The following is a 72,089-nucleotide window of genomic DNA, read 5'->3' as shown; positions in this document are numbered from 1 at the left end:
TAAGAATAGTTGTGTTCTGTACCGGAAGGATTATGCCAACTTAAGTGAATGCCCAAAATGCAAATCATCAAGATGGAAAGATGGCGATGCTATGAAGAGGATTCCTCATAAGGTTCTGAGACATTTTCCAATTATACCAAGATTGCAGAGGTTGTTTCATGATGTTGAAACAAGAGAGGGTGTACTGTGGCATTCTAGGAACCAAGAGTACAGTGATCAAAATGTAATGAGCCATCCATATCATGGTAGTGACTGGATAAGCTTCAATCAGAAACACAAAAAGTTTGCTATTGAGCCGAGAAACATTATACTTGGCTTAGCTATAGATGGATACAACCCATTTGGCCACCAGAGCGCCACATATAGCATGTGGTCAGTGCTTGTTATCCCTTACAACATGCCACCAAATGTCTGCACCAAAGAATCAAACTACATGATGGCCTTGCTCATCCCAGGTCCAAAAAGTCCTGGAAAGGATTTTGATTTATTCATGGAGCCTCTTGTGGAGGAACTTAAAAAGCTATGGAGGGGTGTTCTCACTCGAGACCTATATAGCGGCCCACCAGCTGATTTCTTTCTGCGTGCTGTTATAATTTGGTGCATCCATGATTATCCGGCTTTCGGCACTATGTCAGGGCGAACGACACATGGTTACAATGCATGTGTTCGCTATGACGAGAATTCGTTGTCATATGCAATACTTAGCAAGATCTGTTACATTGGACACCGCCGTTTCCTTGCCAAGGACAAGACGTGTCCTACAAAATACCAAAGACATGTGTCCAATGCAAAGCATGAAAACCGTGATGCGCCAAAGAGGCTCACCGGCAATGAGTTGTAAGAGGAATTAGAGAAGGTCATGCATATTACACTAGGAAACCATCCTGATAATGGTAGAGGGAAAAGGAAGCATGGCAGGGCAGTAGAGAGATTATTGTTTACCTGCAGGTCCACTTTGTGGGACTTGGAGTATTGGAAAGATTTGGATCTGTGGCATAATCTTGATGTGATGCACATCGAGAAAAATATATGTGAAAGCATTATCGCCACACTTCTTAATATTGAAGGCAAGACGAAAGATACCTTAAAATCTAGGATTGATTTGACACACCTAGGTATCAGATCTGATTTGCAGGTGAAGGCTGATGGTGCATCACGGGATATGGCACCAGTTGTGTATGTCTTGGACAAGGTAAAAAGAAAAGAATTCTGCAAGGTCCTGTCACGTGTGAGATTCCCACATGGATCTTCCAACCCTGAAGGGAGAGTCAGTGCAGATGGAAACAAGGTACAAGGGTTGAAAACTCATGACTGCCACGTCCTACTTCAAAGGGTTTTACTTGTTATCCTTAGAGGACTGGGCCGCCCTGACTTATACAGAGCAGTTGCAGAGTTGGGACAATTCTTCAGGGAACTCTGCAGTAGAAATATTAGGATAGATGCTTTGGAGCATCTTAGAGACAAGATACCAGCTATCCTATGCGACCTTGAGAAGATTATCCTCCAGCCTTCTTTGATGTGATGGTGCATTTAGCTGTTCATCTACCTGATGAGGCACTACTTAGAGGTCTAGTACAGTATGGCTGGATGTACCCTATTGAAAGGTGGCTAGGCACTTTCAAGGGCTATGTTAGGAACAGAGCTAGACCTGAGGGTTCCATTACAGAGTCCTACATTGCTACAGAAGCGTGACATTCTGCTCAAAATACATTGAAACAGCTGACCAACTTAGCAAAAAGGTGGGTGAAGACAATCCCAAGCTCAATGTTTTCGATTGTTCTGTTCGAGTTACAGGGAAGAGTCAACAAGATGACAAACCTAAAGATTTGGACAAAATGATTTGGTATATGTTGAATAACTATCCTGAGATTCTATTATATATCGAGTAAGTGCTAAGTACTGCAGCTTATACATCATAATCTACTAAACTTGCAGCACATTCTTATATATTTAGATGTTTCACGCGATCACTATGTTGTGCGACATCTACAAAAATGAGTTACTGGCGCAAAATCCGAGAAACACTGACAAACTGGTTATGGCAGGATTTGCAAAATGGTTCAAGAGCCGTGTAAGCTTTTGAATTGCACTGTCAATTTTTTTAATATATTGAGTACATAAGATGATCAGCTTGTCTATTTTCTAACCATAGGTTAAGAATATGCAGGAGGATGGGTAGGCAATTAATGATGCCCTTTACGTAATAGAAATGGGTCCTGATACTTGATACTTCTCCAACGTATCTATAATTTTTTATTGTCTCATGCTGTTCTATTATCATTCTTGGACGTTTTACAATCATTTTATAGTCATTTTATATCATTTTTTGGTACTAACCTATTGACATAGTGCCAAGTGCCAGTTGCTGTTTTCTGCATGTTTTTTACATTGCAGGAAATCAATACCAAACGGAGTCCAAACGCAGCGAAACTTTTTGTGGATATTTTTTGGACCAGAAGACATCCAGTGGGCCAAAGAAGTACCAAGGAGGGGGCCCGAGGTGAGCACAAGACACCTGGGCGTGCCCGGAGGCCCAGGAGCGCCTTTGTGGGTTGTGCCCACCTCGGTGGCCTCCCGCACCGCCTCTTTGCTCTACAAATACCCTAATATTCCAGAAACCCTAGGGGAGTCGACGAAAATCAATTCCAGCCGCCGCAGAGTCTAGAACCACCATACCAATCTAGACACCATCACGGAGGGGTGCATCATGCCCATTGGTGCCTCTCCGATGATGCGTGAGTAGTTTTTTGTAGACCTACAGGTTAGTAGTTAGTAGCTAGATGGCTTCCTCTCTCTCGTTTGATTCTCAATACAATGGTCTCTTGGAGATCCATATGATGTAACTCTTTCTGCGGTGTGTTTGTTGGGATCCGATGAACTTTGAGTTTATGATCAGATCTATCTTTTTATCCATGAAAGTTATTTGAGTCTTCTTTGATCTCTTATATGCATGATTGCTTATAGCCTCGTATTTCTTCTCCGACATTTGGGTTTCGTTTGGCCAACTTGATCTATTTATCTTGCAATGGGAAGAGGTGCTTTGTAGTGGGTTCGATCTTACGGTGCTTGATCCTAGTGACAGAAGGGGAACCGGCACGTATGTATCATTGCTACTAAGGATAAAACGATGGGGTCTATTTCTACATAAATAGATCTTCTCTACATCATGTCATCATTCTTATTGCATTACTCCGTTTCTCCATGAACTTAATACGCTGGATGCATGCTGGATAGAGGTCGATGTGTGGAGTAATGGTAGTAGATGTAGGCAGGAGTCGGTCTACTAATCTTGGACGTGATGCCTATATAATGATCATTGCCTGGATATCTTCAGGATTATTTGAAGTTCTATCAATTGCCCAACAGTAATTTGTTTACCCACCGCTTGCTATTTTTCTCGAGAGAAGCCACTAGTGAAACCTATGGCCCCGAGGTCTCTTCTTTAATATATTTGCCTTTTTGATCTATTTTATTCGCCTTTTATTTTCAGATCTATTAAACCAAAAATGCAGAAAATACCTTGCTGCAATTTATTTTATTTGGCATTCGATCTATCAATATTTACAACTCTCTCACGTTCGTTTGCCAATTTCTGGCGCCGTTACATGAAAGGGATTGACAACCCCTTTAACACGTCGGGTTGCGAGTATTTGTTATTTGTGTGCAGGTGCTGTTTACGTAGTGTTGCTTGGTTCTCCTACTGGTTCGATAAGCTTGGTCTCATCACTGAGGGAAATACCTACCGTTGTTGTGCTGCATCATCCCTTCCTCTTTGGGGAAATACCGACGTAGTTCTAGGAGACATCAATACTCGGGTAAGACATTATGAATCTTGCGTTGTTGGAGATGTGCACTACAACACCCTTGCACGCGACGAAGGCAGGAAGACACAAAATAGTGCCATCATGAGCACGGATACGTACAGCAAAGAGACAACTAAAATGTATGCTAACATAACATACATTGTTTAGTTGCAGTATATCTCCAGTTTCGAGGTTCATCGGTGAGTGGTTCTGTTGTGCTATCGTTGGTATAACCTGTTTTTCAGGATCGCAAAACCCAAAGATGATGAATATTTCAAATCCATCAATGTCAAGGCGGTGTACCACACCGACTAGCCTTTTATTTTGGCAAATCAAGCAACACAGATATTTTTCTTGGAAGACACATATGCATGTAGCGATGACTGGAAAGTATTGCAAAGGTTTGAGGAGAGCAATTCGTTTAATGAAGTTGCGCAACAAGATGGTGCTTACACTGCTCCTGATGTAGAAGATTCCACAGATGTTCGTAGTATCTTTGAGAACCATCACATCAATTATGCTGGTGAAAAGATTCCCTGTCGGGCTGTGGACGTACGAGAGTTGATGAATAAGATGCCAATGTTTGAGGACATTGAGGATGAATAAGAAGATGATACTGGGGGCAATTACGATTCAGACTGATACACATGGCGAAGATGTTGACGCTGCTCCTGCGGATGATGATTGGACTGCTTTTGTCGTATTGGCCTGTGACAAGACGACTTTTTATCTACTATGTGAAATTGTGTTTTCTATGACAATTGAAACCTGATGAAGTTGTTGTTTAGTATTTTGCTGTGAGGACATCACTTATTATGTATGTTGATTTGTGTTTGGTGATTGTATGACGGCTAAAACATGATGACATTGTTGTTTAGTTGTACTCATATTTGGCTGTGAAACTTGTATTTGATGACATGGTTTGCTGTTGGACTGTAATTTGCTCTACGTCTTCCAATAGGACAGAGCTGACCTGACAGAGCCTTTGCTAATTTATTTATTTATTTATTAGCAAAAGGGCCTATGCTATTTATTTATTTATGAGAAAAAGGGGATACCCCCAATTTCCGTTAATACAAATCATTAGATGTCCACAACACTACGCCCAGCCTACTAAACATGTTTCATTCATTACTAGTTTCAGCAGAGTGTTCATGCCATAGCCACTGAATACATCACGAGTGCTACATACACTACAAATAAAGAGACAATCATCCTACAGAGCACAACGGTCTTGCCCATTATCTTCACAAGCTCTTTCATCTCCTCATTGCTGCCAAGGTCATTAAACAGATGTTGCTTGGCCATGATCAGATGAACTGCATCTTTAACCTTCTGCTTTGCATCTTCCTCTTCTGTTGTTCCTTCAGTTACTTGTCCAACACCCCAACCTGCTGGTATTGGGATTCCTCGGCTAGCCAAATAATTAGCGTAGTTCCATTCCCCCACATCAGAAACTTCCCAGAAATACAAATCACACGAATCTTCCCTTTTCTGCACGAATCAAATCGGAAGATCATCAACCAAACTATTAAAAATCGGCAACTGAAAGCAGGTGAACAACACTTAAACATATTATTTCCCCATGATTCGGGCATTTGTAGAAGACTCGGCCAAGGTTAAGGATTGTAGTTGAGACGCGACGGATGACTCTGTGTGATTTGCAGCAGTGGCACCACACCAACGGCAGCGGGTTGCGATGAGCAACCAGTCGCGGTGAGTGTGCCGGTGGGGTGTGATGAGACCCACAGGCGATGGTACAGGTGGCGACTTGGCGCATATCTGGTTGTTGCATGCTGAAGAGCAGGTGGATGACCCGCTAGCGGACATGGTTGCTGCGGCCGGAGCTTCTGATGCTAGGCAGTGTAACTAGAGAAGAGGAGAAGCGAACGTTGGATATGTCAGTTTCATTACTTGGAGAGTAGCATAACACTATATATAGTCATAGTCTAGGTTTGGATTCGAACTAGCTACAGGAGCATGTCTATCTTTTTTCTAAAACTCACAACGTCTCTTTACTGGTACACTAGCTTGTTATGTACACCTTCTCAAGTCTTTGATTTTCAGGAATGCTATGTGGCGAACGCTCCCTGGGAGGAGGACGGCAAACGAACACATTTTCCTGGCAGTTTTAGTTGCGATGCAAGATCTAACGGTGGCAGTTTCAGGAATGTTATCTGGCGAACAAGCCTAGTTTTTCTTTTCTTCCTATAAAAAAGTATGTTATGTGGTGTAAGCTTAGTCAACAAACGATTGTGCCAACCTTTGCCGTTGGATTGACATTTAATGTCTGTCGTGTTTCTTCTGTCTCTTCTCCCTCTAGCCGACAAAGCCAAACCAGCGCCGACGGGACCGCCTGCTCCCGCCACCCATGGTTGGCTGCGCTGCCGCACACGCATCGCGGCCACATCGCACCCTAAAACTTTGCGCATCTTCCCCGGCTCCTGTTCGTTCCTGTTTGAGGCCTCACTATCGTCCTTCGCCTTCGTTTGCTCCCCGCGGCACCGCCCTTCGGTGTTGTCAACATGGTCAATAACTGAGATGAATAAGGAGATGACTTTACATGATGAGGATGACAGCAGGGACCCACTACGATCATGGCAGTAGGCAAGCAAGTGCCTCCTTTATTACAAGAAAAAAATGGTTCGTCCTGATGGTTTCCTGACATCTGGGTCGCACGCCACTGTCAACGTAGTCGATAAGCGAGATAACTGCACAAAGCAGCGGCTGACACCCGGGACCCAGCAGCTCGCGCAATATTTTTTTGTTTTTGGGACGGAGCAGGGTGTCAACTGGGTTCTGCGGCAGCTGTGGCTCGTCTAGCCCAGGCTTTTATTTCATATGTTTACCACATGACCAGCCCAGGTCTTTTTCTTTCTGAAAATGGCTAGCCCAGCCATTTTGTTTTTTGCAGAATAACCAACGGAGGCCTACTTGCTTTTATACGCCCTGCTGGGCCGGTAATCTTTCAAGACGAGGAGGGATGCATTCGGTTTTCCCAGAAAATGGGCTATAAGTAATAAAAATGGGCTCTAAAATGAAAAAATATAGCAAAGAGGCAATTAGTTCCAAATTACTTTTTTCTTTCGGATTTTGATATTTTAAATTTCATTATTTTTATATTAAGGTATGATTATTTTTTAAATTAATTTGAATCTAGCTAGAATTTTCGGGTTGTATGCTGTTTAGGACAGATTTGGAGGCTGACTTGTGGGTCTACTAGGTCGACGTGTATGCAAGGCTTTGTCAACTTAGTCCACAAACGATTCTAGAAGCGGTAACCGTTGGATGTTCATCCAACGGCCGTGCTGCTTCTTCAATATCTGATCTTCTTGCTCCAGCCGCCCAAACCAGTGCCGGTGGGACCGCCTGCTCCCGCCACCTGTGGCCGGCTGTGCTGCCGCGCAGGCCGCGTCGCCCCACCCTACTCCATCGCTGGCCAGGCCATTCCTCTACTCACCCACACCTCCTATTATTTTCCAGCGACGGCAGCCGAACCAGTAAACCCTCGTACTCCCCACCGCGTGGGCAACCACGGTTGAGTCTTCCCCGGCTCTGGGTCGTTCCCTTCCTAGGCCTCGTCGTCGTCCACCGCGTTGGTGCTCTCGACGCAGCGTGGTCAACATAGTCAACAAACAACAGCCATCGAAAGAGGGATGTACATGGAGTGGCTGACAGTAGGGACCCACATGATCCATGGCCGCATGTAAGCAAGTGCCTCCTTATTACGCGAAAAAAAGATTCCACCCACTGACAAGTTGGACCCACCAGCTACATCTCCACACACAAGCAAGTGCCTCCTTATTACGCGGAAAAAAAGTTTCCTCCCCCTGAAAGCTGAGACCCACCAGCTACATCTTCGCATGCAAGAAAGTGCCTCCTTATTACATGCAAGAAAAATGATTCCTCTCGCTGCTAGCTGGGACCCACCAGATTTGGAAAGCTGACTTGTGGGCCTACTAAGTTGGCGTGTATGCATCGCTTTGTCAACTTAGTCAACAAACGATTCTAGCAGCATTGACCGTTGAATCTTAATCCAACCGCTGTGCTGCATCTTCAACCTCTGATCTGCTTGCTCCATTCGCCCAAACCAGCTCCGGCCGTACCGCCTGCTCCCGCCTCCCATGGCCGGCTATGCTGTCGTGCAGGCATCACTACCCTGCACTACTCCCACCACTGGCCAGGCCTTCCCTTTACTCACCCACACCCCATATTATTTTCCAGCGACGGCAACATCACACCGCAGCCCAACCAGTGAACCCTCGTACTCTCCTCCGTGTGGGCATCCACCTGCCTCATCTTCCCTGGCTCCGCGTTGTTCCCTTCCTAGGCCTCGCTGTCGTCCACTGCCTGGGTGCTATCCACGCGGTGTGGTCAACGTGGTCAACGAACGACAGCCATCGGATGAGGACTGTACGCGGTGAGGCTGACAGATGGACCCACCAGCTACATCTTCGCACGCAAGGAAGTGCCTCCTTATTATGCGAAAAAAATGATTCCTCCCCCTGACAGCTGGGACCCACTAGCTATATCTTCGCACGCAAGAAAGTGCGTCTTTATCCTCCCTGGCAGTTGGGACCCACCTGGTCAAAGCGTACGTAGTGTTGTCTGTCTTGTCGCGAATGTGTACGTACATACTGGTCGATCGGTCTCTCTGCAACGATGAACCGTGGCCGAGCAAGCAGCGGCACGTGTAGTAGTAGAGCCCCCGATGTAGCAGTTCAGGCAGTCCCTTGTAATTAAACGGTGTACGTGTACGTACAGCCACCTGCCAAAAAATACGGCCACGTAGTACGTACATACGGGCAGGGTCTCGAACGCGTACTCGCGCATACGAACGGCAGCAATGGCGTCGTGTTCATCCGGGACCAACCGGCTGGGTCGGAGCGGAGGAAACAACGTTGTGTTCATCGGGAGGCAACCGACTGGGTCGGAATGCGTCCTGTTCAACGGGAGCCAACCGGCTTGGACGGAACAACCGAAACAGGGTCTGCGTACCGTAAGATGGAGGAAACGGCCTTCTGTTTGACCACCTACGGTCGAAACGGGGTCCTGTTCATCGGGAAGGGTCTGGCATACCGCAAAACGGAGGAAACGGACTTCTGTTCGAGCTCCTATGGTCGAAATGGGGTGCTCTTAATCGGGAGGGGTGTGGCGTACCGCAAAACGGAGGAAACGAACTTGTGTTGGAGCACCTATGGTCGAAACAGGGTCCTGCTCATCGGAAGGGGTGTGGCATACCACAAAACGGGACTCAACGGGCTACTATTCATCTACCATCTACTGCCTCGCTCCAGCCTCCGCAGGCTACTATTCATCCACCGTCGACTTCCTCTAGCCTCCACCTGCTACTGTTCATCAACCGCGTCTTCCTCCTACCTCCACCAGCTACTGTTCATCCACAGGCTACTGTTCATCCAACTTCCACTGACTACTGTTCAACCAGCCCTCCACGGGGTCTTGTTCATCCACCCCAACCGGCTTGGGTGTGGCGGCCTCCTCAGGGTCCTGTTCATCCAGCGGCAATGGCCTACTACCACGGGGTCCTGTTCATCCAACCCCCACCAGAACTATTCATCCAACCCCAACCAATCGGCTAGACTCACCACGTCTCGACTCATTCAACGAATTCCCAACAACGGTCACTGTTCATCAAGAGGCAGGTTTGATCGGCTTCGGTTAGCAGCAGTAGCGAAGGAATAGCTCGGGTGCAGTCAGCGGCGAAGGAATTGCTCGGGTTCAGTCAGCAGCGAAAGAATCGCTCGGGTTCAGTTAACAGCCAAGGGATCGATCGCTTGGGTTCAGTAACGTAGCTAGTGCAATCGCTCGGGTTCAGTAAGGGAATGCCTCTCTCGGGTTCAGTTAGAGCCAACGGTCGCACACACACGCGCCTACGTACGAGAAAAACGCGCAAACCACAGTGCATCGCTCGACCCCGACCACCCAAAGTAACCGGGAACTCCCTGAAATTTTCCTCGCCCTCGCTTCTACCATGATTCTTTCCATCATGGACGGCCCAAAGAATGTCATGCAGGTCCGTCTCCGGCCCGCCCAGCACGAAGAGCCAATTTTCTGTCATAATTTTTTGTCATAGAAGTAGGAGCCCACCACATCTATGATAATACATGGTTTTGTCACAATTATCGTCATAGAAGTGTCATAACCATGACATACATTTTTTCGTTTGGGCCAAAATGTCACGGATTTGGCTTTTTTTGTAGTGAAGAACACCGAGTAGAACATTGTATTGAAGATCAAATAGAGAGAAGAAGTCATCTAGCTACTAACTATGGACTCATATATAGGTCCGTGGTAAACTACTCACGCATCACCGAAGGGCAGCAAGGATGATGAACAGCCCCCTCCGTGATCGAATCCCCCTCCAGCAAAGTGCCGGAAAAGGCCTCCAGATGGGATCTCGTGGTTCTAGAACTTGCGGAGGCGGAAAAAGTATTTTGTCGACTCCTCTGTTGGTTTCACGATTTTAGAGAATTTATGGAGGCGAAGTTAGGTCAAATGGAGCCATGTGGGCCCCACAACATACCAGGGCGCGCCTTGGTGTCTTGTGGGCCCACGGTCCATCGTCTGGTCTTCTCCCGAAGCTTCTACTGTCTCTTTGTCCAGAAAAAAATCTCCAAATAGTTTCATGGCATTTGGACTTCGTTTGGTACTGATAATTTGCGAAACCAAAAAATAAGCAAAAGGCAGCAACTGGCACTGGGCACAAAGTTAACATGTTAGTCCCAAAAAATGATATGTAATTGCTTGAAAGTGTATATAAAATATCGAAGATTGATAATATAATAGCATGGAACAATAAAAAATTATATATACGATGGAGACGTATCAATGAGTAATTTTGACTTTTTCTTCCAAGTGGTAAAAATAATTATTTTCATTTTCTAAATGTTTTGTCTAATAATTTTTGAGTTGTAGGTTATTTCTAAACGGTCTAAATGGTCTATGTTACACGTTCCATAGTCAACAAGATGCAGTTTACCAATAATGCTAGATTTCATCGGCAACAATGAGAACATGTCATCCGGTTCGTTGAGAGTCTTCCACTCCTTTGCGTGCGTTTCAATGCTGGATTCCAACTTGGGGTATGTGTGCGTCTTGTTCATACATTGAACAGATCCAACATTGCGAAGAAAGCGTTGGTACAAACTTATCTATATTAATTTATATACATTTCTATTGTATATCATTCATAAGTCTCCAGTCATTTCTTTTTACATTTCATGTCATCTGGTTCAAACAGAAATTGCCTCGTCAAGTTGTTCCTGAGTTAATCCTAGAGCGCGGTGCCATCACACTTGTCGTTGGTTAAACTATGAAAAGATTCTCTAACTACACCATTTGCCGTAAAAGTTAGCGGATTACCATTAATGGATGGACACATATCATGAAGATCTATCCAGATATGGACATAGGAGACAATGTTATGTTCATGCTCTACGAAGGCACTTTAGGTCTATTCCTATTCTTCGACATAATGCCATGATGAATCTCGTTTCACAAAATATTTATGGTTTTAGCTAATGCTTTGTTAGATATTCTTACTTAACAATTTTAGAATAAGTACTTCTGAAATATATATATGTGAATTTGTGAATGTTGTTCAGTACTAATTGTTAACTGTTCTATGGAGTTTATGTGATTATCTACCATGATGTGAATTATACACTTCATGCCATATGAATGCATGCCATGTTCTTCCAAGAAGCCTGCAATGCACCACTGATGCAAATTATCAGAGTTAGTTCACTTGTATTGTTTGATGCAACCATCTACATAATTTATAGCTTATATTGTTTGTGATCACCCTTTCATAGGTTTTAGCATTGTCTTCTCACTTTAAGATACATCCACAAATGCACTAATTACTGCCTTGGTTGCGTACTCCTTCGTTTTATCTTACCTTTGTTATACATTATTGTGTTCTTACTTTTAAGATGCAAGTATTATTGAACCAAAACAACTTCAATATTGGAAGAACATATTCATTATGAACAATGGTTCTCCAATCAATTTCCCTCTTTCTTTCACCGACAGATTCTTTATATTAGTTATGCATTTTCTAGTATATACTTCAACCAACTTAACATGTCTATCAATTTGTTTGTACACAGAATTGTATTACCATTTGCATAACAGTCAATCGTTATGCTAAGACATGTTCTACTTGTTCAGTCTACTGGAATGCAATATTCTGATCATTCATGGTAGATAATCGTTATGCTAAGGTATGTTCTACTTGTTCAGACTACTAGAATGCAGTGTCAAATGGTAAAGTGAATGCTACTTGAACTCATTAATCTGTTGAACTGAGATAAACCCATGCATATTTTCTTACTGCAACAATATTTTCCTCATTCAGTCAACTTTACTTGAAGCTTAAATTTGTTTGAATGCATTAACACCAATTACTGCACTAATTGTGAATATTCTTTCATTTAGAATAACAAATACATCATCAACACTTATCTTCTTTGTATGATCGTCTACTGATTTAACACATCACTTATATCCATGGATCCACCCTATATATCTTTATTTTTGTAAGTCAATTGTAAGTTTTCTCTGATCAAACTTATTGAAAACACATAAATTTCCTTCTGCGGAAATTAGGCCACTCTGCAACTGTCTACCTACTATGTACTATCACTCCTCATGTTGTATCAACATTCTCAACAACACAAGAATATTCACACAAACAACAATTCAGAAGATGAACACATTCAGATAATTCAATTTCATTAAGAGAAACAGATGCAACAAATGTTCACACTGCGACTTACATTCATAGAGAACATCAAATGGTGATGATACCTACGAACAGTCCAATGACTAATAGTTTTGTTACATCACAAAACCACCTAGACCAACACCACTAGGTTCGCGACGATCAGCGCCAGCCGCACCGTCATGGCTAGCCACAGGGGCAGCGCATAAGCTACAGCCATGGGCAATCGCAGCGCCACCAACAGTGAGACCAACACCGCCAACTCCACGATCACACCCACGACGACCGCCAATACATCGGCCATGACCAGGACCATAGACAAATTGCAACATGGCATTGTAGTTCTCTTGCTATTGGATCCAGATCTATTCCGGGTACTCGGCCAAGATCTAAGATTGCTGCTCGTTGGCTGCCTCCAACCGCCGAATCTCCCACAACACCTGCTACATCTGCCCCCAAAACTCGGGCAACGGATCTCCTGACTGTTCTTCCACCTCCTAAACAACAAAATTGAATATAGTTGGGTGTTTGTCAGGGGTTCGCCATTGATGAAGAAGTGCACAGGGAATTACACACGCTATGGTGGTGGACTGAACAATTGCCCTACGAACTATTGTAATCATATGATATGCCGCAACACAAATGCCATTTAAGACATGCCTGTAGCTTGAATGGGCAAACGTCTCGTGTCCTAGTGCTTTGTCGTCCTCTGTGTTGGGGAACGTAGCAATAATTCAAAATTTTCCTACGTGTCACCAAGATCAATCTAGGAGATGCTAGCAACGAGAGAGAGGGAGTGCATCTTCATACCCTTGAAGATCGCTAAGCGGAAGCGTTACAAGAACGCGGTTGATGGAGTTGTACTCGCGGCGATTCAAATCGCGGAAGATCCGATCTAGCGCCGAACGGACGGCGCCTCCACGTTCAACACACGTACAGCCCGGGGACGTCTCCTCCTTCTTGATCCACCAAGGGGAGAGGAGAAGTTGAGGGAGGACTCCGGCAGCACGACGGCGTGGTGGTGGAGCTTGTGGTATTCCTGCAGGGCTTCGCCAAGCTCTACGGAGGAGAACGAAGAGTTGGAGGAGGGAGGGCTGCGCCAGGGAAGGGGTGCGGCTGCCCTCTCTCTCCCTCACTATATATAGGGGGAAGGGGGTGGAGGAGGCTCCCTAGGGTTCCCTAGGGGAGGGGCGGCGGCCACAGGGGAAAACCTAGATGGGTTTGGGCGCCCCCACCCCTAGGAAACTTGCCCCCCAAGCCGGGAGGGGTGGCTGCCCTAGGGGAGGCGCCCCCACCTCTCCAAGTTACGTGAGAGGGGTTGGGAGGGGCGCACAGCCCCTTAGTGGGCTGGTGAGCCCCCTCCCCTTGGCCCATAAGGCCCCCCAACGCTTGTGGGGGCCTCCGAAACACCTTTCGGTCACGCTGGTCGTCACCCGGTACTCCCAGAACAATTCCGGACTCCAATACCCTTCGTCCAATATATCGATCTTCACCTCTGGACCATTCCGGAGTTCCTCGTCACGTCCGGGAACTCATCCGAGACTCCGAACAACCTTTGGTAACCACATACTATTTCCCATAACAACTCTAGCGTCACCGAACCTTAAGTGTGTAGACCCTACGGGTTCGGGAACCATGCAGACATGACCGAGACACCTCTCCGGCCAATAACCAATAGCGGGATCTGGATACCCATATTGGCTCCCACATGTTCCACGACGATCTCATCGGATGAACCACAATGTCAGGGATTCAATCAATCCCGTATACAATTCCCTTTGTCTATCGGTATGTTACTTGCCCGAGATTCCATCATCGGTATCCCTATACCTTGTTCAATCTCGTTACCGGCAAGTCACTTTACTCATTCCGTAACGCATGATCCCGTGACTAACTCCTTAGTCACACTGAGCTCATTATGATGATGCATTATCGAGTGGGCCCAGAGATACCTCTCCGTCATACGGAGTGACAAATCCCAGTCTCGATTCGTGCCAACTCAACAGATACTTTCGGAGATACCTGTAGTGCACCTTTATAGCCACCCAGTTACGTTGTGACATTTGGTACACCCAAAGCATTCCTACGGTATCCGGGAGTTGCACAATCTCATGGTCTAAGGAAATGATACTTGACATTAGAAAAGCTCTTAGCAAACGAACTACATGATCTTGTGCTATGCTTAGGATTGGGTCTTGTCCATCACATCATTCTCCTAATGATGTGATCCCGTTATCAATGACATCCAATGTCCATGGTCAGGAAACCATAACCATCTATTGATCAACGAGCTAGTCAACTAGAGGCTTACTAGGGACATGTTGTGGTCTATGTATTCACACATGTATTACGGTTTCCAGTTAATACAATTATAGTATGAACAATAGACAATTATCATGAACAAGGAAATACAATAATAACCATTTTATTATTGCCTCTAGGGCATATTTCCAACACTCTGTGCACCTGTAAAATGCTACGATGACAATTAAGCTTTTTTCCCATGGAACTTACTATCTCAAGTCTCTAGACTCCTTTATGCCTTGCTACATCTAAAATAGTGGGAAAATAATTATTTCAAGATGTGCGCTTTACCTAACGTGAGCGGACAACCTCTCTTTTGCTTGATTAAAATGTTGACATTTATACACAACTGAATGGTAAATCCAATAAACAAGAGAATATATCCACTTTTTCCCCATATGTCCAAAAACTACCTATTTTTTCAAAAAACAAAAGCTAAATTCACATGTCTAAGTTGTATTTCTTGCACATGCACTTTTACAAACGTGTCAATCATTTTTGTCCTTTGCTGCTTAGCCTATTCGCACTTAGTTCCATCCAAAGTATTCGAAAAATGCCAACAATCATATATGAAACATTACCCAAACTACCATCTGTTCAACTCAAAACAAAACACATAATGTGAATAGTAAAATGCCATCTGACAACGAATATTTTTGCCATGCTAACAAGGTAACAAATCCCATAAATGGGATGTATCAAAAAAATGCCAACGACTAGTGAACTAACCCGCATCTTTCTAAAAGACCCATCCGGCTTCCTGTCTGCCATGGAAACAGTTTTGATGGCCACATCAGACCACACAACTATGGCAAAAGTGTGTGTTGGGGGGAGGGGTGGGGGGGTAACCTCGGTAAATATGACATTGCTATCAAGCCTATCTATCAAGATACACCATCTGGAGTGAAAAGGAGAAAAAAAAGAAACTTGTAAGCAAGCCACATAAAAAGGTGAACACAAATAAACAAACAAAGAGAAAGATGGGATGCATCGAAAATAATGTGTGCTTGTCATGAGGTGAAGTCGGCAACCCTTATTATATCTCTATATGGCAAATGCATCGTGAAGAAACTCAGCGATGAACTTGCACCAGTTCATATTCTTCACATTGTTTATATTATCCTACAAAGAGACAAACCGGCAGAGAAAAATCATGATAGTGATAAAAAATGACAAGTACCAATAAGCGCTTGAATAGTAAACTTATAGGATAAGGGTTGAAAAAAAATATGAATACCTATATAGAAAAGCATGTGTTGCTCTCTTGGGTCGACGTGGTAGGCACAAAAAGAGAAGACACCAGGTCCATCAAAAGCATCCTCTTGAACTCTACGCCATGAGTCTTCATTGCCCCAACCATGTCGCCCAGTACAGAAGTTTGGGGCATCTTGTGCAGTCATGTGAACATTTGAGGGAACAACCTCTCCTCAACTTCTCTGCCCACGTTGCATGGCACATCCATGCCGCCATGAGGCACACCAAGCGTTTTGAACACACATTCCTCATCCAGTGGGATGCTACCATGCTCGGGGATGACAAAGCATCTAGGCGCGATGTCGTATTTCCTCGCAAGACAGTCACAAAGCACATTGCTCAGATTTTTGCTCCGCATGTTCATCACGACCGCATGCCCATATCACGAGCAACATCTTTTAGAAAATCGGTGAAATCCTTGTTTAGGGTGGTCAATCGTTCATGTGACCCCTTGTTGCGCTTCTAAGCAAACAAAAAAACACTAGATACTAAAAAAATGCCAACCATGTAAAGATTAACATGCCATGAAGAGTGCAATGAATAAAATCTGTCATTTACAAAATGTTGTAAAAATGACATCTAGACAAATAAGTGAAAAAATGCCATCCAGAAAAATTACAATACTGCCAACAAAATGAAAATGATGCTAGGAAGCACATGTAAGAAAAAGCAACAAAACTTCCATTTGATGTGATGTTGTAAAAATGCCATCCAGGATTATAACAAAAAATGCCATCAAGACTATCATCAGAAAACTAATAACGGAATAACTATGATGCTACCCATGAACAAATAAACTGCCGTCAGTGTAAACTATGTTACAAACAATATACTGTAGAATGCCATCATGAACAAATTTAAAATGCCAAACCAATATATAAAATACCATCCAGAACTAGCAAGACGTGCATATGTAGAATGCAACCAGGACCGATAAAAAAGACCATGTATAAAACTGCCATCTACAGTATAATTACTTTTAATGCTATGTTTTAAACTATAAAGCCATCCAGACTGTAACTAGAACTGTCATCCAAACATATAATAAAAGGCAGAAACAAAAAACACGCAGTGCCTCCTTCTTAGGTTTATCGACACCGTGACTCGCTCCTGCGTGGTATATCCATGAAATCACCGTCATCGTTCGAACCATGTTTCGGCATCTAGCAAGACAAAGAAGACCGCTAGACATGTGCCCATCACAAATATGGCATTTACACTAAAAAATGTGAACACATCCTGTCATTATGTGAGCTAGGAGGCCCTAGTTACATAACATGTATGCACACCGAAGAAAAATGCAACACATGACATTTTAGGAAAATCCCGAAAAGTGCACATAGCATTATAACCCCTGCAAAATACATGGCATTTTCAGACCTAGATATCACTGAAAGAAAAAACAGACATGGCAATTCCCCACTCTAAAAAACACCACATGGCATTTCACCCCCCAATATCCCTCTAGCATGCATAGCCTTTTAACCCCTAAAAAAATACACATGTCATTTTTCAGACCCAGCTCACTGAAAAGAAAAATAGACATGGCAATTTCCCCATTCAAAGAAGACCACATGGCACACCCACCAATACTTCCTCCACCACGCATGGCATTTTAACTCCTAAGAAATACACATGGCGTTTTTTTAGACTCAGATCTCACTAAAAGAAAAACGTACATGACAATTTCCCCACTCTAAGAAGACCACAAGGCAATTCACCCCTAAAACTACCTATACCACGTATGGCATATTAACCCCTAAAAATACATATGGCGTTTTTTTAGACCCATATCTCAGTATAGGAAAAAAAAACATGGCATTTCCCACTCTAAAAATGCACAGGGCAGCTCACCCCCAAAATACCCTCTACAACACATGACAATTTTTAAATGATTCTGAATGTTATGAATGGCAGTTTTCTCATACCTCTAATACTAACACTACAAAAAACGCATGCCAATTCAGCCAACAAATCTGCCTATGAGTAAGAAACCAACCAAAAATTGCCACACTAACGACTAAAATCGGCAACTGAGATACAAATCCGTCCGATGTAATGTCCAACCCAACAAAGGACAAACACGGTCGCCGCCACCGCACTACACACTGGCAAAAAATGAATGAGCACCACAAAAAGCCGCTCCACGCAGAAACCCTACCCCCTGACGACAACGACACCATGCCCTCCACCCAAATAAACTAAATAAATCCGGTAATGCTACGCCAACAACTGAATCTACGGACGCCGCATTCGCCATGCTGCAACTTCACAAAAAACCAACCGAAACACACAAAAGTCGACTCCCCTTGCTGACGAACCCGCACGAAATTGGACACGAACCTGATGCGAAGAGGAGCAATGCCACGTGAAGTAGTAGAAGCCTCGCCACAGATGAGCACGGACGTCGGATTCATGGGCAAACGTGCTTTCACCCACCGGAAACCTCCATGACGGAATAGGAACAGAGATGATAGAGGCAAAGGTGTCCCGTCTTTCGATGAGATGGTGGCTATCGTTTTTGATGGAGTAGACTATGACGATCCGACTATGAATGTATGAGGAAGTCGCACCTTAGTAATCGCTAAACCAACTCCGAGAGGTTATTGACCACACCGGAGCACGATCAACCTGACCACGAGGGTCTATTTGCTGCAAGCAAACGAAGAACAAGCAAGAAACTAAGATTGCAATCAGGATATTGCGAATATAAAAGGAAAGCTTTATTGATCAAGGTGGGGTTCTGTGACGTCTTGGTCTGGTCGTTGAACACAACGAAGTATGCGAAGTTGCAGCTATGGCGAACTTTTAATCTAAACAAAACCCAAAGTCTAAACGACGCCCTAAGGGCTGTATATATGGAGGAAGAGGGGAGAATTTCGTGGGCCTTGAAGGAGGGGTCCGAAACCAACCCTAACTCTTGTTTCCCCACACATACGGACTCCAGAAACAACTTATACTTAAGTATTTCGAAATTACATGGGCCTGGCCCAATAATAAGGTGACGCAACACCTAGAATAGCCTCTGGATGAAAATTTATGAAGTGACATCTTGTATATTTCGTCCAAGGCTTCATGCACTCATTATGGTGGCTTCAAAGTCTTGAAATCCTCACTTGTAACTCCGTTCTTGTTCCCCTTGCGCATGCCATCATCTCCATGCTTGGTCTTGCTCCAGTGTTCATCCCTCTTATCCATGCCAGACTCTTCATTTGTAAGCAAAACAAATGTATCCAATTTAGGCAGCATCATATTCTCATGAACATTAGAATTATTACCAAGAAACGAAAGTACGTGATAATTTAATTAGCGTGCGCGAGCTCTAGTAATTGTCCCAGTATATGTAGCAGTAGGACATGTGGGTGTAACAATGGTATTGATGTCCTCATCAAAAGTGGACGCGAGAGAGAAGAGAGATAGGGGTGAATAAGCGTTAACTGCCAATACAAAATGCCGCGCGTGATAGGGACAGTTCCCTCCGGTCCACGACCACAACTGCTCCCACGATCTGACGTGGCAGTTTCACGAGCTTGGAGATTTATACACATAAGTGTAGGGCGATAAGGGGGGTCACTGCTAAATCACTTTTGACTGGTCGTCAGATAACATTTTCGTAATTAATTTAGACAGAAGGGAATCGAAAAGTGTAACACCCACACGTGTGGGCGTTAGCCAACTCACCCACACGCCTTCATCACCGTCCAGTAAATTCTGCACGAATCTTGGCACGAATTAGCTGATTTTGTATGCCACGTAGGACAACTCGCGTGTGTGGTGTGTGAGAGAGGTCGCCCAAACATCTGTTTTACCATACGGAGGGGCCGGTGTGTGGGCGTTTAGCAGTTCGCCCACACACCAATTTTCAGTCACGCACAAGGGCTGGTGTGTGGGCGTTTGCCATCTCGCCCACACGCCCGCCTCCTCTCCCACACCCAAGCTGCCAGTTGCCATGCGTTTTGCAGTGTACATGGCAACTGCCCTAGTGTGATTGCAAGCAGATGACAACTCTCTCTTCTTTTTACCCGAACATGTCAGTTGCCATATGTTTTGCATGGTACATGGCAAACTGCCCTAGCGTGCACGTAAGCAGATGGCAACTGCCCTAGCGTGCTTGTGAGCACATGGTAACTCTCTCTTTTACCCAAACATGTTTTTTGCCATGCCTTTTTTTAGCGCTACATGGCAACTGCCTAGTGTTAGTAGGTGGCAACTCCTAAAGTTTTGAAATCATGGCAACTGCAGTAGACCAGACCACACATGGCAACAACTGTAGTTGTCCAAAAAATGGCAATCTGGAACTGTGACCTGAGATGGCAACTGCAGTTGAGCAAACATGGCAACTGTAGTTGTCCGACATGGCAACCGTGGTTCAGTGACATGGCAATTGCACTTAAACGAACATGGACGAGGGTCCGGCCCATGGCAACTGCGGGGCGCGCGGTAAAGTGTCACGTGAGACGTGCGGGACCACGAGGTACGAGGCCTGACGTCACGCACGCGTGTAAGAGGGACCGGGAGGAAAAAAAAAAAGCGTGTGGGCGCTAATTGTTTTGCCCACACACAGACGTATAGGCTCGTCCTCTTAGGTACCACACAGAACATGTGGGCATATTTCTTAACGCCCACACGTGTGGCAGTTATCGGTGTCCAAAGAAATAATATAAATTTATTAATTGCGGTTCGGCAGAGTTGGACCGCGTCCGGAGGTCTACCGAACGCGGCCTCAACCGCCTCTGTCCGATCTATGCTCATCAGCCCTAAAAAAACTGATGTACAGCTGCCACAGCCAATGATCTCGTTCCACACGTGTTTCATCTCGGCCGTCCAACCCCAACTACTTCATCTGGGCCGTCCGCTTCGGCCTACCAGACCATAAATACCTGTCCTCGGCATATCCTCCGACTCTGAGCAGACCACCAACAAAGCCGCCGCGTTCTCCTCTGCGACACGCAACCTTTTTCCCTCCCCCTATACACTAGATCAGATCCTTGATATAGAGAAGAACCCGCCTCCTCCTCCCAACCACAACTACCTCCATCTCGGCAAGGTGAGCCCGTGAGTCTGGCTACCATGATTTTTCCCGCGAAACCCCCGTGTGCTCTCTGGTTCGCAGGTTCCTCGTCGATCGACGGGCTGGGCTTGCGGCGATCTTGGAGCGAGTTGCGAGGCGGCTGCATCTTCCGGTCTGCCCGTCCGGCGAGTCAGATCTGTTACCTGTGAGTATTTTCCCCCGCTGAGATCGTCTCCACCGCGTGATTGAGCCGTAGATCCGTCTTGCCTGACTTTCCGTGCCGGTATGACTCGTAGATCTGATGGCCCGCGGCGGATCTGGGGGTTCCCGGTGGTCTCGGGTTGACCCTGCGGCGAGGAAGGCGTCTTCTCCGGCATGCACGTGGGGATCCCGTCTTCTCCGCCTCGCGCGACGGCGGCTCTTGTATTGATAATTATCCGATGATATCTCGATAATTATTAGATCTAAGAGATCGGAGGTAAGAGCATGTAACAAGCGAGGTGATCGTGCCAAGAGGGAAAAAGGAGTGAAAAAAGAGAGAGATGTGACACCTAGAGGCCTTTGCCATGTTGGGTGCGCTCGCATGGCAGGCCACCACCGTAATAAAGATGGTTCTTGTGTCCGGGGGGAGATCGCACGGGGGTTATTCTGTTTCAGCCCCGGGGTCTCCCCCCACCGTGTCCTGGTGTGCTCCTTTGTCTGCACCTCTCGTCCGATCCAATCTTCCTGGCACAACGTTCTACCGTCGCGAATCGATCAAGGAGCTACAAACCAAAGGTACAATCGATAATCTACAGCTGAAGCATACATAAACTTGAGACAAAGTACTGCTCTCGTAAATTGTAATTCTGTTCTGAGCTTGTTTACACGGAGGAATTCGTGATCACTTGAACCCGTTTAAGTTACTCTCAGTCTCGTAGTTGTAGTGAAATCATTTGTCTGATTCGCTGTTGAATCTGCTATCATATCACAGCTCAAATTTGAACTTAAATAACAATCGGCAGTCTAAACAGAAGGCCAAATCGTTTTGTTTTCAGATTCATTATATTTTGATATTTTTCCCCAGAATATGGTATATATATCAAGGGTTGTTATTTTTTCTAAATTTGTGTTCATATGTTTGTCTGCTCTCTTGAGATGTACAATGATCACAATTTGATCGTGGTCTCTCTTTCAATTTGAGATGTACAATGTACAATGTTCATATGTTTGTCTGCTCTCCTGAATAGCTTTATGATGGGATTGTATAGTCCAGAAATTAAATCTACAGCTATCTTCCCTGGATGTGGACATCATATTTATGAAGAAGCACCCTGCAGCAGAAGAATCTAAACGTGGACCTCAATTCTGGTCATCATAGGCTCAGCAGACTTCGAGAAACTGGTTAAGATGTACTCCAGTAAATTATGTGCTATTTGATTCTTCTGCATTTAGTCAGTGGTTAGTTTTAGTTCAAATATTACATTCCATATATCCCACACATAATTTCATATTGAGCAAGTCTATTTTCAATCTTCTGAACTTATTTTTTCAGTTTTAATATATCTGTCAGCAATGAGTTTTAGTTGTGTTTTTGTCCAGTTGGGCACACATAATTTTGAGGATCTTGTGCAGTTAGTTTATTGTACTACATAGTTGTTGATTGGTACGCGCAGATAATTTTCAGCCATTTACCAGTTATATCTGGACTAGATCTTGAACTGATCTGCAATGGTAGTTGCCGCAGCAACTGCTAATGTTTATTAGTCTTTGTAGTATTTTGGGTCAAAATTTGACCATATGTTTGTCTTAATGCATGTCACAAAATTATATTGTTGAATTTGTATTTGAATGTAGCTTCATTTTATGTTTGCTTTGTATAACCTATACTCTCTCAGTCCAAGTGTAGTCGATTTATTTCAAGTTTTTATAATTTGTAAAGCAACGACACTTATTGGATGGAGTATTTTATAAGTTAAGTTCATCGTCAAAATCCGACTGAAAATATGAAATTTATATACGCTGGGTGCTACACAATACTACCTCATTCTGGGTTTATTACTCCTTGTCGTATTTTGGGTCAAAATTTGATCATATGTTGGTCTTAATGCATGTCATCAAATTATATTGTTGAATTTGTATTTGAATGTGGTTTCAATTTATGTTTGCTATGTATAACCTATACTCCCTCAGTCCCAAAATAAGTGTAGTTGATTTATTAAATTCTTTATTTATTATAAAGCAGTGGCACTTATATTGGATGGAGGGAGTATTTTATCAGTTAAATTCATGGTCAAAATCTGACCCAAAATATGAAATTTACCGCTCCACAACACTACCTCATTCTGGGTTTATTAGTCCTTATCTTATTTTGGGTCAAAAATTTGACCATATGTTTGTCTTAATGCCTTTCACCAAATTATATTTGAATTGATGTAGTGTCAATTTATTTTTGCTATATAACTTATACTCTATCGGTCCCAAAATAAGTGAAGTTGATTTATTTTAAGCTTTTTATAAAGCACGACAGTTATATTGGATTGAGGCAGTATCTTATTAGTTAAAATCATGGTCAAAATCTGACCCAAATTATGTTAGTAAACCCAAAATATAAGGTTTCTTCTTTTGCATGAAAATCTTCATATTTGCATCATTAGATCGTCATGAAAAGTATTTTTATTTATTAAAATTAAGATGATGATATTTAATCTATAATCTTGTTCAATAGTAAACCATACATTGTATTTTGGAATGGTGGGAGTAATAAGCAACAAGTATTATCTTCCCTTTTCGTCATGGATCTTTCTGTCAGGAGAGATTCTCTGTGGATCCGGGGCATATGCTCAAATCCCAGATGGAAGGTGGTTCAATTCCACAAAGATTCTTTAGTTGCTTAGCTAAAATTTCAGCACTTAAACATCTGATCATCTGGTTGCATTATTATGGTTTTATGTGAACAAAAAAGTATATATTAAAGTTTTGTTTTTCCATTTGTAGAACACTGTATGTTGACTTCTCTCTCCACTTTGGTTTATGAGGACTGCACTCATAACTACTCTCTTGGTTCCATAATATATTTTTTTCTTATATTACGAGGGAGTAATATTTATTGCATCATCAAGCGAACGTCCGCTCATAAGGCCAAAAAGGATGCGACAGGTTCACGTTCTGCGATGTGTGTGAGTCTGTCGGTGAAAATATGACCGCTTTTTAACTCAAATAACGGAAAACCTAAGATATTGTGAAACATATTTCCTAATTTTTAACTTATTTTAATTCAGCTTCATTTGATTTTTTTGTGTGTGCGATTCTAATTTTTGCTAAGTACACACAATTTCAATTAAGGAAAAAAAAAGAGGGAGATTGAGATCCTGTCGTATGTGCCAAGAGAAATCCATAAGCTGGTTACGTACGGTTTGTGCTCACACGGCACGGTAATGGGCTTTTGTGTTCTTAACAAGTTACAATGGGTTGCACATATTTCTACAGGTTTTGAAACATGTAAATAAGGGTAAACAACGCTAGAATTTATGTCCTGACATGTCTGGAATGTGTAAATAAGGTAAACACTTTCTTTCGAAATAGGCTTTCGCCCCACTTTATGAATAAATCAACATCCAAAGATGTACATGCCCGAATGATATAACACAGTGAGGTAACCCTCTTACAAAGATGATCTTGAGATATCGAGCGCACGTAGAACGCACGTGACTACGCTACCAGTAATGAGCACTGAGAGAACTAAACACCTCTATGCTACGAGAACGGCGCAGAGCGTCGCCGCTGCCGAGTCCGCACTGGACAAAGGTCTTCATCCGGTGCCCTCACATTGAGAGATCACCCGGGTAAACAACACTAATTTGAACTAAAACCATTTTGGAATGGAGGGAGTATAGCGTAAGTTAATTTTTTTTGAACGAAGACGCTCGGCGTGTCTGGCTTTAACTTAATAAAGCCCACAACAGGCAGCGTGCACACGAATAAAGTCTTACAACACGTCTAGAACCCTCTAAATGGTCAAGCGGGGCGAGGGCAGCAAGATCAGGATTACATGCCGCGGACGGCTAGAACAGAGCACGCAGGCTCGTAGTAACGATACCAAAAGGTGCCACCAAACTCTACGGTTGCGGCGCAGGAGCTCTAACCAAAGTGTAGACCTGACGGAGACGGGCCAGAGCGAGCTGCAGAAGATCAGCGTCTTGACGCCTTCCCAGCGATGCCCATTGCTGCAAAAAGATAGCACATTTCAAGATAACATCAGCAGGATGTGAGGGAAAGACGCCCTCGATCGTAAGTTTGTTCCTAATGCGCCAAAGTGCCCAAAGTAATGCCCCCACACAGCACCACATGACACGTCTAGCGGAACCAGAGACCAACGACAGGAGAGCGCATAACTCAGAACATGACCTAGGATCCCAATTCCGGCCAGCGGCCTCCCGGACCGCACTCCACGCAAACCGGGCCAAGTGGCATTGGAAGAACACGGGGTTAGCTGTTTTGGGCTCCCCGCACACCGTGCATGCCCCGTTGGACGGCCCGTTGCGTTTGGCGATGTTCACAGAAGTGGGCAACTTGTCACAACACAGTTGCCAAAAGAAAACCTTGATTTTGAGGGGAAGCCGTGCCCTCCAAAGCCCTGACGCTACTTGCTGGTGGGTGCCCCTAGCGAGAGCTCGGTAAAGTGAGTTTACGGAAAACTTGCCGGAGGCGTTGAGGCGCCACGACACTATGTCCGGGCCTTGGGTTAGCACGACGCCTTCCAGGAGAGACAACAAGTTTCCCAAACTTGCCGTCTCCGAGCCAGTGAGTTCCCGACGAAACAGCAGCACTAGCGGGGACTCAGCCAACACTTGAGCCACGAAGCTGCGGGGTTCAGAGCGTAAGTTAAATCATGTAGAACTGTGTCGTCCTAAAATCTTGGAGGGTTACGTGTGTTGGATCTCACGATTTGGACGTGCCCTACGACTCCGCCGGTAGTGACTTGACCAGATTGATAATGACAAACCTTGGGTTGGTTCTCCCATCCTCTGTGCAAAGATGATTTGGCACTCTTCTCGACCTCTACTTATGTCATGGTTGGCAATGGCATGTGTATGAGCTTCTGGATGACCACGGGCTCGATGACGAGGCTGTATGATTCTCTGCCCCCCGGCATTTTCAAGCTTTCGCAGTGCAAGAATATCTCAGTTGCAGACGCAGTTACGATCAAAGATGGATGATTGGACTGCACTGGGTATATGTGATTACGGAGTTCTGGCAACTCACACAACGTTGGCTGCATCTAAACAAGTCTCCTTGCAACCTGACTGTTAAGAGTCCTATCCTACGACGGCTACAGAGCACCTTGGCGTCCTTGCCTATCTGATTGGGCTGGATGTCCGGACACACGTCGCTCGACTTCCGGGTTTTGCATGTATCTTGGCAATAATCTCATCTCATGGTCCTCACGTTGACAGACAACGGTCTCTCGTTCTAGCGCAGAGGCTGAATATAGAGCAGTTGATGCGGTCGTTGCAGAGTCTTGCTGGGTTCGTCAATTATTACAGGAGCCTCACAGGCCAATCTCGAGTGCTACTATCGTATATTGCGACAACGTCAGTGCGGTCTACTTATCCGCTAACCCGGTTCAGCACTGTCGCACCAAACACATCGAGCTTGACATTCATTTTGTTCGGGACACTACAAAAAAATACACTTCCGTGATGATACGTGTTTGCCACAGTAGGTCACGTTTTCTGTCATGCATGTACATCCATGACAAATTTATGACAGAATCAAGATAGTCATACCTGTGCTGTCGCAGAAGTGTTTCATGACATTACCAAAATTATCATCACGGAAGTGTCCACTTCCATGACGATAAATCGCGCGTCACAGAAGTGCTTTCGTCAAGGGTGACCGACACGTGGCATCCACCGTAAGGGAACGCCGTTAAGCTATCGGGTCCGGTTTTGGATCCGATAACCCGTTAACAGCCTCGACCAATGGGGATTTTCCATGTGTAAAATCATCATTGGCTGGAGGGAACACGTGTCGGCTCGTCGTTGGGACAGATGTCATCCACTCATTGGACCCAAAGCGCCTATGATATGTTGACACGTGGCACGGCCCAATAGAGGCCCATTCATGTGAAAAGGCCGACCCGTTTGACTTGGTCAAAAGGTGGCGGGCCGGCCCACGGCAAGCCTGTTAACGGCCTGTTCGCATATAGCCCATTTACAGCCCGCTAACCCAGGGCCCGTTTACGGCCTATCCGAATTAGGCCCAGTAGCGTCATCTAGGCCGTCTAATATAATTCCAGCCCGTTTTAACTTCCGACCCATGCATGGCCCATGACGTCTTTCGGCCCATATGAGGCCCTTAGTAACCCTCGGCCCATTAACGGCCCATGGTAAAACTGGCCCATAATGAACAATGTATCACTTTATACCCATTAACGGCCCATTATACCGTTGGGCCGTTTCCAGCCCATGTTATCTTTCGGCCTTTTCAAGGCCCATTTATTCTTGGGCTCATTTCCAGCATTCGTTTACTTACGGCCCGTTACAGGCCTTTTCTGCTTGTGGGCCAAATTCAGCCCGTGGATACAGTCGACCCATTTGTGGCCCGTTAATCTGTTGGGCCATTTTCATAGCATCATCAAATACGGACGATTAACGACCCGTTATGGTCAGCCCATAAAACATACGATTTCCACTCTAGCCCGTTTACGGCCCCTTATACGGCCCGTACAAGGCCCATAGATGAGACGGCCCGTAGAAGGCCCATTGACCCGACGGCCCATTGATCCGACGGCCCATGGATCCGCTGGCCCATGGATCCGACAGCCGATAGAAGGCCCACGGATCCGACAGCCCATAGAAGGCCCACGAATCCGACGACCACAGAAGGCCAGGGATCGTCCGTCCCGTAGATGGCCCATGGAACGTACGACCTATGGAGGGTCATGGTCACTACAACGTTTGGGCGAGTTGGCCCCCGTTTGAACGATATAGCATATTCAAAGAATTATCCTACTCTATACTATCACCTCTAAAAAACATACGCTATACAATAAAGAGACTAAGGCATAGAAACGTAGAATAATCCTACACTATACAATAAAGAAATTACAGCCGATTATACCCACTGGGCATTATGGTTCGGCACCGGTGATAATAAAGCATACACAAACAGCAAATTACATACACTGGGCAAATACAGCTCATACATCATGGACGCGCATCAACATAACTTACCATTTGAACTATAATCTCTTCAGAAAATAGGATTGGCCGGATTTAGATAGCACAAATTTCAGTCTGCAAAATCTCCAATTCCTTCGTTGTTACCTCAGTGTCTTATTTCATTTTTTGACTCCTGCATCTAATACCTGCATGTCCAGTCTCAACTTGTTGATTGTACGTTTAGAATCATGTACACGTTGTCTTGCCACCTCTAGTTGATGCTCGAGAACATCAGCACATTCCAATTCCAATCCATAATCATTCGGTAACGGCCATGCCGCACTGCTCGCAGATCTTTGTGTTGATGTCACTTCATCCTGAAATGTGTCTGTAAGTACACATGACTAGGGCAAAAATATAGTTACAACAGTGAAGCGAGCAAGATAGGCTATTTTGTACATGGCAAAACAGGACTAACAATAATGTTACACGTCATGAAGCATAAGCAGGTGATATTTTAAAAATTATAAAAAAGGTAGTCTGTGCAGCCTGCATATGAAAATCTCTCTTAGCTCACCAGAGGAGCATGATGTTGGGGCTCAATCCAAAACACAGACAAGTTACAAATTTAGATAGCACGTTGCGTAGAAGTAAGCAAGCAGTTGGCCATTCTGTAGCTCAATTAAAGTCTTAGGGAGCATAATGAACAGCAGAGGATTTCATACAAACATACTACAGCAAGCAAAACTATGCAATCATTAGCCTAGTATAAACTAGATTGTGAGCCTCATTCAATAATAGTTGGTTAATAGACTTCAAAGGTTCAGGCACACTTCGGCAGAGTAATTAAATGATAAGGCCTTTAATTATGTCAACTAATAGTTATACAAGTACCCAACATCAGGCATCATTCTTTGGGCATCTCATTAACTGAGGACAAATAAAGCAATTGAAAAGAGCAAATTAACTATGCCTGAAACAAACAAGGAATTGAACTGTTGAGTTGGATGCAGTGACTTACCTTAACAGGTTGAAGAGGCTCAGCGCAGCTCCTACTTCTCTTGCAAGGCTCCTTCCTAACATCTTGTACTTGGAAATCTTCAATCTTATCTTCATTGCACCCCCTTACTTTCCAGTCTGTGAACATAAAAGGATGAGATTATAACAAAACAACACCACATAATGAAACATGCCGCATCTCTTGCACTTGCACACAATGAAATGAGCATTTATTATGTCTGCACTATGTAAAAACTAGGCATACCTTCGAACTGGATCTCCAGGTACTCTTGGAGAGCCTACTTTAGTGTACAACCAAACCTTTATGTCACCTATCAGTTAGAAAAGGCCCCACTACAGCAACCCTTAGTGTTTAAATCGTTGACAAGCTCTGTTAGAGTGTTAGGTCAAGAACATCAAGTAATCAAAGCAAACAGTCCTAGTATGGCTGGCTGATGCAAACAAGCAATTGAACAGATGTGTGAGCAAATCTTACATATCAAGAAAAGAAGCAAAGAAGGAGGCTTAGAGACCATCACTTGACTGACCAGATTTAAGGGGCATTTAAACATCATGTGCAACATATGAACTAACATAAACATTGCATATTCCAGATTCTACAATGGAATGCACATGTATTAGGTTATGCCATGTATGATGATGCCTAAATGTACGCTATAGCAGGCAGGAGTGATTCATCATTGCACGCATAATTGAATTGCAGGTTAAGGGCCAGTTCTATTCCGCCTTTTCAGGGCTTATTGTCAAAATAAGCCATAAAAGATGTAAAGAAGTCATTTTTGAGTTATGGGCTGGGCTTAACTAATTTCGCTTTGGAGGGGGATGTTTCAGGTAGAACCTCACTAAAAATTGAAGGGAAGGGGAATAGTGAAATGACTCGGTTGTCTGCCTATTCAAGTAAAAACAATCACGCAAGCGTTCATTGCCTTGCCCGCTTGCATCTCCTCTCCCCTTTCCCTCTACCTCGATCCCCTGCCTGCAGCACTAGGGTTCCTCCAGCAAGCCGTCGCCACTGGTCCCATCTGGCCTGGTCCCCGACGATGCTCTGTCCAGCTAGGCTACATGGCCGGCGGGTAGGGGCAAATCTCCCTGGCTGCTCCTCCCTCTGGTGCCGCCCCTCATTCTCATGGTCTCCAGCAGCTGCTCCACTGTGGTTCGTCCAACGCACTACTCCGGCAGGCGCTGCACAACTATGGCTGATGCCACACTGCGGCAGAAGGCACCTTATTCCCTCTCCCCACCTCCCAGGCCGTGGCCTTGAGGTGCTGTTGAAGGATGAGCTCATCCAACAAGGTGAGGATCTCCTCTGATTTTTTGCCAAATTTTCATTTTGATCCACTATACGATGAATTGCTATGAGCTACTTCTGCTGCTGCTATATGATGCATTGCTATGAGCTGCTCCTGCTGCTGCTATATGATGAATTGCTATGAGCTGCTTCTGCTATATGATGAATTGCTATGAGCTGCTGCTGCTATATGATGAATTGCTATGAGCTGCTGCTGCTGCTATATGATGAATTGCTATGAGCTGCTGCTGCTATATGATGAGTTGCTATAAGCTGCTCTTGCTGCTGCTGTATGATGAATTGCTATGAGCTGCTCCTGCTGATGCTATATGATGAATTGCTATGAGCTGCTCCTGCTGCTACTATATGATGAATTGCTATGAGCTGCTCCTGCTGCTGCTATATGATGAATTGCTATGAGCTGCTCCTGCTGCTGCTATATGATGAATTGCTATGAGCTGCTGCTGGTATATGATGAATAGCACACTGCTGTTGTTGCTGCTGCTGCTGCTGTATGATGAGTTGCTATGAGCTGCTGCTGCTATATGATGCTTTCAGGTAGCGCTGCTATATGATAATAACCAACCACTTGGACCATCGAATTTCAATAAATAATTGTTCTTCATTTAAATGTGGGTCATGCGTTTTTCATTTAAATTAGGCAATGGGATCTCTATGGAGAACATTGACCAAAGTAGATTATGCCAAGTAGATGGTATCTTTGTATTTGCATTTTGAGCAAATAGTGATGGTCTGTTTTCCTATCATATTAATTACTGCACTGAGTTCAATTTGTGATGTTTGCAAGTCAAATTAATTTTCATATGGGCAGCAAAATAAAAAAATATAATGCAATCTAGACTTTTCACTTATCATACCAAAGATAAGCTGAAAACGCAATGAAAAGAACTGGTTGCTTATTACATGGAGCTTATATTCACAAGTGCTTATTTTCTTAGGATAACTCGTAATAACCGTCCCTAAGAAACTTGGCCAATAGAACTGACATACAAATAACATGTCACGATGATTGCAATGGAGGAGTGACGTACCATAGCACACTGTATAGGCTCATCACTGGCTCTCCTTTTTCTGCGATGTTCCATGAAATTGCCACATACATCTTATACTTTTTCATTGTGTAACCCAATCTGCAAGTTGGCACGGCTAATTTTAGACATCTCTACATGATAATACATTGCATATCCCTTGCGCATATTTAAACCACCAATTAATGATTGTGTGCGTAGCATAAACTAGCCATGACTCTGTGTGCTGGACTAGCAGGCACTCTAAGGGAGCCTAATGTAGTGTACTGGAATTCCTACATGCCACCTACGATTTTGTGTAATGTACTGCCTCTGTTCCTAAATATATGTCTATGTAGAGATTCCAGTATGGACCACATACAGATATATATAGATGCATTTTCGAGTGTAGATTCACTCATTTTCCTCCGTATGTAGCCTATAGTGGAATCTCTAGAAAGACTTATATTTAGGAACAGAGGTACGAGGTAGTATCATGTATGACATCTACATACCTAATTTAGCAGCCAGTAGTAGAAATCATTGTCTGCACAAAGGGATTACTGGTCGAAAATCCTAGCAAAGCACGCTGGCAGGCACAAAACAATACAAGAGAGAGAGAGACACGCTTACAAGATCATAGCAATGCCTCGGTCCAGGATCTTGGTTGGCCAAGCTGTTAGATCCAGAAGAAACATCGTCCTTGTAGTTTTTGCAAACTGCATAACAGGTAACAGCGACCTGTTAGTATATTCGAAGTACATCGGGCAGGTGATGCTGGACGGGTTTAAAGGTGACAAGTACCTAGGCCGTGGCGGGTGCTTGGCATCTTGCCAGACGGTGGGAATCATGTTAGAAACGTCAAGGGTGATGACGCGCCGCTGACTGTTGGGGTCCGGTAGGGAGATCTAGAACCGTCGAGTAGGGTGTTTGTGGAGCGGCTCCGGTAGGGTGGACCACGGTGTGGGCGAAGCGGATCTGTGGCCGTGGACGAGGGCGTAGGTGAAGCTGCTCCGGTGGTTGGGTTAAGGATGGTGTCGACGATGTGGATCTGCGGCCGTGGACGGGGCGTCAGAAGTTGCTCCGGTAGGTTGGATGAGGGTGCGAGGAAGCGGATCTGAGGCCGTGGACTTGTGAGTTGGCAAAGCGGCCCCGGTAGGGTTGAAAATGGTATAGGCGAAGCTACTCCGGTGGGGTTGACGATGTTGTCGGCGAAGCGGCTCCGGTAGGGTTGAGGAAGGTGTCGGCGAAGAGGATCAGAGGCCGTCGACGGGGGCATCGGTGGGGCGGCTCGGGGGGGGGTGTGGACGAAGCGTCTCCGGTGGGGAGTACGAATGAGCCGCTGCAGATGCGCTGCGGTTGACAAGAGTACCAGCGAAGCAGATCCGGCGCCGTGGACAAGGCCGGCACTGAATGGGCTGTGGTACAGTGGTGGATGAGTAGTCTACTTGCTTCTAGGGGAGGTGGGAGGGGTAGATGCGGCCGCAGAAGCAGATCCGGTGAGGTGGACGCCGCTGGTAGTGAATGGGCTCTGGTACGCAGGTGGATGAGCAGTCTAGGGTTTCGAGAGGGGAGGGGAGAAAGGCCGATGAAGTACGGACGGCGTGATGTGAGATGCTCTGGTGCTGTGGAGTTAGTCGTTTTTGCGGGAGGGGGAGAGGAAATGGGGGTGCCGTGTAGTGGGGGAACCGGAAGTTACCAAAGCAGCCCCGACCGATTATGTAGATGAGGGCGGTATTGTAACTGTTGGTCTCCGTGCACCAAGGACAAAAGGGGAATTTCGCATGCTAAAGACTAAGGTGGCGGAAATTTTAGAAGGAGGCGGGAGATTTTGCCGCCCGTGGGATCGTTCGTATCCAGTTTCAACTAATTTTGGACCGTGCTAGCGGGAAGGTCATGCGAGACTGTGTACACGGGGCACACGTCAGCAGTTAATAACTGGTGTGTCCACCCCAGAAAAAAGACAATAACTCAGGATGATGCGCCGATAACTTGGACGTTGACACAGGCGCGGCCAATCGTACGGGTATAGTGGCGCGTTCACAAAAAAGGGATCAAACGCTCAGCCTATGTATTTCTCGTGTAAATAGATAATTTAGTGCAATTGGTTATTTACTTTAAACATAATGCATTGACGTGTTAGTGTAGAGGCGCACAAAAAGAAATGGATATTGTAGTCCGCTACTTAAAAGTGTTACCTCATATGATTACATAGCCTCCATTTCATAAATTGCGTACCCGTTGAATTCATATATGAATATTACATATATTACTTTATAATAGAACCTTAAATCATCCAAGAATAATGATTTTGAATGCAAGAGTAACAATGGTGCATGTACATGATAGCTACATTGGTTGTTTGAAGAAACATCACTATAACTTTGGCATGCACAACTGAAAAGGTTTTATTTAAATAGAAAAAATGTGATATGTGAGTGTCCAATCTTTATAGCGTTGAATCGATATTGTACCTTTGGCCACGATACGAAGTAGATATTGATTTATGTTCAAGCGATGCACGCTACGATCGCTAGATAGTGATACGTGAATGAATTGTGCAATCTCTCTCACACGCATACATATCTCATTTCCCTGTGGTCATCGGAATTACACACGCGCACTTCGTGTATTTCTCTCCCTCCGTCAAGGTTAGAATCCGTCTTTCTACCCCGTCCTACAAGTCTCTCACACAGAAACACACACGCTCTCTCTGTCGAACACGCCCACCCCTTTAATTCCGCCCACCCACAGCTACTAATGTCTCAAAGTATAATAATATCTCTCACACATATGCCTAAGGTTAACTCAAGTTCCGGAACCATATGAATACATACAATGGGATTCCAACAGAGCACCTTTTGTTTTGAGATTTCGCTCTCTCTCTCTCCCACACATTGTTTCTCGCTTCATTTTTTCTGGCACTTGCATGCACACAATTTTGTTTATCTTCGGGATGCTTTAAGTATGCCTCGCACAAATGCTATCTACCTATCCATTAATATAGCTAGATATGTGTCACACAAACTCCTTCTCCCTACTAGCAAGATGCCCATGCGTTGCACCGAACATCAAGATGCATTTGTATGAGTAGTTTATCTTGTGGGAGAAAAGGATGAACGAGGGAATGCCTTATTTGCAAATGCGGAGAGGGATGTGGGTATCTTTTTGAAAAATTGCCACAGTTTCCTTCCTATCCGTCGGGTATAAATCGGATGGCCTATATTGCAGGATGGCAGGAACACCATCATCACCAACTCTGTTTTTTATAAGAGTAGGGATATGTAAGTGTCACTGCCCCCCCCCCCCCCGCCCCCCCCGACACACACACCCACACCGACACAATCACACACACACACTTCCCAACACCGAAGGAGTAGGGTGACACCTCGATCTTGATACTAATCTATCGACTGGCTTCTCTCTCAAACACACACACACACACACACACTACCCGACACTGAAGGAGTAGGGCGGCACCTCGATCTTGATAGTAATCTATCTACTCCTCTTTCAAACACACACACACTCGCTAGTTGTGCCTCTGTGCCTACCACCCAAACTCCCGATACGTCTTTCTCTTCCTCCCCCTCCCCCCACCCCAACAATGACAGCAGAAGGGTGACAACTCAATATGATCGTAATCTGTCAATTGGTTTCTCTCTCGAACATTGTGTCTCTATGCCTCGCTCAGTAGCCCCCTCGATATGTAGACTTCTCGCGCGCGCACAGCTGTAGTGACGATGACGCTGAACCCAATGTGCCTCGTTTTTACCGGCCTCATGTGATAGTTTTCACCCTGTTTTCTGTTAATTAACAAGGCAACCTTTTCTTTGTTACTACTAGTGAGTCCGAAATCATTCGGGGCACACATAAAATATATCACTTCAACCCAATTATCGCAGTAACTATTTTAAAAGAAACTAGCTAGATGCCCGTGCGTTGCACGGAACATCAAGATGCATTTGTATGAGTAGTTTATCTTGTGATAGAAAAGGTGAACGAGAGAAGGCCGTATTTGCGAACGTGGAGAGGGGTGTGGGTATATTTTTTGCAAAATTGCCATAGTTTTCTTCCTATCCATTAGATATAAATCCGACGGCCTATATTGCGGGATGGCATGCACACCATCATCACCAACTCTGTTTTCTACTCCCTCCGTTCGTAAATATTTGTTTTTTAGAGATTTCAACAAGTGACTACATATGGAGCAAAATGAGTGAATCTACACTCTAAAATATGTCTACATACACATCCATATGTGGTAGTCCATTTGAAATCTGAAAAAGACAAATATTTAGGAACGGATGGAGTATAAGAGTAGACATGGAGATATATCAGCAGCATGGTCTACAACAAAAATGTGCTGGACTGGTTAGCGCCGGATGCTCGCAACGCGATGACATGAGTTTGAATTATGTCTTTAACTTTAGAGTTTTATATTATATATTACTTATTTAATATATACTTCTTTCGCTACTGTACTGACAGTGGAACCCACAGAGTACTTAGAATACAAGATTAAGGATGGACTTGTTTCTTTTTAACTTTCTGTACGAAGCTGTAGCCACCCTGCAAGTCACCTATACACTGTACATGCAATTAACTTTTTATAGAGGGACACTCATACACTCAATTAACTCAAATGGATTGGATGTCACTCTATTATTTACAGCATAAGAGCATCTCCAACGGCAGCCGGCAAATTTCCTCCCGTTTCCTTCCGCGGAGGACGACATCAAATGCCAGCGGCATACATTTTCACAACTCTAACCAACCAGATGAAATTCATGCAAACACGGACTGATTACATATAAGTATGAAGGATTTCGTATAAAAAAGCCGGATCTTCATATAAACATGATGGATTTCATTACATTTACATGAACTAAGCGGTGCCAATCCGGCTATCTTGGTATAATTAATACTCCATCCGTCCGGAAATACTTGTCCTAGAAATGGATGTATCTAGACTTATTTTAGTTATAGATACATACAATTTATCCATTCTTAGAACAAATTACTGTTGAGCAATTGATAGAATTGCGCATAGTTACGAGAATATCTAGGCATGATCATGTATATAGGCATCACGTCCGAGACAAGTAGACCGACTCCTGCCTGCATCTACTACTATTACTCCACACATCGACCGCTATCTAGCATGCATCTAGAGTATTAAGTTCAAAAGAACAGAGTAACGCTTTAAGTAAGATGACATGATGTAGAGGGATAAACTCATGCAATATGATATAAACCCCATCTTGTTATCCTCGATGGCAACAATACAATACGTGCCTTACTGCCCCTACTGTCACTGGGAAAGGACACCACAAGATTGAACCCAAAGCTAAGCACTTCTCCCATTGCAAGAAAGATCAATCTAGTAGGCCAAACCAAACTGATAATTCAAAGAGACTTGCAAAGATAACCAATCATACATAAAAGAATTCAGAGAAGATTCAAATATTGTTCATAGATAAACTTGATCATAAACCCACAATTCATCGGTCTCAACAAACACACCGCAAAAGAAGATTACATCGAATAGAACTCCACAATAGAGGGGGAGAACATTGTGTTGAGATCCAAAAAGAGAGAAGAAGCCATCTAGCTAATAACTATGGACCCGAAGGTCTGAGGTAAACTAGTCACACATCATCGGAGAGGCTATGGTGTTGATGTAGAAGCCCTCTGTGATCGATGCCCCCTCCGGCGGAGCTCCGGAAAAGGCCCCAAGATGGGATCTCAGGGGTACAGAAGGTTGCGGCGGTGGAATTAGGTTTTTGGCTCCGTATCTAGTAGTTTGGGGGTACGTAGGTATATATAGGAGGAAGAAGTACGTCGGTGGAGCAACGTGGGGCCCACGAGGGTGGAGGGCGCGCCCCCCTACCTCGTGCCTTCCTGGCTTGACGTAGGGTCCAAGTCCTCTGGATCACGTTCGTTCCGAAAATCACGTCCCCGAATGTTTCATTCCATTTGGACTCCGTTTGATATTCTTTTTCCGCGAAACTCTGAAATAGGCAAAAAACAACAATTCTGGGCTGGGCCTCCGGTTAATAGGTTAGTCCAAAAATAATATAAAAGTGTATAGTAAAGCCCAATAATGTCCGAAACAGAATATAATATAGCATGGAGCAATAAAAAATTATAGATACGTTGGAGACGTATCAAGCATCCCCAAGCTTAATTCCTGCTCGTCCTCGAGTAGGTAAATGATAAAAACAGAATTTTTGATGTGGAATGCTACTTGGCATATTTTCAATGTAATTCTCTTAATTGTGGTATGAATATTCAGATCCGAAAGATTCAAGATAAAAGTTTAATATTGACATAAAGGTAATAATACTTCAAGCATACTAACTAAGCAATTATGTCTTCTCAAAATAACATGGCCAAAGAAAGTTATCCCTACAAAATCATATAGTCTGGCTATGCTCTATCTTCACCACACAAAGTATTGAAATCATGCACAACCCCGATGACAAGCCAAGCAATTGTTTCATACTTTTGGTGTTCTCAAACTTTTTCAATCTTCACGCAATACATGAGCGTGAGCCATGGACATAGCACTGTATGTGGAATAGAGTGGTGGTTGTGGAGAAGACAAAAAATGAGAAGATAGTCTCACATCAACTAGGCATATCAACGGGCTATGGAGATGCCCATTAATAGATATCAATGTGAGTGAGTAGGGATTGCCATGCAACGGATGCACTAGAGCTACAAGTATATGAAAGCTCAACAAAAGGAACTAAGTGGGTGTGCATCCAACTCGCTTGCTCACGAAGACCTAGGGCATTTTTGAGGAAGCCCATCATTGGAATATACAAGCCAAGTTCTATAATGAAAAATTCCCACTAGTATATGAAAGTGGTATCATAGGAGACTCTCTATCATGAAGATCATGGTGCTACTTTGAAGCACAAGTGTGGTAAAAGGATAGTAGCATTGTCCCTTCTCTCTTTTTCTCTCTTTTTTTGTTTGGGACTTTTCTCTTTTTTTTATGGCCACTTTTTTATTCTTTTTTTATTTAGTCCGGAGTCTCATCCCGACTTGTGGGGGAATCATAGTCTCCATCATCCTTTCCTCACTTGGGACAATGCTCTAAAAATGATGATCATCACACTTTTATTTACTTACAACTCAACAATTACAACTCAATACTTAGAACAAAATATGACTCTATGTGAATGCCTCCGGCGGTATACCGGGATATGCAGTGAATCAAGAGTGACATGTATGAAAGAGTTATGAATGGTGGTTTTGCCACAAATACAATGTCAACTACATGATCATGCAAAGCAATATGACAATGATGGAGCGTATCATAATAAACGGAACGGTGGTAAGTTGCATGGCAATATATCTCGGAATGGCTATGGAAATGCCATGATAGGTAGGTATGGTGGCTGTTTTGAGGAAGGTATATGGTGGGTGTATGATACCGGCGAAAAGTGCGCGGTACTAGAGAGGCTAGCGATGGTGGAAGGAAGAAAGTGCGTATAATCCATGGACTCAACATTAGTCATAAACAACTCATATACTTATTGCAAAAATCTACAAGTTATCAAAGCAAAGTATTACGCGCATGCTCCTAGGGGGATAGATTGGTAGGAAAAAAACCATCGCTCGTCCCCGACCGCCACTCATAAGGAAGACAATCAATAAATAAATCATGTTCCGACTTCATCACATAACGGTTCACCATACGTGCATGCTACGGGAATCACAAACTTTAACACAAGTATTTCTCAAATTCAAAACTACTCAATAGCATGACTCTAATATCACCATCTTCGGGCGTGTTCTGAGAGTGCCCAGCTTCTCCAAAACTTCCTAGAGTCAACTTCTCGTATTGCTTCTCACTTCAGCTGGCGCTATGGAAAGCGTTCGGCACACAACTTCCGGTTTCAGTGGTTAGGCACGTGTCTGACAGGCCATTTGATTAGCAATAAACCCAACTTAGAGGGATTGGCAGGCCAGGTTGGGCCCAAACCAACAGCCAACGCGCGCAAGAGAGAGTTAGCGATAGAAAATCGAAACAGTACGCTGGAAGTCACTTGGCGGTGGCAACATGGTGTAATTTGCCTCAACTCCAACTTCCTTGATTTCACGGATCTGGAAAGCACCAGCTTCCCCAACTCCTTCATTTTTACACTAAGACGGGCCGCCAGCTTCTCTATTCCAGCTTCCTGGAGGTAGAGTGTTCGGCTCAGCTTCATGCGTGGAGTTGACGAATCTAGGAGCTGGAGCGTTGCCGAACATGCCCTTCATATCTCAAAACGATTGTCTAGTATCAAACTTCTCATAGTATTTAACACACTCATAAGATTTTTTACTAATCTTGAATGCCTAACATAATTAAAGCAAATTACTGTTTTGTAGGACTCTTAAAATAATCTAAGTGAAGCATGAGAGAACAATAGTTTCTATAAAACAAAACTACAGCCGTGCTCTAAAAGATATAAGTGAAGCACTAGAGCAAAAACTATATAACTCAAAAGATATAAGTGAAGCACATAGAGTATTCTAACAATTTCCGAATCATGTGTGTCTCTCTCAAAAGGTGTGTACAGCAAAGATGATTGTGGTAAACTAACAAATAAAGACTCAAATCATACAAGACGCTCCAGGCAAAACACATATCATGTGGTGAATAAAAATATAGCTCCAAGTAAAGTTACCGATGGAAGTAGACAAAAGAGGGGATGCCTTCCGGGGCATCCCCAAGCTTTGGCTTTTAGGTGTCCTTAGATTATCTTGGGGTGCCATGGGCATCCCCAAGCTTAGGCTCTTGCCACTCCTTGTTCCATAATCCATCAAATCTTTTATCCAAAACTTGAAAACTTCACAACACAAAACTTAACAGAAAATCTCGTGAGCTCCGTTAGCGAAAGAAAACAAAACACCACTTCAAGGTACTGTAATGAACTCATTCTTTATTTATATTGGTGTTAAACCTACTGTATTCCAACTTCTCTATGGTTTATAAACTATTTTATTAGCCATAGGTTCATCAAAATAAGCAAACAACACACGAAAAACAGAATCTGTCAAAAACAAAACAATCTGTAGTAATCTGTAACTAACGCAAACTTTTGGAACTCCAAAAATTCAGCCAAAATAGGACAATCTAGATAACTTGTTTATTGATCAGCAGCTATTGGAATCAATATTTTATCACGTTCTGGTGATTTTTAACAATTATTTTCGTGAACAGAAAGTTCCTGGAATTTTCAGCAAGATCAAATAACTATCATCCAAGAAGATCCTATAGGTTTAACTTGGCACAAACACTAATTAAAGCACAAAAACAAATCTACAGAGGCTAGATCAAATATTTATTCCTAAACAGAAGAAAAAAGCAAAAAACTAAAAATAAAATTGGGTTGCCTCCCAACAAGCGCTATCGTTTAACGCCCTTAGCTAGGCATAATAGCAAGGATAGATCTAGGTATTGCCATCTTTGGTGGGCGATTCTTCAATGAGACATCTATCATCGTTAAGAGTTTCTTTCTTCTCATTAATTATCAAACTTCTAGGCACATAACCGAAAAATTCATTTGTAGCAAATGGTTGCTTAACGATAGCTAAAAGATTGGGATGAATACTTATGGATTTGAGATCCGCAGTTTCCTTACTAGAGGATTCACCCTTATTTTTAGGAACATACATAAGCTTGGCAATTTTAGTTGGAGGACTTGGAGTATTCTTTACGGAAGAAAAAGCGGTTCGGAAGTTGGTAATGATACCCTCAAGTTTATCGATTCTAGTGGAATCCTGATTTATTCTTTCATTAACTATGGGTTCCTTCTCCTTACTATTTTTCAAAGTTACTTTAGATCCATATTGGGTAATTTGGTTGTGGATCTTTTTATCCAGATTTTCAATTAACTCTACGGTAGCAACTTTATTTTCAATAATTTCAAGTCTTTGCATTACATGCTCCAAAGTTAACATAGTTCCATTAACCAAAAGAGGTGGCGAGCCAAACAAATATATCATAGCATTATAAGAATCAAAAGTATGGCTACCCAAGAAATTCCTTCCGGTAATGGTATCAAGGATATATCTGTACCAAGGAGTAGTGCCTACATAAAAATTGCGGAGAAGAACGGAAGTAGATTGCTTCTTGGTAGATCTATTTTGAGCATTGCAAATTCTATACCAAGCGTCTTTTAGATTTTCTCCCTCCCTTTGCTTAAAATTAAGAACATCATTCTTGGGAGACAACGGAGAAGATGGGGGCTAGCCATAACGACAAGCAGGCAATCCAACACACGAGCAAACAAGAAGCAAGCGAAAAGAGGCGAACTGAAAAGAGAGGGCGAATAAAACGGCAAGGGTGAAGTGGGGGAGAGGAAAATGAGAGGCAAATGGCAAACAATGTAATGCGGGAGATAAAGGTTTGTGATGGGTACTTGGTATGTTGACTTTTGCATAGACTCCCCGGCAACGGCGCCAGAAATGGCTCGTTGTCGGGCAATCAAATCTTCACTTGACTTCGCGTAAGCCTCCCCGGTAACGGCGCAAGAAATCCTTCTTGCTACCTCTTGAGCACTGCGTTGGTTTTCCCTTGAAGAGGAAAGGGTGATGCAGCAAAGTAGCGTAAGTATTTCCCTCAGTTTTTGAGAACCAAGGTATCAATCCAGTAGGAGGCCACGCACGAGTCCCTCGCACCTACACAAACAAATAAATCCTCGCAACCAACGCAATAAAGGGGTTGTCAATCCCTTCACGGTCACTTACGAGAGTGAGATCGGATAGATATGATAAGATAATATTTTTGGTATTTTTATGATAAAGATGCAAAGTAAAGAAAGCAAAATAAAGACGGCGCCAGAAATAACTAAGTGCTGAAAGATTAATATGATAGAAAATAGACCCGGGGGCCATAGGTTTCACTAGTGGCTTCTCTCATGAGCACAAGTATTACGGTGGGTGAACAAATTACTGTTGAGCAATTGATAGAATTGAGCATAGTTACGAGAATAGCTAGGTATGATCATGTATATAGGCATCACGTCCGAGACAAGTAGACCGACTCCTGCCTGCATCTACTACTATTACTCCACACATCGACCGCTATCTAGCATGCATCTAGAGTATTAAGTTCAAAAGAACAGATTAACGCTTTAAGTAAGATGACATGATGTAGAGGGATAAACTCATGCAATATGATATAAACCCCATCTTGTTATCCTCGATGGCAACAATACAATACATGCCTTGCTGCCCCTACTGTCACTGGGAAAGGACACCACAAGATTGAACCCAAAGCTAAGCACTTCTCCCATTGCAAGAAAGATCAATCTAGTAGGCCAAACCAAACTGATAATTGGAAGAGACTTACAAAGATAACCAATCATACATAAAAGAATTCAGAGAAGATTCAAATATTGTTCATAGATAAACTTGATCATAAACCCACAATTCATCCGTCTCAACAAACACACCGCAAAAGAAGATTACATCGAATAGATCTCCACAAGAGAGGGGGAGAACATTGTGTTGAGATCCAAAAAGAGAGAAGAAGCCATCTAGCTAATAACTATGGACCCGAAGGTCTGAGGTAAACTACTCACACATCATCGGAGAGGCTATGGTGTTGATGTAGAAGCCCTCTGTGATCGATGCCCCCTCCGGCGGAGCTCCGGAAAAGGCCCCAAGATGGGATCTCACGGGTACAAAAGGTTGCGGCGGTGGAATTAGGTTTTTGGCTCCGTATCTGGTAGTTTGGGGGTACGTAGGTATATATAGGAGGAAGAAGTACGTCGGTGGAGCAACGTGGGGCCCACGAGGGTGGAGGGCGCGCCCAGGGGGGTAGGCGCGCCCCCTACCTCGTGCCTTCCTGGCTTGACGTAGGGTCCAAGTCCTCTGGATCACGTTAGTTCCGAAAATCACGTTCCCAAAGGTTTCATTCCATTTGGACTCCGTTTGATATTCTTTTTCTGCGAAACTCTGAAATAGGCAAAAAACAGCAATTCTGGGCTGGGCCTCCGGTTAATAGGTTAGTCCCAAAAATAATATAGAAGTGTATAATAAAGCCCAATAATGTCCAAAACAGAATATAATATAGCATGGAGCAATAAAAAATTATAGATACGTTGGAGACGTATCACATGCAGGCTCGGGGTGCACAAGGCCATCGGGGGTGCCGAGGAAGGCGAGGATTGCTTCTCGGAAGGCTCAACGGCCCTGGCAGAAGGGGTCCTGAAGAGCCAGCGTCAGGAAGGAAAACAACAATCAAGAAACCGCAAGGTGCAGTACTTACTCGTCGACGGCGAGGTACTTCCGACGCTTCAATGGCCCGAAGATACTGCTGCCGCCCGGAGACCCTTTCCTCTTGCGTAGTTCCTTGAAGCCCATGCAAAGCCGGCCGGAGCGCTGAACATGGCGGCCAGTGCGAGGTGCAGCCGGAGAAGCGTCCGAGAGAACAACTCCAGGAGTGCTTGGCTGCGGAGAACAGCCGAGCACCGTCTCGCCGCGACCTCCTGAGGCCTTTGGAGTTTCAGCCTCGGGAGCCGCGTGTTGCGTCGCCTCGGCGACCAACGTCCCAGAATCGCGGATCCCAGAGGACGATGCCCCAGGAGCCCCAGGCAGCGTCCACACATCAGCACTCGAGCCGCCGGCATCTTCCTGCGCTCGCCCCCTGCACCCGCGTTCGGGGCGAGCTCGGCGCCGACAGTGAGGAAGGGAACCACACGGACAGGGTTCTCGCGGGGCCCCACCAGGCCGTCCGGACACAGCCCCCACTCGTCGAAGGGAGGCATGCTCCCTGCAAATTCATCCTTGTTCTTGCAACGATACAACAGACAGTTCTTCCCAGGCAAGTCATCTGGCAAGGGGACGCCCGTCAGGACCTTGAGCACCGTTTGCCGCGTCCCGAGAGGGAGCCCTGACTCCTGAAACCTCATATGGTCCTGACTGCTGAGCAAGGTCCACATCGGGCGAGAGCGGCGCTGAAGCGGAGCGATCCGGCGCATGACGAATTCCTTCACCACCATAGGCGCAGTGGGAAACGGCAGGCGCAGACGGGGCATCGAGCAGGGGGCTGAGCTCACCGGCGTCGACGAACACCCACCGTGTCCGAAACTCGCTCGTGGATGGAGGTAGCTCGAAGTCGATCCCCGCGCCCGCTGTCGCGGCCACGGCCTGGAAGCTCACGCACCCCGAGCTTTGCCGGGGAGCAATCAGATGCAATGAGAAGAAATGGCAGAGGAGGGCCACAGAAGGGGCAATGCCAACCATGGCTTCACACACATAGGCAAAGACGGCCAGGAGAGTCACAGATTGAGGGTCGAGATGCAGCATGTGGATCTGATAATGCTCAAGCACCGCGCTGAAGAAGGCGGAGAAGGGAGGAAGCAGGCCAGCCCAAAGGGTGTCGATAAAAATTGGGACCTGTGTGGCTGCCCGGATGGTGCGAGCGCGAGATGCAGGCCAAGCCACCATCTTCCCCCACTCGTTGAAGCTGGAAGCAAGCATTGGGCGCACCTTTTCCATTAAACACCAAGGATCGACCGACCACAGGCTCGACGGCCGGAGGCGCACTCGGCGAGGACAGGGGCTTCTTCCCCTTGTCTGCTTGTTTCGGCGCCATGGCGATGGAGCGGGCAGGAGGCAGGTCAGATTGGAGAGGAGAAGCAGAGTCTCGAGGAAGCAGAGAGATTGGGGAAGCAAGGCGTAGGCGACGGAGGAATAACTGTGTAGGTTGCGGGGGCCGTATAGCCAGGCGGATTCTAAGGCAGCATGGGGAAGCGGGGACACCCACGTCCAATCAACCGCCACGCGTCAATCGAGGCCGCGGGCTTTTGGGGCCCGCGGCGCTCCGCGCTTGACCTTTGGCTTCGCCTTGAAGCCAAGCCCGAGCGCGCCTTGGGCCCGGGGGCTAATGTCGGCGTCCTGGGAACGGGGGTCCCCGGACTTTCCTGCCTGCGGCCCACGGCGTGGCTATGCTAGCAGGCCGTACGGCCCATCGTCATCGACAAGGCGTTCAAGGCCCTCGCGAGGGGCCAAGCCTCGCGGGGCGGACGACGCAAGACTTCCTCCGGAGCGGCCTAGCCAGGCAGGCTCACGAGGAGCGGAGATATCAAGGCGGGGCAAACCTCGCGAGGCTTGCGTGACGTGAGTCATGACGATCGACACCAGGCGGGCGCCAGGCGGGTGCTAGCGCGCACAGCGTCCTTGTTTCCTCTTTGGTGCTAAGGAGGCAGGCGCAGGCGTGGAGTACCGAGGCATCAGGCAAAGGTTTCCATATCGGTGCAGCGAGACCAAAGACCAGCATGACGGCAAGATGGAGGTCACCATGGAGCCCAAGACGGCGCCACCACCAGAGCCTTTTGCAGACGAAGACCACTTTTGTCAGGATAGCTTGTACTAGCTGTCCCCTTTCAAAATTGCCCGCCGTTGTTGGCTCCCTTCCCGCTCAATATTTGGGGAGAGGACCAGGGCCTATATAAGTAGAGCTAGCCACCACCGTAGGGGGCATCTTCGGTCGAACTAATCGAGTCCTCACCCACACAAGTTCGACAAGCACAAGAACACCTCAACCTCAGGAGGCTGTTCTTCCCCTTGTACTGTTCATCATCAGCCCAAGAGGCAATCCACCACCACCACACTGGAGTAGGGTATTACACCACAATGGCGGCCCGAACCAGTATAAATCTCGTGTCTTTCTGTGTTGCGAGTTCGTCGTGTTCATTCGCGAGATCTTAGCGAGCTAGGGCGTAGATCGGTAGGAGGGAAAGAACTTCACACGCACCCCAAAGTTTGAACCTTAAGGGTTTTGCCGGAACCCCAGATCCGACACCATATACCTCTCAACAGAACGGCGAGGCCGAACGAGCAATTCGCACGGCCAACAATGTCATCCGCACTCTCCTCATTCAAGCGTCTCTCCCACCATCCTTTTGGGCTGAAGCACTTCGCACAGCCACCTTACTCATCAATATTCGTCCCACTTCTTCAAAGCAATTCCTCACGCCGTATACCCTACTCTTAGGCTCTCCACCACCATATGCTAGCCTTCGTGTCTTCGGTTGCCTATGCTATCCAAACACTACATCCACCTCCGCTAACAAACGCTCTCCATGTTCGACTAGATGTGTCTTTCTTGGCTACCCTTCACGGCACAAAGGTTATCGTTGCCTTGACCTTACCACTCGTCGTATTATTATCTCTCGTCATGTAGTTTTCGACGAGTCTACCTTTCCCTATGAACCAACTCCAGCAACTCCACCACGTTGCACCGAAATCTTTGATCCACCCGTATATCAACCCGCTATGTATGCGCCCACTCCACCCAAACCAACTATGAATGTGCCCGCTACACCCACACCCACTATGCATGCACCCACTTCTCCCCAACCTGCTATGCATGCGCCCACTAACCCAACACCTCCCATACCTGACCTCGTCTCCCCATCATCTCCACCGGGACCACTCAGTCCGCCTGTGCCCGCAACCTCTCTGCCTACTCCCGTCCCACCACCTCCTCTTGCACCTATACACCGTACACTTTCGACTACCGGTCGCCTCCTCCCACCCATCGATCACCTAAACCTCTCAGCCATAGCCTCTTCGCCTCTTCCATATAACTATCTTATAGCATTACGCGATCCAAATTGGCGCCAAGCCATGCAAGAGGAGTTTGATGTCCTTATACTTATTAACACTCGACTTTGGTCCCTCCACCACCTGGAGCAAATATTGTGAGCGGCAAGTGGATCTTCCGTCACAAATACAATGCTGATGGCTCACTCTCTCGTCACAAAGCTCATTGGGTCGTTCGTGGTTTCTCTCAACAACAAGGGGTTGATTTCGATGAAACGTTTAGCCCTGTGGTCAAACCAGCTACCATTCGCATAGTTCTTTCTCTAGCCATAACACAGTCTTGGCCTATCCATCAACTTGATGTCAAAAATGCCTTTCTTCATGGTCATCTTGATGAGGTTGTTTATAGTCAACAACCCTCCGACTTTGTTGATCCTCGTCATCCCACTCATGTTTGTCGTCTCCTCAAATCTTTATATGGTCTTAAACAGGCACCTCGTGCCTGGTTCCAATGCTTTGCGTCCTTTGCTCGTTCCATAGGTTTTGTCGAATCTAAATCGGATGCATCTCTCTTTATCTTTCAGCAAGGTACTTCCATGGCATATCTTCTTATTTATGTCGATGATATCATTCTCACCGCTTCCTCCTTATCTTTTCTTACTACTATCACTAGCTCCATGGCGCGCGAGTTCGCCATGAAGAATCTTTGTCTACTTCATCACTTTCTTGGTATTTCTGTCACCCGTTCGTCTACTGGTGTGCATCTTTCTCAAGGGCAATATATTCTTGATATTTTATCTCGTGCTGGCATGCGCGATTGTCACCTAGTAACCACTCCAATTGACACTAAAGCCAATCTCCCTTCTTCTCTTGGTTCTTCGGTCCATGACCCCTCTCTTTATCGTAGTCTAGCAGGTGCACTTCAATATGCCACTCTAACTCGACCTGATATTGCTTATGCTGTCCAGCAAGTTTGTATCCATATGCATGACCCTCGTGAACCTCACTTTTCTCTCATCAAACATAGCCTTCGCTATCTGAATGGCACTCTTGACCATGGCCTCACGTTACACAGTACTTCTTCACACTCACTTACCGCATACTCAGATGCCGATTGGGCTGGATGTCCGGACACACGTCGCTCGACTTCCGGGTTTTGCATGTATCTTGGCGATAATCTCATCTCGTGGTCCTCACGTCGACAGACAACGGTCTCTCGTTCTAGCGCAGAGGCTGAATACAGAGCAGTTGCTGCGGTCGTTGCAGAGTCTTGCTGGGTTAGTCAATTATTACACGAGCTTCACATGCCAATCTCGAGTGCTACTATCGTATATTGCGACAACGTCAGTGCGGTCTACTTATCTGCTAACCCGGTTCAGCACCGGCGCACCAAACACATCGAGCTTGACATTCATTTTGTTCGGGAGAAGGTGGCACTTGGAGCTGTTCGTATTTTACATGTTCCATCAACCTTGCAATTTGCGGACATATTCACCAAAGGTTTGCCGACAGCTCTTTTCCAATAATTTCGCTCCAGTCTTCAGGTCACTACCATTCCCAGTTCAGACTGCGAGGGCGTGTTAGAGTCCTATCCTACGACGGCTACAGATCACCTTGGCGTACACGTCCAGCTACCACCGAATCGATAGTTTCCATATCAGCCTCGTTGTATTTGTAAACAAATCCTGTAATCTTCTGTGCTAATATATATATATATATATATATATATATATATATATATATATATATATATATATATGATGCTATTTATCACCCAGGGTGAATAATAAGTTATTCTTCACCCAAGGTAATTTTACGATCACTTCATAATTAAATTACATTTGGAATTCAAATAGTTACGTTCCTATTGATTCACTACGTAAAATTTGGTATAAGAAAATAAAATTATAGGTCATAAGACAAGAAAATTTGGAGTTTATGTATATCTTACACTATGTTTTTACGTTTGTAATTTTACATAACATAAAATATTTTTTACGGCGATGATATATTTTATTACGGTCTCTTTTTACGTCAGAAATAAGATAAAACTTACGGAACGTAAAATTACAGTGCACTGGTGGTAAAATATAGGGGGGGTGAAGAATAACTATTCCTCACCCAGGGCGACGAATAGTATATATATATATAGATGAGTCTATTATGATAACACCCCTTAAAACATTATTCTGCTAACAAAAAAGCTTATTCTGCTAGCAGTACCGAGCTGACCCGTAGCTACAAACTAACCCCGCAAAAAGAGAGACGAGCTGCACGGGGCAAAAAAATAAACTCCCTGCTGCCTGTCCCCACGACCTCCATGAACTCCCTGCTCCCCTCCCAGCCATCCACCTCACCATGCCGCGCCCCACCTCCCTCCCCACGCTGCGCCCCATTTTCCTCCCCGCGCCGCCCCACCTCCCTCCCCACCTTCTCCGGAGCGGAGCACCCCCACCCAACCCATCTTCTCCGGCTGCGCCGCCCACCACTACCTCCGGCCGCGTCCCACGGGCACCACCATCTACGCCGGCCGCCACCCTCCTCTTTCTCCCACACCATCCAGCGGGCATGGCGGGATCCGACCGCCCTCGGCCCCCGGCGCGGCCTCAGCCACCGGATCCGGCCGCCGTCGGCCCCTCAGCGCGGAATCCCCCCCGCTCGCGCAGCTCATCGCCGAATCCGGCGAGATCCACGCAGGTGCCCCTGTCCCGCGCCGCCGAGGCCCGGGTCGTCCTCCCCCTCTCCGGCAGGGAGGCTCCGTCGAGCAACTCCCCCGCTTGCCACCGGGATGAGGTCGGTCAGGAGGCATGCGCTAACGCCCCCTGCTGCCCGCGGCGGATCCGACGAGCCAACCCACCTCCTCATCTCCCTCGCGGCAGATCCGACGAGCTCTATCACCACGCGCCGGTGGGCGGACCCTCCTCCCTCCTCCACAACCGGCGTCGTGCACAGGCGGCGGCGCCACCGTTTCTCCCAGCCATCCTCCCCCCCCAGCCACGTCTGGATGGATATGGTCCGCCCGCCGCCAGATTTGGCCACGCCTTCGACCACGGCGACATGATGGGGTGCAGGATCCAGGGAGGTTTCGGGCGTCAAGAAGCCGTCGACCTCGCCGAAAATTGCCCTTCCCTCCTCCCGGCCAATCTCCTCCACCGGATGCCTCGCACGCTGCTACGCCAGGCGCCGGATCCCTCGACCATTGATGCACCAGGGATGAGCTCGGCACGTGGTTCGTTTGCGAGATACCATGTTGTGAATTGCATCTTCTCCTTCCTTATGCATCTCCCGCTCATGTCCCCTGACGAGAAACATGTTTGCTCATGAGGTTCAATACTTGTTCTTGCAGGAAGAAAGTGGTAGAGTGCGGTTTGATGCAGCGTTGCATTTTTTTTCTGTTTCCCTGATCATACGGTTTGGACAGCGAGCCTCCCTCCGTGCAGTCCGCTGGCACGTCCATGCAGTACAGCGCGTGTGTGTATGCAGCACACGGCGCGTGGGTTGCCGGTGGCTGTTGTGAAGTTGATTGTTTTTCCATTTTCAGAAAAATTGCATGACGCTATCTGGTCGTTAATTTTATACTTAGTCATGCAGTGCACTCATAAAAAGTGGTGCAGTACTCGCAAAATCGTTGTTAGTTTTATAATGCAGTGCACTAGGAAAAAGTGGTGCAGTACTCGTCAAATTATTTTGTTTCTGCTCACCGACGACAATGGTGCAGCACTTTAGATGTCGCTTTGAAGCTCACTTTGTTGTCTCATGCAGTTTGTTATAATACTCCTCCGTGGTTTGCTTGGTAAAAAGGAAAAATATATATCTCAAAGAAGCTCGCTTTTCATTATATGTAGTTCACTCATTCAGTCCCTGCGGTCCACTCGCTCGGTCTACGCACGTAAAAAAATTGAGTTTGGAAAAAACTCAAGTGGTTCACTTTCGGTAGTGTCACGGCCCGTTTACGGTAGTCTTGAGGTTCACTTTTCATAGTATTGCGGTTCACCAATGCCACCAATGCTTGACATGAAGTGCACTCCACCTTGTTTGGAAAAATTTAGGTCTCACAAAAAAGAAATCATGCAGTGCATTTGTCCGTCTGATGAAGTGCGGGTTTTGATATAAAGAAGTGTGGTTTGCTACCTTGTTTCGGAAAATTTACGTCCCAAAAAAAAGAAATCATGCAGTGCACTTGTCCGTTTGATGAAGTGCGGGTTTTGGTCTAAAGAAGTGCGGTTTGCTACCTCATTTGGGAAAATTTACATCTTATAAAAAAGAAATCATGCAGTGCACTTGTTGGTCTGACGAAGTGCGTTTTTTGTCTGAAAGCAGTGCGGTTTTCTGTCTGATGCAGTACGTACGATGATTTTGGGTCGCGAAAAAACAGAGTGTCCGCATTTCGTTAAAATCAAAAATACTCTTAAACCGTAAGGAACGAGAGAGAGTGTTCTACATGAAAAAGTTGCACCTCGTCGATATCTTTCCAATGGCGTATAATTCGAATCATTTCGACCAGCGGTTTGCAAAAATTTCGTGAAAAAGGCTGCTGCCTCTCGTCGTCAGCCGCACGATTTTCAAAATTAACTAAAACCCGTAAGGAATCTAAAAAATATTCCAACATACAAAAGTTGCGCCTTGTCTGTAGATTTCCAACGGCGAATCATACTCCTCGTTTCGACAAACGGTTCAAAAACTGGAGCTAAAACAGTACCGAAAGTTGAAAAAAAATAATCAAAAAACGTAATTCCGCGATTTAGTAAATTTGAAACTGCTCTTAAACCGTAACGAATTAGAAAAAAAAAGATATGAAAAGATGTGCCTCGACGATATCTTTCCAACGGCGTATCATTTGCTTTATTCCGATGAGCGTTTTAGAAAAAAATCATGAAAATATGCTCGCTGCCACTCGTTGTTCGGCAAATCATTTTTAAAACTGCTCTTAAACCGCGAGGAATCTCGAAAAGTGTTCAACATGGCGAAGTTGCGCCTAATCCATAGCTTTCCAACGATATATTATACGCCTTGTTCCGATAAACGGTTAAAAAATAGAGCGAAAACAGTACCGAAAAAACACTGCGTGCAATTTTTTACGACACGAAGTTCACTAGTGTGTATTGCAGTGCCCTTGCTATAGAAAATACAGTGCACTTGCGTTGAGCGTGCAGTGCGGAAGTGTTATCAGAATAGTTATTCTGCTAATATTATCAGAATAGACCGGCTATATATATATATATATATATATATATATATATATATATATATATATATATATATATATATATATAAGGGGCTGAACCGTGGCTGGCATTGAGCCGCCCCGTATTTTCATTATTACGCTGACACTGATGACACAATAAGTTGGGCCTGGAACTCCTCCCAGGTGTACACCGCTGCATCCTCGTACCACCGTCAATTCATTGATTCAGTCCCCCCCTTAAGATTTAACAAGCTTTGGAAAGCCAAAGTGCCATTTCTTCATGTGGCCATGGCTTCAGGGTAGAATCCTTAGGAACAACAGTTTGTTGATCCGTGGTATTACTCACAACGATGCATGCAACCTCTGTGATCAAGCTGATGAATCCCCTTCGCACCTTATCTGAAATGCCCTACGTAGATTTGTTTGGGAGCTGCTTGCGGAATGGTCTGATAACACTGGATTAGCCGCAAATACCCAAGACACTTTGTCCAGGAGTGGTGGAATGATCGAACCAAGGTTGTCCCGGCAGCAATTTACACGGCGTGGAACCTTTGGAAAGAAGCAACATGCAAGTTTTTTAGCACAAGTCCTTGCATGAAGCTGGCTTCCTCCAACTTTTATGTAAGAAGCAAAATATATCCGTCTGATATATCTCCGATGTTGAAACGAACAAGAACCTTAACCCCACCTTTTTGTAAAACAAGAATGACTCTGTATTTATTTTCTCGTGCTTAATATATCGGCAACTATATCGCCAGTTCCTCAAAAAGAAATTGTCTGAATTGTGAACTCTGAAATGAACAGCGAAAACAAAAGAGGTCCCGATAAGCAATGACTTTTTCATGTATAATCTAAACTTGTTCAGAACAGGCTCGAACTGCCTGCATATTCAGCACAGAGGTACACTCAAACCGCCTGCGTATTCAGCATAGAGGTACAAAAGAATGGTGACGAACTGCACGGGCTGGGACCGATACTGTTTAACCTACAAAAAATTCCCTATGGACGTGATCTACGGACTAATCCCCTCCGGCTATACCTGGCCATCTGCCGGGCCAGGCCGGGCCTACCAAAGCCCGATGCAAAAAACCTAGGCCAGAGCCCGGCCCAGCCCGACCGTCGGGCCTAAAAATCGGGCCCGAGCCTGGCCCATCACGCTAAAAGCCCACGGGCCTTGGGTCGGGCCTCTTCGTTAACGCGTGAATACAACGGCCCCGGCCCAGCCGCCGGACTTGAAATCTAGGCCTGAACCCGGCCAGTGGACAAGGTCGGGCCGACCAGGCCGGGCTGTCCATGGCCAGGTCTACCTCCGACCTCCGTGAACTTCAACTAACCTTGCCCTGAATCCTAACTAGCCTATTTGTTGGCCTCCATGTCACCACGTAAACTCATCCTGTAGGAAATCTCCGGTAAGGATATCTCCGGCGCTTACCCAAACGGGACACCGCATTCGTCCGCGGACACAGATGCAAGAGCCATCCATCCAAAGCTAGCCTCAAACAATTCAAATAGATTTCATCAAATAAGGCATATTTCATTCATGTTCGGACATAATTTATATAGATCGACCGATATTTCGTCCGTTTAACTTAAAACTAGAAAAAAACCTAAAGCTTGTAGCGGATGACGACATCATACACGTAGCCGCCCTGCCCGACTACACCGCCGTTGCCGTCTGTACCGTCGTCATCATCCCTACAACGGCGGAAGGGTGCGGGTCCGCTGCTGCAGCCTTGTCCGGTCACTGCTTCGCGCCTCCGGAGGAGCCGCTCAGCTTCCTCCTGCGTGGTGTAGAGGGCCGCCGGGGCCAATCCCAATAGCGCTCGCGGAGCCCCGGCGACGGCCTTGCCCCTGCCGGCATTGGCAGCACTCCTCGTGGATCTTGGCAAGCTCGCCGTCAAGGCAGTGGCGATGCCTCATGGTCGTCTCTACGGTGGTGACAGAGCGGTCAAGGGCCCAGGTGGCGGCAAGGTCGGGGTCATTGACAACCCAGTCCGACATCGCGCCCGACTTGGCGGACGCAAAGCGACAGGCAGCATTGCACCGCTTATACAGCGCCGCCTGCCTTGCCGCCCTTTTCGTCGGCGGAAACGACAACCCGCGATCCGGGGGGACCGCCGCCACCGAGGTAGTGGAGGATGCGGCCGCGCGCGTTGGCGATCGCGGGTGGCAGTTGGTCCTTGATGAACTGCCCGTGCCGGTTGCGGCGAGGCCGGCCCGTCGATCCGGGTGTACCGGCTGTACATCGATTGTGACACCGGCTCTTCCTTCACTTCGCGCCTGATTTGGACGCTAGCTCCTCCTTGAAGGTTGACGCTTGGTCTGATGTGGACGCTACCGTGGTTATGCGTGTGTGTGTGTGTGGGTGGGTGGGTGTGTGTGTGTGTGGGGGGGTGGGGGTTGGATGCGAGCTCCTCCTTCACGCGCCGAAGAGGAGACACGGGCTCCTCCTTGAAGCGGTAGCATGGCGGGGGATGGCGGCTCATCCTTAATGGGACGTGGTGGCAAGGGCGGCGCCGGGCCACACTGAAAGGATCGATATGGTTGACTAGATGGGGGGGGGGGGGTGAATAGTCAACTAACAATTTTAGCTTTTCTTTACCAAATTAAACTTAGCATCAAAATAGGTTGTCTAGATATGCAACTAGGTGAGCAACCTATATGATGCAACAACAACAAGCACACATGCAAGCAAGGGATACAACACAATATAAGCTTGCACAAGTAAAGGTAATAGATAACCAAGAGCGGAGCCGGTGGAGACGAGGATGTGTTATCGAAGTTCCTTCCCTTTGAGAGGAAGTACGTCTCCGTTGGAGCGGTGTGGAGGCACAATGCTCCCCAAGAAGCCACTAGGACCACCGTATTCTCCTCACGCTCTCACTCAATGCGAGATGCCGTGATTCCACTATTGGTGCCCTTGAGGCGGCGACCGAACCTTTACAAACAAGGTTGGGGAAATCTCCACAACTTAATTGGAGGCTCCCAACGATACCACAGAGTTTCACCACAATGGAATATTGCTCCATGGTGACCTCAACCGTCTAGGGTGCTCAAACACCCAAGAGTAACAGGATCCGCAAGGGATTAGTGGGGGGGAATCAAATTTCTCTTGGTGGAAGTGTAGATCGGGGCCTTCTCAACCACTCCCTAGAAAATCAACAAGTTTGATTGGCTAGGGAGAGAGACGGGCGAAAATGGAGCTTTGAGCAACAATGAAGCTTGGGGAGGGAAGAGGTGGTCTTCTTGGGGAAGAAGACCCCCTTTATATAGTGGGGGAAAATATCCAACCGTTACCCACACACTCAGCCCGCGAGACGCGGTACTACCGCACACGCTTGCGGTACTACCGCAAGGCGCCACGTTCTCTATAACATCTAGTTGCGGTACTACTGCTCATGCGGTAGAAGCGAGGTGAGGTCCTATTGCACTAGGCAATGAGCGGTACTACCGCGCGCCCCTGCGGTACTACCGTAGGGCAGGGCTCAACCGGGCTGGAAAAAACACTGACGAAATAAATTACGTCCGTGACTACTTCCGCTGAGTTTGGGACGTGCGAAAATCCGACACGATATTACCGCTCGCAGGGAGCGGTACTAACGCGTAGGGGCGGAAGTAAAAAATTACTTCCGCGCCTACTTCCGTGCGCGCCAGCGTTCTGGGCTAGAGGCAGCGGTACTACCGCACATCGCGGTACTGCCGCTTCCCTGAGCGGTACTACTGTAGACCCCTGCGGTACTACTGCTCCCTTGAGCAGTACTACCGCACGCCACAGAAGCTATAGCACTTGGAAGCCTTCATCTCGCAGAGACAAGGATAAACGGATGGTGCTCCAATGAAGCGAAGGAAAGGTGGTGCAAAGGAACAAATGTGTACGTGTTGATTCCACCCTAACCTTTCCGAAGCGGACCCCCTCTTAATAGTACGGCTTTCCTACGACTCAAATCCACCGAAAACAAACGTAGAGGACCGCCGTCTTCGATAGGCTCCGAGGGGTACCGAATCGTCTTGTGCCTACACATGAGATATCTGAAATGCTCAATGCACATGATTAGTCCGCAAATGCACTGTCATCAGTCACCAAAACTACATAGGGAGAAATATGCCCTTACACACACTCTCGGAGCGGTCGCTCCGTCATCAGCTCCATCTCATGGATGAATTCCTCGTTCGTCAGAGCGGCCTCAATAGGAGGCGCGGCTACTGCTTCGGCGGCACCTGATCCTCCTCGTCGGAGGAGGAGTCGCCCGTCGTGGAGGCCGAGTGCCCCGGAGAGCGAGGGCGTTGGCGTCATGAGCCTGACGAAGATCCACGGCTGCCGCTGCCTGCCGACGCGGAGAACCAAGATTTTAGCATCGCCGGAGGAGGAGAGGCTCGGGGAGGAGGAGGAGCTTGGAGAGGAGGAAGTGTGGATGTGCATCGCTGGAGCACGGCTTATATAGCTGTGGCCAGGCCATGCGAGTGGACGGCCAGCCCGCTGCAATGCGGCACGGCGGCTGGAATTGGTTTCTCGTGACGCGACGTCCGCATTGAAGCAGCTACGCCCAAGAGGTCGTGTCGGTTAGTGCCGCCCTCCCGCCCGATCACGCCGCGTTGCTTCAAAGCCGGCCGCTATGTGCTCTGGCCAACATGAATGCAGTGCAGGAAGCGGCATGTGTTGGACGGAAAGCGCGGGAGAGGCCGGAGGGTGTTTGGATGGGCCAGGGTTGTCAGACGCTTGCAAAGGTCCACCCCCCCTCCCCCGATTTGTTTCCGGTTTGCTAGAAAAATGATCTCCGGACCGCCGAGCGGATCGATACATGAACGCGTTGGATGGCAAAACACGTTGAGTCCGTACGGTTGTGGGTGGTTTGAGAATCGGTGTTGGAGATGACTAAGTGCAGCATTGCTCGGCTAGGACTAGCCACGCCAATACTCGAAAAAACGGATGGCCTTAGAGAGATTCATAATGCACAATCACAATGTCTCTGAAATAAATGACTGCTTACCTTTAATCTACCCCAAATGAGAAGTATGTATGAGTGGTGATGACATCCACGCCGGTCGGTCTTTTGAATTCGTGAGTTCAAACGAAAATGTTGAACAAAGTGGACGGCGAAAACACTTTAAAGAAGCAGTCCTTGGGCAAAGGAGGGAAGGAAAGCAGAGGCTGGAATTAAGATCCTTCCGTGTAGAATGCCCTCTTCAACTTTCATGGTCTTCCCCACGACCAGACCATGCAAGACTAGTTAGAAAATGACTGCTCGACCAGGCAATAACCAACATTAAGCCAGTAATTAATCTAGTCCCCAGGATGACCAAAGACCCGTTCTCTCTTTCGTACCCGCTGCAGCCTGCTAACCATGTACGTGCCACGCTGTTTCCTTCGTAGTAGTATATGGTCGGGGGTGGTGCCCTTACTTATACAGCTCGTACGCGTGACACGAAATCTTGCGCTCACTTTGCTTTACCTCGTACACATATCACAAATTCATCCTTGCACCGCATTCACGAGAGGTGGTCCTCCTCTCCATTAGCACGACTACTGGACTACCTGACCTTGATCATCGTGAAGTCAAGACATATCTACGATCTGGGAGGGATGGATGACGCGCTGTCGCAGATTAGCCAGGCGTTCCGGCTCGCCGGCGAGCTCATGGGTGAGCTCCAGGCCAGCCAGAACGGCCCGGCCTACATCGCCGCACGCTGCCACGACATTGTCCATGCCTACAACAGAGCCATCCGCATGTTGCAGCACTACGGCGTGGGCGAGGTGGCCGCAGCCGCGCCGCTGGACATCCTGCGCCCGTGCAGCACGGATGAAGCCGGCGCCAGCCAGTTTCTCGGAGAGACTCCGGCGCATTTGGCCCACCGGAAGGAGCCATTCCACATGCCGGCCGGCGTGTTCGGTGCGCGAGTGGCGCCACAGCACACGATGTGCGCGGGCGCGGGCGTCGGCACGTCCGGTGGCCCGATGAGGAGGCTGCCGTCGTCCAGGTCTCCGCCAGCGGTCCAGCCACGGCAGGGCAGGAGGAGGTACGTACGCGAGCCCGTGCTTTGTTCTGGCAATCGTTGCATTTTGGGGGTCAACGGTTCAAACGCGCAGACCATTTACCACGTCATGGCCCAGAAATGCCAGCGAATTTTCCTAGTCCCCCGCAGCGAACGTTCACTGCGACAGCGGCGTAGGGGCGAATTGCTCGGCGAGTCACGGGGCCTTAAGAACTACTCCCTCCGCTAAAGTCAGTACAAAATTGGATCATCTATTTTGGAACGGAGGTTACTATCTTTATATCAAAATATAAGATGCTTTTGTAGTTTAATTTGAACTAAAAAAATTCTTATATTTTGGTTAGGGGAGAGTAGAAGGAGACCATGCTTTGCCACATTTTTGTTTTCTTACAATGACACTATTTTCTTTACTTTTTGAACAATGATCAGGGAAGAGGATCCCCGTCTGAATGCATTACTTAAAAAGGTGTTTTCTCCGTTTGATAATGTAACATATTTTTTGACTCTACACTAGAATCAAAAAACGTATTACATTATGAGACAGAGGGAGTAGTTTATAAATTTGCGATAGTGCACGAGGAGAGGTACATACACCGTGACATGATATCAATCTTGTGTTATTGTGACCTAAACCTACCGATCCAGTGTGAAAAATCAGAGATAATGTTTGGAGATGGTGAGGGCAACTGTTGCCTAAATGTCGTGGTTGAGGGCTGTGGGGTGTTGCACACCCCACATAAGGTCGAAGAAAGTTGGCGCAGGCAACACTAGTCATATTCAGAAATGCACAACTACTAGGTATATCACGCCTTGAAGGGGTCATCATAGGTGAGGTAGGCGAGTCGTGGACGATACTCTTTCGTTGTAGGTTAGCCTCCGAGTTGAGACGATCTCGGAATAGTAGCCACCTGAAGATCTGTACCTTCATAGGTACCTTGGAGGACCAAATGTAGTGTCCGTTGTGGTTGAGTTGTGTCTCAGCGGGGAGAAGTCGATATGCGTACATGAGGAGAACGTCCAACTGTGGGTGAGATATCTGTTATTGGTGGCGTCGTTAGGTCGGAAGTACTACAATGATGAGATATCATCGTCGTACTCGGAGGTAACCAAGGTAAGGCTGTTCCGTAGGTTAGAAAAAAAAAATCCATGTTGGTTTCTTTATCAGATCCATGTGATGGTTTTTATTCCGATTGTGAGTTTTTCATGTTGTACCTTCTCTGGTTTTGGTATGGGTGGCTTCTATCCGAAGCATATACATAGTTGAAGATAATGACCTTTCACGCACGGACAATTACCATCAGTTTCGTCCTAGTAAACGGAACTTGCTTTAGTTTTCATGATTTGTTTTGTCATCACAAAGTGTCCTCTTCTAGAAAGAACCAAACGATTGCAATGGTGTCCTCCTTGTACACCGATGCGTCCAATATCCCCCAGCGACAAGAGGGCAACGTGACAACGCAACTATTTTAGATATCATTCTTGAGATACCTTCAAACGTGTGCATATCAATGTGTGGAAACCTAAACACCTCGCACATGCCATCATTTCCTTCCTCCCCTTATCCGCAACACAATGCCACACGGCCGAACACATTCGAGTAACCAAGATGTGGTCAGGAGCTGTAAAAAATATTATTTGTCAATGACATATGATGGTGCCCCGGATTAGGGGTCTCTCACCACGTCGGTTCCTGACCTGGTTGGCCGGGCTAAGAACCCCTAGGTCAGTTCCGACCTGAGCCCTTTGGGCGGCCCATGACGCTATACAACGGAGAGTCAGGAAGCATTGACGTTCAACATGAGGAGTCTGTATCCGTGGAGGACTCTCCACCGACGTAGCAGATTAGGACTCTTGTAATCATAGCCCTCGGTATTTAATACTCCTTCCATTCCTTTATATAAGGTGTATTTATTTTTTCAAAAGTCAAACGAGTGCATGTTTGACCGAGTGTTTAGAAAAATGTATCAATATCCATAATACAAAATTTAAATCACTTGATCCATCATGAAAAGTTTCATATTTTATCTATTAGGTATTGTAGATGTTGTTATTTTATTCTATAATCTTGGTCAAACAATCAAATGGTTGACATGCACGAAAATCAATACACCTTATATTCTGAAACAAAGGAAGTATAAACTGGGGCTTGGCTAGTCGATAGAAAAACCCTTACACACATTAGAAATCATAAAATCTCCTAGTAGTTTTACATGTACTTTGTACACACCCCAACACAATAAAACACAAGCAGGACATAGAGTTTTATCTTCCCAGAGAGCCTAAACGTGGGTAAATCCTGTGTTCTTGTTACCATCGTCCCAAAATGCCTAGCTTAGGATCCCCTACCAAGAGCTTTGCCGAATTAAGCTCCGACTACGTAAATGGCTCACATCGAATCCATAACTCAGAGTGCTAATAGCTTGCTATTTCTAATGAGCTAGAAGATAAAATGGTAAAAATATTGCTTGGTTGATGATGTAAGGCCTACATAAAACACCCATCTTGGAGGGTCAAGAGCTCACCATTTCTAGGAAGCTTAAAAGACCAAAATACACACCCTAGGGTTTAAAGGCGAACTGCTGCACCTTTTTCTTAACACGGAGATAAATATATTACTTAGAGGGCTTGGGACTTCTAATTAATCTATGAGACATCTAGCTAACTTTTGTGCAAGAAATGGTTATAATTTGTTTGTGTTTCCTAATAAGTTAAGCTAATGATGTGTTTTTTTGTTTCTTTTAGGAGGGAAAGCGGGAAGAGGGAGACGGTGTTGGTACCTGCACAGCGGACGGGCAACACCGAACTGCCACCAGACGACGGGTACACGTGGCGCAAGTACGGCCAAAAAGACATTCTCGGCTCTAAGTACCCAAGGTAATGAAAACATCAAATTACTTCATTAACTCATCCCCTTTTGGTGTATGCGTGCCTAATTGCCTCATTCATTATATCAGTTTGTTTCACTCTTTTTTTGCTTTCTCCATCCAAGCGGGTACACTTGCGAGGGCAGCAATAGCGATACATTCACTCCCTGACCAGTCACTAGTCAACAACCCCACAATCCCCATTGTTACTACACTTCCAAAAAGATTTCGTACGAAATTGTCTCACCACGTAATACGACATCCTTTGTTTTGATATTCTCTGCCCCTGATAGCAAAATTTAGCGCTAAGTTGGATTTCATAGGTGTAGCCTGCATATGTAACAATTTTTATCCCCATTTGTTGCTCTTGCGCGTGCCTCGTTACAATGTGTAAGGGCTAAATTAGTTAGGCATGACCATGCATGCATGAGGAGTCTTCCTCAATCCTCCGTGTACATACCATGAATTAGACCTCCTGTGTTGAGGGTATCATAACAAGTCAGAGTCGTTTCTCAGGTTTAGGATGTCGATGATGCCTCTAGGGGAAGAGTGGTCACGACGACACATGCGTGCTGTGTGTAGGGTGTGCGTTGGTATCTTATGGGTGCCGCTCAATGGTTGTGATGGTTTTCGGCCGGTTGCCCTTAATAAACTGAGTAATCTGGTTTTCACTCAGTTTCCCCTAATTAAATGAGAAACTCTTTTCTTCTTAATAAATGTAGGAATCCTGCCATTTCAAAAAAATAACAAGTATCATGCGTGTTAACTAGATAGTTTTGTTGAGGTGACATGCCATTAAATGAAGAAAGAGAAAACTCAATAACATATCACGGTATCGTATCGTATTAAATGATATGTTACTATGTGTCATATAAAACGAGAAATAAGGCCATCTAAACTATTTACCTATGATACTATACACTATGAAGGCACGATACCCCCTTATTACAAGTAGCCTTATACACAAAAGATCTTCATTGCAGACGAACACTTTCAGTTAAGCAACAACCTACATTGTGCATGCATATTCAATTTAATGTAGGATAACGTCCAAATTAGTGCATGATCTTAATTATACATAGTTGCAGAGTAAGATAGAAATACATAGTTTCGAGGACGACTAGAGATTTTTGGTAGTAGCCACTCTAAGATCCATGAATGCAGTTCTCAACACTCATGCCAACATAGTATGTGTATCATGCATAACTACATGACAATCTTTGTTTATGATGATCAAATTGTGCGCTCAATGTAATCAACAGGAGCTACTATAGGTGCACTCATAAGAACTACTATGGTTGTGACGCGAAGAAGAAGGTGCAACGCTTGGACGACAACCCCTTCATGTACGAGGTGACATACTGTGGCGACCATAGCTGCCTCACTTCCACCACCCCGCTACTCATCCTCCCCACAGCTAGCACCACAACATCTGCTGCCAACTCTCCGACTGCCGCAACAGGCTCCGGCCTCCCCACCAGAGACCTCCCCATGGAAGCGGCCAAGCAGACGCACTCGGCCACGCCAGTCAAGCTCGGCATTAGTTGGATGCCGGCAAGCTTCCAAGGCATTTTGGCAGGCTCTGTCACTGGCATGGGGACCATCGCCAACATGAAGATGAACGTGTCCACGACACCAAGGGACACGGATTACCCGACGCTGGACCTCGCGGACGTCATGTTCAACTTCAGCAGCAGCATGGACGACATCTTCTCTTCTTATGATCGACATGATACATAGATGGACATCTATACACAAACAATGATATGGATTATTACTTCTCTTAGTAAATGATGTACATAGAGCGCATGATAAGTCTAGTTCTGGTCACTAGCTTGATTTATGCATAGCTATAGCCTTTAGGCGAAGTATGAATGTTCAATTTCTATTTCCATTTTCCTAGTTATAATGATTGGAATTGTTGGTGTGGTCCGTTCACTCATCCCCCAACACTAATCTCATTTCTGCCAACTATCAAACCTAATCAAAGCTAGCATACAATATTGTTGAGTAAACCAAATCTAACCAGATTAAACTATGCTTGCTAAATTTAACTTTGAGTAAAATATTCAATCATCTTGTGGGTGATGATTATTATTGTGCAATTCAATAAGCACTATATTGATGCACACACATGTGAAGTCCGTATGTGTTATTAGATCAATAAAAAAATTGTGAGTTCTCCCATATTTTTGTATGGCATGTTGGTCGGGAGCACATATTGGCGATCATTGGCACTAGGTGCTCTCTATATGATGTGCATGACACCATTAATATTGTTAGCACTGAGGTGTCCAATCTGTCGATGAGAAGTACACGTTGGTTTGAGTAGAGTCGACATCGGCGATCCGACTACAACGAGCGACGACGTTGCGCCTAGGCAATCGCTGAACCAAGTATAAATTTGTTACTGACCAACCGGAACACGTTCAAACTGATTGCAAGGGTCTAATTTCCACAAACAATCAATAACGGACAAGAACCATGATATGAAATCTGGACATTACGAATAAGGATGAACTATTTATGAAATTCCGGGTTCAGTAAACGATCTTAACCTGTTCGTTGGACGCAAACAAAGTATATGAAATTGTAGCTATGAAAAACTCTTAACTAAATAAAATCTGAGTAAATATGTCATAGGTCGGTTTCCTCCACTAGTATAGATTGTAAAAACTGCCTATTGTCTTGCATTACGAATTAACATGGACCTAGTCGAGAAGTAAGACGGCGCAACACCCATGAAAAGCTATGAATGAAAATATGATATGTAATTTTTTATGTTTCGTCCATGTCTTCATACGGTTATTGTGATGGCTTTAGTGTCCTGAAATATTTATTCAAAGTTCCGTTGTCATTCTCTACGTGCTCACATTCACCTTAATGCTCTAATGATCATCTGTCTTGTTCGGGGTAGACCCTATGCAAAGCGTATGAAGACACAAGTGTCCTGGCTGTAGTAGTGAATACATCGTCAAAACCAAGTCCCTTCGCTTATTTGCATATGACGCCTAATAAAAATTAGGTAATCCAAGCGTGGAAGTCACCATGCATCTCATTCACCTCACTCCCACAAGCAAATTATTTCACCCGTGAAAAATAGCCAATCAATACTCACAAGGCCACAACCCCTCCCCCCTCAATTTTAGTGGTAAATGAAGGCAAAAAAAAAACAAATGCACTAGTGGAGGTGCTGGTTTGGTTACTAGGAAATTAATTATACATGCATGGTCCAATCAACTCCCACTAAAACCTCTATGCACCCGTGCAAGCTCGTTTTCACCCAGCCCAATCCATGTGTGTCTAGGTCATGATGCCCATCCTTATAGCAAGTGTAATAGGATGATGTAAGCTAACTATAAGGATTAAAATATTATACTTTTTACTGAGTTAGATGAGATAGAAGAGGAGACAAAAGTGAAGCGACTGTAAATTAAGAGCTAGTTTTAGTATGGACTCCAAGAAACATTATGAGGGTGTGAGATGTACAATGTATTAACAAAGTAATATTTTTTTGTAACTAACTGCTATATATGTTGGCTATTAGGATGCCTATAGATGACTTGGCAACAAGATATAGCCAACACTTGACTCTACTATTAACCATGCTCTTAGAGCAAGTGTAATAAGGGGCTTATAGCCCGCTTGAGAAGAGAGGCGTGAGAAAATTGTTGGAAGTGGACTCTCATGCAAGGGCCCAGTTCTATGAGTGCTCCTAGGAAAATGCAATATATATAAAGAAAAATAAACAAAGAACATTGAAAAATCTACTAGTCCAATAGTCAACCATATAACCTACATTACTATGCAGTGTATAGATAATAATTATGTATGACATGTCAGCTGCATATAGCCAAAAAATTACTATATTATTAGTCATGCTCTAATAGTAGGCCATAAGCCTGCTTACATACCACTTTTCCATGTGAAGGAGAGAGCCAAGAGAAAAGAGAAGGAACAAATTCTCAGGCAAGAACCGGTCTCCACACATGCACCTAGGTAAAACATTAAACGAGGGGAAAGAGAGAGATAGAAAAGGTGAAAAGGTGTACTAAAGTAATAGCCAACCTTACTATACGATTGAGTAATCAATAAGTTACCTTTTAATGCCATGGCAGTTTTATATAGTCCACCGCTGGCTCTACTATTATCCATGGAGCACTCAAAAGTGCATCAGACAGCTGAAGATGCAAAATCGTTGTGAGGGCTCATAGGAGGCCGAGTTTTATTTCTTTTAAGGGCATGGTTAATAGTATAGCCAACTTCTGGCTATATGAAGCTGCCATATCATCTAAAGCCAATATGTATAGTCACTCATACAGTAAGGTTGGTTGTAAGGTTGGCTATTAGACTACTACTTTTTTATCTTCTATCTTTCTCTTTTATTGTATTTATTACTTTTGCCTGGGGACATGCATATAGCTAGGCTTTTGCATGAGAGCCCACTTCCACCATTTTTTCATGTCTCTCTCTCTCCTCCACATAAGCAAAAGTGCTATGTAGGCGGGTTATAAGCCCACTATTGTTACTTGCTCTAATGTACCTAGACAGAGAGAGTAGTATTCTTTTTCAGGGTTCACAACTAAAGGTCACGATAATCCGTTAGAGGTGCACTTACCCACTTAATTATCTGCACCTAGTTAGCTAGGCTTGCTTTTGTGGAGTACTTTCTTACTTTTCTAAGGCGTGCTCGCGGAGTAATTGACAACCGCGATAGCATGGATACATCAGCATGGTCAACATGGCTGGTATGTCTTAGGAAAATGATATAATATAAAAACACAAATCTGATTGTAGTACGTGTTAATTTAGCAGTGCAAGAAGTTCCAACGAGAAATACCCTGAAAGAAAAGGAAAAAGTTACAGTTCACTTTTACGGGCTCTTGTTGATAGACTCAAACACCACATGGTTTAACTTACTGTCATCGTAGTTTGAGTAGGCATCTACAAAACAAATCATCACTATGGTGTGGCCACAAAGCTGCATTGCTGTTCAGATTTGATGTCTTTAGTTTGGCAACGTACATTGTTGCTTTTGTTACTCTAACAAGGCGAAAACATGCGAATTCCTTCGGTCTTGTATGCTTGATTGATGCGACTTGATTTAATTGCAGATTTGAGTATTGAGCGAAAGGTTACACCTACAAGATAGGTTATATATGGTATGGATTCATGCAGAACAAAGACACTTGAAAAAAGACGAGCAACAACCCATAAATGCTGTGCGAACGACCATTTGCTTTGGGAGACTCATTCGAGTGAATGTCGCCATCAGTGAGTGTTCCTAAAAAGTAAAAACCACTCCTAAAGAATGTTTTTGAAATTGCCATGTTGTAACAGCGATATTTGCGAGGCTAAGTAGAAATAATTTTCATGCTATAGAAGAAAAAATGTCATACTCTAACAGAGAAAATCGCCATGCGCTTCAAGGATTTGCCGTACTGCAACACAAAGAATTGCCGGACTAAGAAAAGGAGGAAGTTTCCCACATGTCCAGGAATCTGCAACAAAAAGAATTGCCAGACTAAAAAGAAGGAAGTTTCCCACATGTCCAGGAATAGCCATGCTACAGCAGGCGAATAGTCCTGCTACATAGAGAAGTTGCATACATACTTCAAGTAATTGCCATGCTACATTGTACGGGAGTTCCATGCTACACACAGGGTGTCGTTCACTCTGGTTGGCGTATGGGAGGAAACATTTTCATCTTTCTCTTGGGAGCGTGCATGGGAGCGAATGGTGTACCCACGAAGATTGCCATGTGTCATTGTTTTGATATTCACATGCAAGATCAAAGTCACCAAAGAGTGTTCCCGAAAAAACCACTCTCATAGAAAATTTGCTCAATAAGATATTTTTGATTGTTTGGTATTTAAAAGAACATGAAGATTTTGTCATGCAGGTTGTCTCTCGATCGAAGGATTCATGCTTATGTCCCACTTATTTTTGAGTTCGATTTAATATAACCCGGTGCCATATTTAAAAACTAAAACTAAATGACACCATGTTTTTAGCTAGTTTTGAGGGAATCTTTGGTTTCATCGGAGTCTAAAAAGGAAGGAATAGGAATATACATGAATACGATAGAAATGCATGTGCAAAAGAAAGGATAGGGGAGCAAGAATCATGGGTGTTTGGTTCATGAGAGTAGAATTTTTTTTATGAAACACATTCAAATCAAAGTCAAACCAAAAATAAATACTTAAGATGTTATTATGCCACTAGAGACTCTGGTCTCATGTCTCGTGTGTATGAGTTCTAATAGATGTACAATTGGTTCTAAAATTCTCACGTTTTTTCTCTTTGAAAATAAGATCAAACAAAGTAATTTTTCTTGGCTCCATTTCTTCGAACCAAACAAAGAATGATTGCTTTTATAAGAAATTTCCTATTCTTTGAATTTTTCTATTAAGGAAAGAAGCTTTGGATGAAATTGCTGCCGGGTTATGGCTTTATTCGTGTACACACATGCAACACAATTAGTCGTGACATTCACTACGAAGAGTAATGCGCATCACTCCGAGTAAGGCGTTTTGGAGGCCAAATTTTTTGAAAAGTGAAAACTCAAACTTTTCAGTTGTGAAAAAAATTCTATATGTCTGTAAAATTTCAAAATGAAATACTGTAAAATGCGAGCTGTGCAAACAAAACCATAATCATGGACTTTGGGAATGAGTAGTCCATGTGTTAAAAAGCCATAAATTTGTTTTTTGTGTGTAGCTCTCATTTCCACGTATTTCGTCTAGCAATTTTCTTTGGAAAAAAATACACGCACATTATGTCTCTAGGTATACGTGTATTTGAAAAATAAAATTGAAACATAAAAATATGATTTTTTTAAATGGCCTCCATGAAGCTCGTCGCCCATTCAACATTTTGGGTAGCACTCCTGGCCTAACAGTAAAGATCCAGCCGATTGGCCTCATGGGTCAGAATTTACTTGCCATCATGATTACAGTTTTATCCCTAAATCAATGATAAGAACTAACTAGTTTCTTTGTGGTGGTACTCCCATATAAAAAGCTGGAGTATCGGACCATCGGATTGGAAGAAATGTCATTTATATTTACCTGTAAAGAACTATTTTGTTCGGCGCAACCCTTTGGTGATCAATGTATCTATCAGGTGGATTGTAGTGTTCACCGGACCAAGAAATTTAGTTAGAACCTAAGTTTTCGTCTAATATCAATTTTTTGTATCCATCCTATACATGCTCAGTCATTGCCCTCGGTTTTCAGCCGTTAAATTTGGTGGGATCGGTTTATGTGCCTTTTGTTCTCACTCGCGCAATGGTCGATCACCCTGCCAACACAAGTGTTATGCCATGTGCCATGACTGGCCACACAGGCCACGCGTCACAAGTCCACGGCCCTGACCCACAAAAACCCGTGTAACTGTGAGGGTCGGCTCTGACGCCATTCTGTAATGCAATAGCTACCGGTTCCTGGCCATTACGCCTGATGATATCTAGACTAACCTCACAGCTCAACACTAGTCTTTTCTATGCATTTTTTTCCTAACTCATGCACATCCGAGAAGAACTTTCCAACCAGTCACATATCCTCAAACTTTCAACCTCGAGGTTATTTGGAGATTAACATTCGGAAATAAGGTGCACCTTTCTGGTATGGGTAGTCCTATCATTCCTATTTAGGACACATCCTCTCTCTCCCATCAAACTTCTCCATTTCTCATGTAGCCGCAGCCTCACACGCCTCCGCCCCCTCCCCCCCAAAAAAGTTTAGGGTTCATCCACCTCTCGCCGGCGTGCGGCAGCGGTCCGCCTCGTCTCTCGTGGCCTTAGGTCCATGGGGGCGCGGTGGATTCCGGCTGTTGTCGGCGGGAGGGCTCCGTTTTAGATGTTTCTTTGAGTTTGTTAGGGTTTGTGTCCGGCTCAGAAAGACGAGTCAGCGTTGGCTCCCTTAATATGGAATAAAGTTCTCCCCGCCTTGCCCCGTTCCGGTGGTGCATCTAGCATCGTCAGTGGGTGTGTGGATGTGTGTCTCCGGCAGATCCGTCTTTGGTGAATTTGCTCGGATCTGATCATCGTCCGTCTACATTTGTGCGTCTTCAGGTTGGATCCTTCCGGTCTACGCTACTGTTTATCGGCGGCGGCTGCTGTTCTGGTACGCTGGTCCTATGGGGTTTTAACACGACAACTTCCCAACTGTCTACTACAACAAGTTTTGCCCGGCTCCGGCGAGGGAGGGGCGATGACGCCGACACGCATTTGGCTCGCTTCAGTGCTTGTAATCGTCGCTAGATGGTCTATGGATCTGGATATAATTTTTATTATTTCTGGTGTTCATTGTACTGCCATGATTGAAGATGAATAGATCGGAAGTTTTCACGCACAAAAAAACTTTTCTATTTCTAACTTTCGTGATTGGTTTTCTTTGAAAACTACCTCAACCGCTCAATATTTTATTCGCTTACCAAATATAAATTACTATGTTTTAAGTACTAATTCAACTGGTAGATTTTTATTTATTTTTTGTACATAATCACATTAACAACAAATTGCAGGTAAGTCATGATAGATGCATATAAAAATTTGTTTCCTATTGTATCACATGGACAATTATCTAGCACTAAGAAAACATAGTTAGTACAACAATGCCATTTAGCTTTGACAAAAAAAAATCCTGAGCTAACAGATCAATCAAATAAGAATATGTTGCCATTTGCATTGTTGTATTTACCATGTTTATAAAGCCAAATTTACTCTTGATCAACAATTGCTAGAAATTCACTTCTTACCACCTAAGAGATTGTACACTACTAGGGAAAACCTTATACATAGAAACTTATCAGTAGCGCGGGTCAAAAAGAAGCGCTACTACTATTTACCACTAGCGCCCGGCAAACAAACTTGCAGCGCGTTTCTCAGGAAAGAAGTGCTACTACTACAATTCCCATACTGTTCTCGCCAGGCTACAAATAGTAGTAGCGAGCTTATGCAAAGCGCGCTGCTGCTAAGATGGTTGTAGCAGGGTGTTTTATGCGGAAAGCGCTACTGCTAATGAAAAGAAAATAAAATAAAAAAACATATAGAAAAGTAAATGAAAATGAAAGAAATAGAAAAAGGGAATGAAAAAAAGAAAATGTGAAGGAAAATAAATGAAAAAGAAAATAAAGGAGAAAGACATAGCAGCAGCGTGCTTTCAGGATAGGCGCTATAGCTAACTTAGCAGTAGCGCGTTATGTCAGCCAGCGCTATAGCTAAGTTAGCTATATCTAATGTAGCAGTAGCGCTTTTCCGGGCCAGCGCTACTGCTATTTTTGACTTAACTGCGCGGTTCTTCTTTCCCACAGCCACTTCCCCCAAATCCCCCCACGATCTGCTGTTGCCGCCGTCGTCCCCCTACATCACCGTCGTCCGCCACGCGCTCTCCCGTCGCCTTCCGCATGCCCTCTGCTGCCCTCGGTGGCCGCCGTTCTCGTCGCCGTACATTGCCGCCCTCGGCCGCCCTCGGCCGCGCGCCCGAGCCCCGACCCCGACCTCGACGCCGCGTGCCCCTCCCTCGGCCGCTCCCTAACTCCGCCAGCGCCTGAGGTGAGCACACCTACACCTCGTCCTCCTCCCCTACCTCTGCCTAGCTAGGGTTCCTAGGGTTCATCTAATTAGTTAGGGTTCATCAAATTAGCTACTACTTGTAGATGCTTAAGTAGTTATATAGTAGTTGTGCACCCAATGTAGTTACGTAAATATAATTGTAAACTAGATGTTAATTAGGGCAGTAGATGTAGATGCTTTAGTAGTTTTTAGGACAAATTCCTAGGGTTCATCAATGGGTGCTTAAGTAGTTGTAGATGCTGAAGTACCTAGCTAGGGTTCATCTAATTAGTTAGTACTTTTAGATGCTTAAGAACTAGGGCAGTAGGGTTTAACTAGATGTTAATTAGGGCAGTAGTGTTTAGTTTAGAGAAAAAAAATTCAATATAGTTTTTTTACTGTTTTTAGTAAGTGTTTAATAGAATTAGTAAGAAAATTAATAGAACTAGTTTAACTAGTTTATTTTTAGTAAGAACTAGTTGAATTAATAGAACTAGTTTATTTTTAGTAAGAAAATTAATAGAACTAGTTGAGCTAGTTTATTTTTAGTAAGAACCAGTTTACTTTTATTTATAGTAAGTGTTTAGTTGAACTAGTTGAATTAATAGAACTAGTTTATTTTTAGTAAGAAAATTTAGGTATATGAGATTTGATGATCTAATTAAAATTTTACTATAGAACTAGTTTATTTTTAGTAAGAAAATTAATAGAACTAGTTTATTTTTAGGTGTATTTAATAGAATTCTAGGTTGATTCGTTTTGAAGTGGACATGTCATATTTTGAACATGTCACATTTGTTGTTATTTTTTTAGTTAAAGCAATTATTTCCGCATCGACGTCGACAATGCCTATCCCGCATCCTCGTCGTCGATTCGGCGGAGGAGGCCTGCTTGATCAGAGGGGCCATGTCCGGGACTGGGCTCCGCCGGGCTGGTACTGGGAGGTGCTACCTTCCGGGGGGCGCAGCTTGGTGAGGAGCCAATCCGTTGTTGAGCCGAACCTTCTTTGGTGGCGGCCGCGTGGGCCAGTGACGGTGCGGAGGCTTGAGGACCCCGCGGAGGCGGTACGTCACCGTGTCAGTGAGGAGATGAGCACGTCCGTCGCTACATGGTTGCATTGGAGGGCATTTTCTCCAATACCTGGCAGGTTCTTCAGGGATCTCGCTAGAGCTATGATCCTGTGATGGTTCTTTCTCTTTGGGTGCCCACCGCCCGCGCCGATACCCGTCGTTCGCTAGGGTTTTAGATGTATTCGTGACGTTATATGTATGATACTATTTGAGATGTATTAGTGATAATATTCGACGATGTACAGACGCAAGAGATGATTTAGTTT

General features: G+C 45.1%; 1 protein-coding gene, 1 long non-coding RNA gene and 1 other non-coding gene across 3 annotated transcripts; all 3 read left to right on the top strand.

Annotated features, from left to right (window-relative positions):
* The first annotated feature begins 21,004 nt into the window (after positions 1–21,004).
* Positions 21,005–23,090, top strand: LOC141021569 (uncharacterized). Its single transcript, XR_012182895.1, has 2 exons — positions 21,005–21,323; positions 21,415–23,090. It is a non-coding gene; the product is annotated as an uncharacterized lncRNA (long non-coding RNA).
* Positions 23,091–49,161: 26,071 nt separating this feature from the next.
* LOC109784380 (uncharacterized) lies at positions 49,162–50,964 on the top strand. Its single transcript, XR_012182893.1, has 2 exons — positions 49,162–50,386; positions 50,504–50,964. It is a non-coding gene; the product is annotated as an uncharacterized protein (transcript).
* Positions 50,965–57,923: 6,959 nt separating this feature from the next.
* Positions 57,924–62,967, top strand: LOC109784377 (uncharacterized). The gene is made up of 3 exons (XM_020342962.4): positions 57,924–58,357; positions 61,076–61,207; positions 62,460–62,967. Exons 1-3 carry the CDS (start codon positions 57,924–57,926, stop codon positions 62,935–62,937), a joined length of 1,044 nt encoding a protein of 347 aa, XP_020198551.1. The 3' UTR covers positions 62,938–62,967.
* Positions 62,968–72,089: the final 9,122 nt, after the last annotated feature.

The sequence above is a fragment of the Aegilops tauschii genome, chromosome 1 (assembly GCF_002575655.3).
Source record: "Aegilops tauschii subsp. strangulata cultivar AL8/78 chromosome 1, Aet v6.0, whole genome shotgun sequence".
NCBI classification, from domain to species: domain Eukaryota; kingdom Viridiplantae; phylum Streptophyta; class Magnoliopsida; order Poales; family Poaceae; genus Aegilops; species Aegilops tauschii.
The sequence above is the reverse complement of the archived record's forward strand: the minus strand, read 5'-3'. Positions and strand labels throughout refer to the sequence as shown.

What these genes read in the sequence shown, in the direction of transcription:
- LOC109784377 (XM_020342962.4), top strand. Translation starts at nt 57,924, where the DNA reads ATGGATGACGCGCTGTCGCAGATTAGCCAGGCGTTCCGGCTCGCCGGC. An exon ending in CCACGGCAGGGCAGGAGGAG is followed by an intron (nt 58,358 to 61,075) that starts GTACGTACGCGA and finishes TGTTTCTTTTAG; the next exon opens with GAGGGAAAGCGGGAAGAGGG. An exon ending in CTCGGCTCTAAGTACCCAAG is followed by an intron (nt 61,208 to 62,459) that starts GTAATGAAAACA and finishes TGTAATCAACAG; the next exon opens with GAGCTACTATAGGTGCACTC.